Source organism: Thermobia domestica, chromosome 8 (assembly GCF_964235325.1).
Source record: "Thermobia domestica chromosome 8, izTheDome1.hap1.1, whole genome shotgun sequence".
Taxonomy (NCBI): domain Eukaryota; kingdom Metazoa; phylum Arthropoda; class Insecta; order Zygentoma; family Lepismatidae; genus Thermobia; species Thermobia domestica.
Genome location: NC_137461.1, coordinates 149,073,848 through 149,145,936, shown reverse-complemented (window position 1 = coordinate 149,145,936; position 72,089 = coordinate 149,073,848). Strand labels below are relative to the sequence as shown.

Sequence of the window (72,089 nt, the reverse complement as noted above, 5' to 3'; positions counted from 1 at the left end):
TTGTTTGTAACCAGCTAGCTGAACAGGAAGCGGAAATTACGTTTACTTCACCAGCGTATAGTGCTTGGCGTTCATCTCGGAATGGTAATCCTGAGTTCTCTTTTTTCCAACAAAACACACTTCGGCTCCATCAAGAAATCCCTCCTCGTTGCCAATATGCAGCATAATTTTTCTCTTCCCAGCACCGGAAGGAGTACGAATGCCCCTCTCCAACTCGAAACCTGTTGAACAGCACTCCGGTAGTAGTCATACACTGGTGTGTCTTCTTCTGGCAGAATTTGCTCTTGCCATCCAAACTTGTCAGAATGGTTCGCACCGCACCAAGGCTCATCGGTGTAAAAGACTAAAATTATTACGTCTGTAAAATTTCAACAGCCGTAGAAACTGATGCCTTTGCCCAGCAATCTTATCACTTTCCATTAGAACTGGTTTCTTGTTAAACTTTTTATACCGAAATCCCAGTTTTCGCAACACACGCCATAACGAAGTTTCACTCATTTCTGGAGCATCAGTAAAGTCCTGTTATCTGTTCCAAGAGTTTTTTTTACCGTTGGATACTCTTTTCGCACATAAAATTCGTGGAGCTTCCGGCGAATACACCCTTGAAGGAATTCATTTATAACCAACTTGTTTGACGGGGAACCTGTTTTTTTTCCCGAGATTCTAGGACACTATTATTGCGAAACTCACTTGAAACACGCTTCACAGTTTTTTCAGACACCTTTAAGCATTCGGCAGTTCTTTTGACGGATTGGGAGAACGAAAATTGTGGAGCATTGTTTTGTTTCTCCAAATCAAAAAATGATCTTGCATTTATTATAAACTGTTTCTCGAAACTTCGAAAATGATGCTTTTTCATTGTTTATATTACAACCTAACCAAAAAACACACAAAGATAAAAAAGAAACCACACGAGAACAAACACAGCCACAATTTCTGCTTCCCGCGCTTCGCGCAACGCTGACTCATGAAGTTCCATGCGGCAACGTCGCAACAGCTGAGTGGTAACTGATCGTAAAAAATATGACTATTGTCATATTGTAATTTCGGACCTTTTGTCTGTATCTGAACTAAAACTGTATACGTTGTTAATATTGCCATTCAATGGAGCGTACTTCAGTGCTTTCCGTTCTTCACTAATACGAGTTACGGGCAGAGATCGGTACATGTAACAAAATAACTTATTGTACATTAACTATAAAATTAATTTTAAAAATACTACTGCACTTTTGTTTAGTATACTTTCGTTCATATTCAGTAAAAATTTCATTCCTGTATTGCAAAAAATAACTGAGATATTTTTCTTTAAACTTCAAGGAAACCAATTTATTGCAAAAAAAAATTACGTTTTTAAATACATTTTTTATTTTATAACCTAAAGTATTAAGCAGAGAATTGCAAGCAAATAACCTGTTAAAGTAAACACTTCAGTGAGTAAAATGGTGCATATTTCATGTCTCTACTTTAACTGGGCTCGAAGATATAGTTGTTTGAACCCAGGGGTCTATAACGCTGAAATGGAGAGTAGACTACCTCCGTATCCGATAATGAACAGCTCACTACTAAAGAAATGGTTCAATGTCTAAATTGAGATAACTGATTTTTCCATAAACAAAACTTATACATATATTTTTTTAGAATGAAAATTCCACATCAGTGTACAGACAATCGGAAGTTGCTCAATTTCAACATTGAACTAAAATGTATGTTTAGCTACGTTTTTAAATAAGAAAAACTAATATGAATAACAATGTTCCTTCAAAAACTTAACTGTACAATAAGTGTTTCTCAGTTACTTCTGAAAATTTCTGTATTTACCTTTTCTCTATCCTAAATTTTGCTCTGGCTAACCAATGCCCGATCATCTCTGCAATTTTATTATCCGTTAGATCTTCCTGGTTATGAACGCGTCTCATAGTATCTGAAATACAGAGACTAAGTTCGTTTATAGGAATGACTTAAGCATTACGTACAAATTACGTTTAACTTACTAGTACAGTTATAATGTTTCCAGACAAAAATTAAGATTCATTCACTGCCGTAAACAGCGATTCAAAAAATTCGAACGAAGATAAGTCAATGGCCCGTTCTAAGCCGTACCTGGAACATGATTCAGAGTTAAGATCTTTGCCACTGGTCCGAACCCAGCAGTACAGAAAACCAATGTTGTTCAATTTGGTAATTTTAGTGAGCGGGTCAACACCATTATAAAAGATAACTGAACATAAAGAAATTGGCGTAGAAGTAAGGTTGTTCTCACAGCTCAACATATTACCAACAGTGGCAAGCTATATAAATGCTGCCAGTAAGATAATTTTGAAGGCTCTATAGATTAGACCTAACCTTATCTGCATGAATGCACACCAGTCCGGGAAAAAGAAGTAGACACAAAAGTTTCCCCCCACTCGTTTTAGAGTTATTCCAAGATTCAACTAGAAGGGTAAGTCAACCCTAGGAATACCAAGTTATCTTACGTACTATGTCATATTAGTGATGGGCAAAACCATTCACCTCTCAGATTCGTCGCTCAGTAGTTCGCTCACTAAAATGAATCGGTTCATTTCAACGGTTCAGTGACTCACTTATATTTTTACAACTGGGAATGGGTGAGGTTAAAACATAAAATCGTATTATCACACTAAATACAATTAACAGATGTCATGTACGAAAAAGTGTAATTCTAATGCAAAATCATGAACAATATGGATTAAATAAAAGTTTCCCGTAATCAGCTAACTCTGAATTTTACAGAGTAATAATAATAATAATAATAATAATAATAATAATAATAATAATAATAATAGAGTTTAGCGTCTATTTCAGCAGCGAACCTATGTAAGACGTGGATTTACAACTTAACGTGGAATCCAAGCCATACGAGTCGCACTGGGAATTGAATTCCGTAACATTTATTAATAAATCTTAAGTGATTACTGTCTTAAAATTTGAATAAATCAAGTTCAGTATGATTGCAGGCTTATCCAAACGTAGGAGGAAAAAAAAAAAAACGGTGAGGGGAAAAATGGGAAAATGTTGTTACGGCTATCGCATGCTTTTCTCTTCTGGAATTGAAATTAGGCATGAATCCAGGTTTACGAGATGCGAGGCCGCAGGCCGAACAAACATGTGAGTCTAGGGGATTAGGAATTGAAATTTGGTATGAGGTTTCTGAAGTGGTTATTGTCTTGAAATTGGAAAATATAGTTGAAACCCAGTATTATTAGAGCTATGAAATACGAGATCATATTGCCAAAAAAAGTATGGATGATTAGGTAAACCTCCAAACGATGGGACAAATGTTATTGTTACGGCTTTCGCGTGCTTTTCTCTTCCGAATTTTACCGGTTTGTTTTTCAGAAATTGAAGACAGTTAAAATTTGGCATGATTGCAGGGTTATGAAGTGCAAAAACTTACGCTGAGCAAACGAGGGAGACTAGAGGTGAAGTTCCAAGGAATTTGAACCGAAATTCGGTTTACTCGCGTGTTTTTGAGCTGCGAGGCCGTAGGGCGAACAATTTTCTATAAACTTATTCCTCCTCTGCAATGCCAGGCACTTCAGCTAGCATCTTTATACAAAAGTAAAGGAGTTATTTTAATGTTCTTAACCCATTAGCTTGTATGTTCTTTCGGACATAAAATATGTAAGATTTATTTCAATTGCTTTAGAGGAAGGTGGTGTATTTTGTTAACTACGGTACCATGATATGAACGAGTGTAACAATACACATAACTGACGCATTTTGTATAAAATATATCCTAAGTTGCCAGATCCAACTGATCTCAAAAATGATCATCTAAGCTATTTATGAAGTAATTTTTCACACTACTGTAGTAAACTGTCTGGATAACCATAACAAATAACTCAAAATGTACAACAACTGACTGATAATATTTTGTTAGAATTTTTAACAAAAGTTACGCCGAGGGTTCGATTTACTTTTGATTTTAGTTTGTCGTCTCGTTCAGCATCGAGGCCATGAGACGCGAACCTACAGTCGGGAATTGAACCCGGGGCTCCAGCGCGAAAGGCGTGTATGTTATCTACATATCTACGAGGGAGCTCCTTGTGTATTCGAGAATCTCCCTCGGTATTCCTAGTGATAACCCTCCGCCGCGTACATAAAAATGCGAAAATCAATTCAGCCTATTATCAGACTACTGTTTCGCACAGAAGTTCAGCCTCTCTAGGATAGATTCCCTGAAGGAATGATTGCTTCAGGAAAAGCTGATAGAAGACGCTGAACAGGAATATGGCTACAAGTTATTCGTCCTTCCAATGGAACTTGTCGAAAATGAACGCATAGTTTCAACAAGGTGCCACCTGCCTAATCTCCACACGAGGCCTACCTAATCTCCACATGAGGCAACTACATTACGACAGGACTCTTATCTTCAACTGAACCCAACTCAAAGAACTGCTACGTTAATCAAAATCTGCATTCTTCAGTCATTTATCCAATAAAGTGATGCTAAATTTTGCTTTAATAATCCAGAATTTATATTGCTACATCCTATATAAAGAAACTGATAAGGGGAAATGTAGTAAAAAGTCTCCGGTCAAACATATATGACATTCAACTAAAGCACAGTAGTAAATTGACATAATCTACAGTACGAAGTTTGGCTATAGTGCAGTATTTACCTATAACAGTTTTGCACGTTAGTAACTCTCGAAACACCCTCTTTCCTTTTTGACCTTTGTAACTATAGTAGGCAGCAACCTCATCACAGATAATCTTTGACATCATGTTGCAGGCAGTTCTGGAAGAAGTTCCTCCTTTTGCTAAAGCAAGGTAAGCCATCTGAAAAAATAAAAACAAACATGTATACATTAACGAAGTTTAGTTTAAGTAATAATCTAGAAATTATCAGTAAGGCCCTAAAGCAGCGGACACGTCATCTTTCCTTTACATATCTTAAGAAGGCATATATGCAAATCACATGCAGGAGAGTCAGAACCCGTCACTCTGTCTCCCCCCCCTTTCATTCTTAGGTTCACTTTTTCTAATATTTTCATATAAATTAACAATTGCTTAACTGCCACCAAAAACACGTAGGACGCAAACGTCTTTATGTGACAACAATTAACCACAACTTATTGATAATGCTAGGCGCTGAACAGACAGGTTTATAATGAATCACAACATTTTATTTATTTATTGCATGCAACAGTTACTAGGTGGCATATTGTAAATGAATATTTTATAGGCCCTCCTCAATTTTTCGGACATCTCTTTTTATTTTAACGTTTTCTTAAGAGCTCTTTCCACTTTTAGGTCATTTACTTTTCGGATCCTAACTACGAATTTATACTTCTAAATGTACATATCTAAAATGGAAGAACAGGGAACTATATGCGTACTAAACACGATTGGCAAAAGCTACACCTTTTTAAAATTCGTTTTGGTTTAAATAAATTCTTTATTTATTCAGATTACATATGGTTAGAAGAAATGAGTTTGTTTGGCCCTAACGTCCATATGCAACACTGGGGCTATGAAAGTATGCCTTGTTCCGGGATTAGACAAGATTAAACGGAAAATGTTCAACTGATGCATAGGAATAAGTAATGCACTTGAAAAACAACTTTTTGTGAACAGTCCTTAGTTCAGTTTGGTGTGTTCATTACACTAGATTGTGTGTTCATTAATCACAATCCGATTTCCTACCGCGAAGTACCAGAATGTAAGCTTCACCCACATTACTCGCTACCCCAATACGGATAGTATATTCAAGAATCAGGATAAGTATAAAGTTGGATGGTATATAATTTTTGTATCGAGAAACTCCTGCCTTAGTGTGATTATTTATCAGCAAATGCTTTACAAGAAAGTAATTTGATTATCATTAGAGATGCAAGGACTCGAAAAGAACGGCTTTTTTTTTAATGAAAAAAAATTGCACGGCTTGGGAAATTTAGGGCTTTTATGAATATTTCAACTTTTACGAAGAAATAACAGTGTGCCCCACCTTTTGTTTCCTATCATAAAGAAAGAAAAAAAAACTGCATTCTGAAGACTGTTATATGTTCAATAATCAAAGATAACCGGTCAATGGATAGAAAAGAAAAAGGGCAAATTAGTAGACGCAGTAAGTTTCCTAGTTCGAACGAAATGTTTGTAAAGCTATTAGAATAATATTTAACGACCGTCATGTATTAGTAAAAAAATTAATATTAGCAATAATTGTTCTGAAAATAGTAGTTACACTCAGTGGAACAAACTTATTTATTATTTATGCATAAACTGAAACTACATTTAGTGGTTTTTTTTTCTTTTTTCTTTTTTTTGTAAACATTTTACGTAGGAAGTCATGCGGAATACTTGTGTGTAAATACATATTATTTATTGAGGTCGTTACAATTCCAGCGGAAGGTTTAAAACGCTAATACACGATATAGAGAAAGACGGAATAAATTCTTTAAATGATGACCTGTTACTAGTATTAAACTAACATCAAACAGCATGATTGTTCATGACTAATTTTCTCAATTGAACTTATATTGCGTTCTAATAAAGTATCTGAAGCTCACAATAAAGGGTTTCTGGAACTAAGATGATGATTTTTTCTTGTCTGTCGGTGTAAATTTAGGCAACCTGCACAACACACGTCAAGATGTGTAACTTTCAGAAACATGATATTGTTATTACGTAACCAACTTGTCCCTAGTAAGATGTTGGGTTGCGTAACTTACACTTGCAGCTTAGCAGTGAAATCAGTACAATAACCAATAAAGACAGACAGCCACACACTGAGCGTAACTTACAACAGTAATAACTGTTGTAAGGACACTTCTTTCATTGTAGAATTCAGTACAAAAGGGGGTACATAAGTAGGAAAACATAAAAGTCAAAAAGATTTCCATCTAAAAATTAAGAAAAGCTTTATATATATATATGAAAAAACAATCCCAAAAAAGACTGCTTTTTGCATTTCTAATTCACAGTATTATAACCAGTGCACTAAATAAGACATTCATACAAATAATTTATTTTGGAATTTTAAAATAGAAAAAATAGTATATTAATGCTGTTCAAGAAAACTTAAAGATTCTAGTTAAGCTACAGATTAAGATACAAATTTTTCCGAACTTTTATCAATACATTTAAAAGCAAACTAGCTTCTCTGTGACAGAACAGGACAGGTCTTACTGCTTAGAGTGACATCCGAGGCGCAATTCGGTTTACACACACAGGAGAAATGTTGCAACCCCCACAATCAAGCCCTGGACCCTAGATTACAATTAACGCAGCCAATTGATTTTTAAACACCGGTTTAAACCACCTTGATTTAAACCAACCAACATTGGTATTAAATTAAGGACACCAATATCTTAAAATATCCTGACTTTTCATGATTTTTGCTGAACAGTTTCTTAAATGTCACTGTCTATCGTGGAAATTTTTGTACCAATTAGATTGCGTAGTACCAAAATTTTTCGCCCAATCTCGAACATTTACATAGCTGCCAATCTGTTTTTATTTCATTCAAATAATACCTTATACTATTTCATAAGAAATATGAAAAGTAGGTTTAATAATAAAACATACACAAAAAGAAAGTAATGCCATTCTAGAGACAGGCCGACAACCTAAAATCATGAAGTTCTCAACTTACTATATACGGAAGAAATTATGCAACAACAGACCCGAAGGTTCTGGACAACATTCAGAAATTCTATGAGTATATATCGAGTTACTAAGTCCGACTTTTTAAAAACATTTTTGAGAGGGGGTAAAACTTTCGAGAGGAGGTGAGGGAGGAGACGTGCCGCAGATTGTGCAGCACCTTCATGCGTTCGCCAGTGACAACAGCACGTTATATGCATTTCATACGTGATAAATTCTCAATGCAAAACTAGAAATAAATAAAAATAACATCTGAAACTTAGAACTAATCGATAGAACCGTCAGGTGGACCAGCTGAAAGAAAAAATAATACACTATGAAATCTCTATTATATTGCACACTGAAGGAGAATGTCTTAATTCTTGAAAAACAATAAACTAATCTTAATAGACGAAAATATGAGAGATGAAATAAGTACATGAAAAGAAATAATAAACTAACTTCAAAGAAAAGTTCATACAGCAAGGAATAGATAGACTGTGGAGGGGAAATAAAAGTCATGTACGCAGTTTTCACTAACTAAACTTTGAACAGACATTCCCCAAAATTCCTCGACTTTATCTAGTAAAGAAACGAAAGCTTCTTTAATTCTTTCCGATCAATTTCATTTTACCCGACTTTTCAGTGCTGTTGAAATCTTGCAAATACAAGTGTGTGATTCTCGACTGCACGTAAGCTGTACTCGAAACACACACAACATAAAAAGCCGAAGAGAAACTTACCAGCTGCTTCTTCACTTCTTCGTCAGATAAACTCTCCTCTAGCTTCTGCAATTGTTCATTTTGAGCTGGTAGGCTTAAAGAACACAATATATCGTTTCCTTTATCATCCATCTTAGACGTCACCTGTAAATTCATGACTTCGGAAATAGCCTCGACTTGGGTTTTAAGATATCGCTGGTAACTTATCATCTTAGACATCGACTGTCTCATATCTGTAAGTGAAATAATTACACAATTAATACCGACTACGGATGTCTGCACGTTGCGGACGGCAACATATGATTCGTTTGCAAATTTGTAATGAGTCACTGCGGCCAGTCGTGCTGGTATCTTTGAAAATTTAGCTTTTTAAATACAAAGAAAAGATTGAGATGGGGTTAAAAGTCGTAGTTCGACTACAACACCTCTATGTATGAAACAGTTATAGGTGACTGTGGCCCTGTTGTAACCATATGGTCCAGCTCATCGAATATTAATGAAGAAAATTTTAATTTTTAAATGAACCTCGTATAAAAGCACTCGTAAGAGTTTTTCTTTCAGCAAACAGACGAGTATGCATATATGTGTGTGCGTCGCGTCTGCGACGGAAATCTTGCGCATCCTTTACCAAAATAATTATCAGGGTATAAATTTACATTTGCTAGTTGTAAGAAATAACCTAATATACTTTTCTTTCAGCATAAACAACTAATGCCTATGCAACGTAATAATTTTCACATTATTAAATTGCATCGGCATTGAGAATACAATTAGAATCAGCTTTTGTGTCGATTTCCCATAACGTTCTGATCCGAACTCTGAACCGTGTTGTCCAGTGGCTATATGGTCGGCTTTGGTGAACGATCCAAACTGTTGTTAAAGTCTAAACGAGACGACCAAAAGATAAAGGATCGAAACCCGGACCGTTGTAAATGCCCAAGCCCACCTAGGGATCTGTAGGACACCAACCACATACACTTATACTGTTTTGCTTTATGATGCCTTTAAGATTGTACAAAAGTTTTGAGTCAAACAATTTGACAATAAAATGATCGTTGTGTTTAACGAGGATGAAACTAGAAATTACTTCCATCAAGATTCCAGCCCTGGTTCTGAAACTGATTTTGATGACTGGAACGGACTTTTTCTTTTCTAAGAATGGAAGTAGTGAAAACCTTTTCACACAATTAAAACATTACGATTTGAATATGGAAAGTCTTTTAGGTTGTAGTTCACACTACATATTAGTCTATAATAAATTCACTACATCTAATATTATCGTTACATATTCTTTTAAGAATTGATGAAAAACTTTAAAAACACGCCGTATTCTGAGGAAAGCCACAGCAAAATCTAGCCGTATTCAAAATGTGAATAGCAATAATAATTAACTGAAAACATTAAACCGGGTACATTTATTTTTTAAAGGAATCCTTCTCATTAGTGTAAATCGGTGATGACCAACTTCTAAGGACTATAGTTGCATCGCAAGAATTACGAAGCACTTTCTCCGCAGGAACTAAATCGGAACACTATATAATGAGTAAAACAGAGTGAAAATTAAATTCTTTCAAAATTATTGACGAAACAAAATGCAGGTTACAAAAAAGCCTCCGGGAAGCATAGACACGCCAGTTTAGCAGTTGGCTAGCACTGGTGTAAATATCTGATATTAGTCATGTATAAGGAATATTAGGCTAACATATATGAATACCGTGAAAGATTTTTTCGCTGCATTATCATATAAAGTAATGGAAGCAAGAACAACACTTATGAATGTTATATTTACTGTCATCTAATCTCGAATTTTTGCAACTTGTCAACAGCAACATCATATACAAAATTTCCACTTGTTTCGGTTTAAATGAACATTTCATGAATTTAAACAAATTTAAATGAACATTTCACTCTAAATTAGACTAAAAGTAACAGCGTAGTTACATTCCACTAAAATTCTAGAACTGATTTTTTTCTGTATGATCAGCTTTAATTTTTTTTATTATCAAAAGACTTTCAAATCTTAAAAAAAAAAAACGACGCTTCTGAAACTCGAGAGCTTACAATACCAATTCTAAGAAAAAGTTTTACAGAACAGTATCATGGAATTTGTTAGTCCACCTAATTTCTTTAACCATTTACTTTTTCCACGAAATAAAGTGAACTACCTGATTCACCTACACACATTACATAAGTGGTCCAGTGGTTACCGCCCACATATCTGGTGTAGGTTCTTGGATCGAGTTCCAATACAGAACAATGCGATGTTACAAGACGAAAGAACGAACCCATAGGTTCGAATTCTAATGAATGTTAATCATCGTAAATTGTAGACCTCCAGCTCAACTATTACGTATATACAAAATCAAATTAAGAAGACCCTCCAAGGTGAAATAACTCCAAATACAAACTGCGAAATGTTCTGCCTTGCTTGCTTCCTTCCTTTCTTCGCGTCTTTAAACAATTAAAGAAATACTATATATACTCATCACCCAGAACATTATGACCACCTACTTAATAGTCGGTATATCCACCTTTGCCACGGAAAACAGCGGCGGTGCGTTTTGGCATGGAAGCAATGAGGCCTTGGTAGGTCGCTGGAGGGAGTTGGCACTACAACCGCGCACACAGGTCACCTAATTCCGGGGAAGGGGGCGACGCGCTCTGACGTCAGCCACTGCACTAAGGTCCATGGCGATGATCGCGTGCCCATTGCAATCGTAGTTACAGATGTCGTGGTGTTAACACTGGCACACAGCGTCGGCTGCGGAGACCCATCGTTAGAAGTGTTCAGACACATTTGTACTCTGACCAGCATCAAAGTCTGATGTGACTTCCGCCACAGTTCGCCGCCTGTCCTGATTTACCAGTCTGCCCTAGCTACGAAGTCAAACATCTGTAATGAGGGGGAGGGCAACCCCTCAACGTTTAGACGTCGTTTCACCTTGGTTTGCCACTTAAAGACACTCACCACAGCAAGGGTTTGAAAAAACCTGGGCTTTTTTGAAAAAGCCCAACCCACCTGAGCCCATATGGGTTTTTTCGGGTTTAATAGTTTTTTTTTTTCGAAATATTTTAACGTCTCTGGGGGTAAAAGTGTTAAAATGTGATTTATATTTCAAGATTGTCATTGTCACAACTTGCAACAATTTTCTACTCACTGCCGTTTTGAAAAAATGGCCGCCATTTTGAAATTTTACATTCAATCGCCAAGAAAATCTATACAGCAAATTTAGCATATCTTGTGCTTCCACCGTCAAAATTTCAATTTAAAAGACTGAACATTGCGCTTCGTAGCGTAGATAGATATTCGCTGTTTTGAAACAATGGCCGCCATTTTGATATTTTAAGTTGGTATGCCGCCAAAATCTATACAGGAAATTTAGAGTGTCACGTGCTTGTACTCTGAAAAATTTAACTTAGAAGGCCGAAAGTTGTACTCTGTAGTGTGTGTGGTAGAGGCAGACAAACGAGTTGATTTTGTGTTTAACGTCCCTTTCAGCAGCGAGGCTATGAGATGGGACCTACTGATTAAAGTGAAATCCGAACCACATGAGCTCCCCCCAGAAGCAAACCCGGGTCACCCACGCCGAAGACGAGTACACTAACCGCTTAGCCATGAAGGAGCTCGGCAGACAAACGAACAAATGTAGATCAAGTCATCCAGAAGCCTGACTGACATTCGCCAAATATGAATACCAAAAGGGGTCTATTAATTTAAAACAAAGATACAATTCATGTTGTATGAAATAAATGTTTCAAAATGTCTTATATGAAATTAACATCTTCCAGCATAAATAAACCTGCCATATTTTCTTCATGAGAATACGGGACACATCAGATCACCCCCCCTCCTTTCCAACACAATGAATTGAACTATAGTCTGGTTATGAACAAAAGTATAATAGGCCGCGGTGGCTCAGTGGTAGAGCGTTCACCTCTGGTGCATGGGGTCCCTAGTTCGATCCCAGCTCGCGCCAAGTGAGCTTTGTGGTGGACAAACACCTTGTGTGTGGGTTTTCTCGGGATGCTCACGTTTCCTCCCACTTTCTTCATTCCGTCATTTCATTCATTTCTCATCATCACCGTCACCTTGAACATAGCAGGCATAACCGTGAGACTAAAAGTAAAAGATTTCGTTCGATTTAATTTTAATGTTTTTTTCAAGAATATAATAGGCGAAAGTTCACTAAGCAGCAGCTGCTATGATTTAAGTCCATTTCAATAGCGAGGCTACATGAAACTTGGGCATACGGCATGACTTGGGTCCAAACCACATGATCTACCACCGGAAATTAACCAGGGTCCCCCGCGCAAAAGGCGCACACGCTACCCACATAGCAATGAGGGAGCTCAGTACTTTATTGGAAAACTTAATAGAAACAAGTCTAGTTTTAGCTCCCAACTTCACTAATGTATGTGACGGTAGCTACTGTTCTCGTAGTAGTAATAATAATAATAATAATAATAATATAAATAATAGCAATAGAATAAAATCTAAAGACTTTAACTGACCAACCTGATTTTTCACTGCATGTGTGAATGTGTGTGTGGTCAGCACATTGCTGGTTTCCTAGACTCGAGCTTGCTATTTCTTAGTTCAAGTAACTTCCTGAACTGCAACTGCTGCATGATGGTGAGTCAACACTGAAGATGTGAGCTTTTCATAGGATCGGACCGGAGGTTTCACACAACGAAGGCCCATATGTTCACCACTGAACCACGGGTGAGCAAATTAATGTAATTATGAAGCTTATAATAAGCCACAGAGCGCTTAATCTTTCATCCAGCGGAATTTGTTCACGATCTTTCGACATTTTCAGGTATCGCAGTTTCTGTACCACTATTTATTGCACCTCTGCTCAGTGGTAGCCTTTTCTTGGGACGCTGAATTTTGGCATGTGCTTCGCTAGCAACAAATTGAAAGTAGATTTTAAAAATACAATCTGCTAGATTTATATATGTCACCAACAATGGGTGTATGTTGGTAGCCAGTTCATTTCAACAGTAGGATTTCGGAAACCACAAGCTCTAAAGAAGTGCCGAATTCACTGGTTGATTGCAAATTTTATATAGACTTGCAGAAACGAAGTTTTATTTTCCATGTGCTCCCGTTTCCGAGATATGCGCCTAGCAACAACTTCACAATGTTCAATGGATTAAAATTTAACGACAATGGGTTAATTTTCTTTGCATTGCATAGTAACCATTGTTATTTCTCTGTATAAACTAATTTTCGTTGACTCAATTTTCCATTGTTAACCCTCGTGTACAACTATATATTAAACAAACAAATGAACGAAGCTTTTCTGACAGAAAGTAAAAACACCTTATAAGAAAAAAGTTAGTACTGCCTTAATGGCCGAAGGCCGTTCCAAGGACTGTATGCAAAAATTAAGTGAAATGAAAAAAAAAAAAAATTACATTGTCCGAGGAGTTCGCAACCTTGACATGAAAAAATAATGTGCTATGTAGACTGCATAGGGTTAACTAGTAAGTATCGGAACTAAAAAGGAACCTAACCCAAAAACAGAATATTTCTGGGTAGTAATTCAAAACGAAAGAGGGAAAATAAAGAACACACTTTTCACCATATGTAACCAGCTTTTACCTTCGTTAATGCATACTACTCCTGTCAACAGATTCTACATGATAATTATTCATGGTATTCAATGTGCAAGGTTATAGTATTAAGTTTTTTCAACTCAAAATCAACGGTAATTAATTTGAAGCAGCGGGAAGAAGTTTCCAACGATGACCAGAGATAGAGTCGAATGTATCTAAATAAATCTACACGTTGTGGGATACAAGGGTCATTATTCCTTATCTAGAATCTATCTTACAGCGCCCGCCTAACATACAATGCTGCCCACTATGTTGAATATTTCGAATCATAGGTTGGTAAGCATACACAAGCACCTTTCTTTGTCATTATTTACTTACATTTCTGCAATTTATTTTTATATTTATTAAGACTGATTATTACCTTATTGTTTCACAAGCTGAAATAGTGTTACTTCACATCCACGGCTGCGTGTTTGTATACCTGCAACCATGTTTACAATACAAATGCTCATTATATTCACACAATCCTATCATGAGGTAAACCTTGCGCCAAGTAGTTCCCTCGCTCTGCTTGCCAAATAGTTCCATGTTGAGAACCGCGTATATAAAAAAAAAATAAAAACTTTTGCTCTCCTTATATATTATCAAGCACAAAAACAAGAAAATTATTCATTTCATCCCTGTAAATTTTCAAAATTTAGAAATAGACTATCTTTGGAACTTAATACAATATTTTGATAGTTCAGTGTGTAAGCAGGGATGTAATGGAGGGTATACGGCGTATATCCACCTCTAATTTTTGGAAATTATCGTATAGCCACCTAAAATTTAGGAAGTACGTAAGTATACGTTGCATTCGATCCATAGTATACCCACTTCATTGGAACAAACAGCAACTGCTTTTCTTATGTACTGTATTTAAAAACAAAATCTCATTCAACGCTGGTCGTCAGGCTATTGCCGCGAATGATATTCTTTTAAAATGTTTGCATTTTCCTATAATTGAAAACACTCTGAACCTGCAATGACTTTTCCTCAAGACGTCAAATGCACTGTCCCTACCTTCTGAAAGCTGACCGCGGTATTAAAATAAAGCCAAGGTTTTTTTTAACTCTTAGAAGCTCCTTTTGTTTCTAAAGAAAGAAGATAGACTTCAGTCCATAGGTGGCAAGGGAGGAGGGTGAGGTGTAGGGCCTATATCCATGTGGTGGCATTGAAGTTGTTCTGTTTTTACATACCAATGACCAGTTTTCACGTCCTTTGATAAAAATTTAAACTACTGATTGGCGAAGCAATTCGGAACCTACCGTCGCGGAACCAGTTCCATTCTAATTTTGGAAGAAGGTTCAGAAAAAAAATAGGGTCTTTACTTTAGTTCAAGGGTTAAGAGCAGGTTTTTTTTTTTTTTTTTTGGATTGGAACCACCTGAAAAAAACACCTGGGTTTTTGAGCTTTCTCTTAGTATTTTATTGGTGCAATTAAGGTGATCACATTGAAAGTATAGTTTTTATTTTTTCCTTCGAAAATACAAGCTTTCTTCACTGTACACCGAAACTTCCACTAGTACTTAAGTTTGAATTCAGCACTTGAAATAATAAGCGTAACTTGGTTTTCGGAACTCTGAACATTAAGCTTCTTAAATTTGACAAGAATTGTTACGCTGTTGCTGCTGTTAAACAGGAATAAACTGTTGTTGTTGGAAAACAAAATTTTACAGAAGAATACTTGTGTTAGCATCAAAGGTAATAAAAAATACTAGTAGTTTTACTAATACACTAGATATTTACTGGTAGTACTGGCACCCATGGTCTTAAAGCCATCAAATGTATGAGGGATAACGTCCCTTAGCGTCGCCGAGCACACTATTCACGGAAAGTATTTTCTAAAATATAAAATTGCAAATTTTATTTTAAATAGGTTACAAGCATAATTCATACATTACTTTGTTCTATCTCAAGCTAAGGTAAGGATTTTCTTTATCCATTCAATGTATTCAGAACTTTATGAAGGTCTTATGTTGAATCTGTTGTATACCTTAACGTGAAAGCATCTAATTCGGCGAAGGAAAGCGCAAAACCTGATAATCGCTTTCAATGTGATCACCTTAAAAGTGCACCAATAAAATACTAACAAAAAGCTCAAAAACCCGGGAAGGGTTTTAAAATGGGTTTTCTCAGGTGGATCCAATGCGAAAAAATTGACGGGTTTTTTCGGGCACCCTGCCACATTTTAAGACACAAAGCATCAGAACTGAATACTTCAACAGTAAAACTATTTATTTTACGCTGGAAAATATTTAATTTCATATAAGACATTTTGAAACATTTACTTTATAAAATATGAATTATAGTATGTATTTGTTAATTGTTTTAAATTAATTTTCTGGAAAGAACCGTCTTGCAACAAGTGCTAGGGAAATTCCCGTAATTGAATGCACAAAGTATCGGAAGTGAACTTCAACAATAAAACTATTTATTTTACACTGGAAAATATTTAATTTCATTTAAGACATTTTGAAACATTTATTTTATGAAACATGATTAATATATTTGTTTTAAATTAATATATTTTGTGTTCATATTTGGCAAATGTCAGAGTTTCTTGGGATTATTCGATCTGCATTTGTTCGTTCGTCTGTACTACAGGGTACCACTTTCAGTCTTTTAAATTTAAGCTTAAATTTTGAGGGTACAAGCACGAAACACACAATTTTCTGTACGTATTTTGGGCGGCATACCAACGTAAAATTTCAAAATAGCGACTTTTTTTTTTTTCAAAATAGCGGGTATCCACATTACGAGGGTTGGCAAAAACCATGGTTTTTATTGAAAAAACCAAAAAACAGTTTTTTTGGTTTAAATTTTTTTAAAACCAGGTTTCTTTGGTTTAAATAATATGCTCTATGTATTTATATCACATATGCACAGAAATAAGTTTGTTTTGCCCTGATGTTATTATACAATAACCAGGTTATGAGGGAAGGGGACATATGAGCTTAAAGCGGAACCCAAACCGCTTCTCTGCTTACATTCGAGAGGGATTGTCCTAGATTTTAACTCGAAACCGGGACTGATTGGCCACAAATGCGATACGCCTGCCGACTCACAAAGGACTCCTGATAAAAAATACGTTGTACTGATCTTTACATACTTGTTAATATAATTGCCAAGAGTCATTTCAGAAGGACAAAAAGATAAACAGTTGCACAAGTGAAACCATTATACAAAATTACATATGGACAATTTTGAAATATTGCAGAGTACAGAAGAACTAATTTAGTCCAAGTTAGTTCACTACGACTTATTAGTCCAAGTTAAACAAATACAACGACTTAATTTGCATATCAATAAGAAAAGTGAATAAAAATACGAATTATTTGAGTCCACTTTGGCTCTGACCTATTTGACATAGATACTTCTGATTTCAATAAATGCCTCTCGTGGGGTTTTATGACCAGCCCAAATAAGGCATTTCGATGTATTTTGTCAATAGTAAACATTATTTAGAATTTATCTTTGATTGCAATTGCATAAACTATATAATAAAAAATTACAAACGAAACATTCATAAACTTATATATATATAAAAAAAGTTGCTTTTGTAGTATAATCTCCGAGTTACGAATGGGTAAATTAGGTCTGAATATAATACTAAATATACGGGAGTGGAACGTGATAACCCACAAATGTGTGTTTATCAAAATTTTACGAACATTAATACTTTAACGAACATTTTTCGTTTTTTGGTTTAAACCAGCCAACCCTGCACGTTACAAAAAGCAATTTTAGGACTTTTAAATTGAAATTTTCAGAGTAGAAGCACGAAACACACTAAATTAGCTGTATATATTTTGGCGGCAATCGAACGTCAAGTTTCAAAACTGCGGCCATTTTTTCAAAACAGTAGTGATTAGAATATTGTTGGAATTTGTAACAATGGCAATCTTGAAATATAAATCACATTTCAACACTCTTACCCCAAAAGGCATTGAATGTCACGCAAAAAAAAAAAAAAAAAAAAAAAACGAAAAAACCCATATCGGCCCTGGTGGGTTGGGCTTTTTTTAAAAACGGTTTTTTTTCAAACTCTGGTTAAGAGGAAATTAAAATAATATATTTGCGTCAAGGAATCGTTAACTTCCATAAAAATAAAACACGTGACCTACCATTGGTCTACTTTAAAGCATTCACCATCGTTCCGAATATCATCTGCTAACAGAAAACCTCAGATTAATAGTGTTCATTTGTAGCCGCAATTGACATCAAAGAAAGCTGCGATTGATTTCGATAAATATTCAGCAGCTAGTACTAGTAGTAGTTTTTCTGCAACGTACTGGCCAAAAAAAAAAAAAAAAAAGTGTATAAATAAATATTTTTCTTTGTTGTTTCGTTTTCGTTGAGATAAAAAGAAATATTTGAAGGAAATTTGTTAACTAGAGGGGTAGTAAAAGAAAGTGAGGAGCGCGTCTTGCAGCGCATGAGCGCGTCACAGCAATCTTTGATCATTTCAGTGCGTCTCTCCGAAAATATTTGATTGACGAACTAAGAGTCGCTCTCCAATTTCCCCGATGTCCAAGAAATTGTCAGAATTGGTTAAAGGAAAAGAAACAATAGCTATGTAAATTCCGTTGATGAAAATGTAAAAGCAAAGATATCGAGAAATAGCGAAGAAATTCCAAAGAACATGGTAAATTGCCAGTATTACTTCAGAGAAAGACGTAAGCGTATTTATTTCCCATCATGATAGTTTGTTATGGCATCTGCGGCTTGATGACGTCAGAGGGATAACGTTCTTCGTTCAAGGCATTGGAAAGGAGACAACTTGTGGGCTATAAATTCCAGTCTGACATTTGCCTGGTGCGAGGGGAGAAAAGCCTTTCTTATGGTAGCTGATCTGCAAGGTTTTTTCACAATATCTTGACCGAGTTTTTATTAATACTGGAATTTACATCTATATGTACGACCCTAGGTTCAAATTTTGCTGGAAACAACTATTGAAGTAATTCTATTTTTAAAAATTCGATAGCCAGCCATCCTCACTAGTCTCCCCAAGCTTTTCTTTTACAGATTAAGTGAATGCTGGAATAGTATCAGCAATAAATTCAGGCAAGGACCTTTTCAAATCCTTTTTTTCTGACAGTGTGCTCAAGGCTTAATAATTTAATAAGCAGGGTTGGCAAAAACCATCGTTTTTATTAAAAAAACAAAAAAAACCGTTTTTTTGTTTAAACCAGGTTTTTTTGGTTTAAACCAGGTTTTTTGGTTTAAACCAGGTTTATTTGGTTTAAATAATTTGCTCTATATATTCATATCATATATGGACAGAAATAAGTTTGTTTCGCCTTGATGTTATTATGCAGCAGCCGGGTTATGCTGGAAGGGGTCACATAAGCTTAAAGCGGAATAAAAACTGCTTCTCGAGTTACATCCGAGAGAAATTGTCCTCCATTTGAACTCGGAACCAGGACTAACTGGCCACAAATGCGATACGTCTGCCGACTCACTCACGAAGGAATCCTGATAAAAATACGTTGTACTGCTCTTTACATGCTTCTTAATATAGCTCTCAAGAGTCATTTCAGAAGGACAAAAAGATAAACAGTTGCACAAGTGAAACCATTATACTGAATTACATATGGACAATTTCAAAGTACTACGGAGTACAGAAGAACTAATTTAATTCAAGTTAGTTAACAACGACTTTTATCGGTCCAAATTACAAGAAATACAACGACTTAATTTGCATATCACAAAGATACGAATTATTTGAGTCCACTTTGGCTCAGACTCATTTATACATAAATAGATATCAAAGATACTTCTCATTTCACTAAATGCCTCTCGTGGGGTCTGTATGACCCTCCCCCACCCACCCACACACACAAAAGTACGGCATTTCGATGTATTTTATCAATAGTAAACATTGAAACAAAACAATATTTAGAATGTTTCTTTGATTGCAATTACATAACAATAATAACTACAAAAAAAAATCACAAAACAAACATTTATAAACTTACATAAAAAAAAGTTGCTTTTGTAGTATAATCTTTTTGAGTAATGAATGGGGAATTTAGGTCTGAATATAATACGAATAATATACGGGAGTGAAACGTGATAACCCACAAATGTGTGTTCATCAAGATTTTACAAACACACTTTTACGAACATTTTCGTTTTTTGGTTTAAACCAGTTGGTTTTTTTGAAAAAACCAGCTGGTTTAAACCAGCCAACCCTGTTAATAAGTAGTGATGGAAACACCTTTCAATATCTGAGAAAATAGCTGATCATGGTAATTGTAATCTAACTACTGTAGAAGAGCTAGACTCGCAGGTTTTCTTACTTGCCTCCTCGCGTTTAAATTAAAAAAAAATAAATAAAAATTACATTTGAATTTCAAAAGTAGGAAGCTCCCATTTTTTAGTTTACAACTTTATTTCTTTTAAGAAAAGAATCTTTTATCTAATTTTCCTTTTTTCCATGATGTGTTTGTTGTATTTTATTTAGTGTATTTTACTTTGTTCATTTAGCAATCACGCCAGATACAGCTCAGAAAACATTTTATACTTGATATTTTTTACAACAATAACAATGTAAAGGATTTGAGAAGGTATCGGCGGGGGCCTGTTTAGTAGGTACAACACTTGTGTTGTTAGAAAATACCAAGTTCTAGGGTTTGGGTAAAGTAAATACAAAATTTCACAAATTAAGTCAAGGTCTCAGATAATTGTGGATTAAATGGGTCAAGGTTTAATCAAATCTTGCGTAATTTCCCGAACATCTTGAATGCGGTATGTTTCGAAAACACAAATATGGTTTCCACTGAAACTCACCATGTAATAAGGGCAGTCAACTTGTTAAGGAAAGTCGAACCTGATATGCACGTATTCGCCCATAAGGTAAGTAGTGGTAGATTAATAAAGGACAATCCTATGTGCGACAAATATAACGAGCAAATGACTAACAAAAAGATGTCTTTATATTGTGAAAGCAGGTTCTCGACAATCCTCGCTTACGCGACCCACCATCGTTGACGCATGTGCTCTCTACGTACTACCTTCCTGCCCTGACTTAGCATTCGTTCTTTCCAGTAGCTTCCAAGCAGAGGTTGGTTGGTAATTTTGTGCAAGACCTCTTAAAGTGAATCTGCAACGGGAATGCAAGTGGACACCTCAATGATTACTGAAGGTACAGAAAGTGAATGCAGAAAGAAGTAGGCTATATGGATGGTCATATGCCAAAGTAGTCTATCTACTGTTTTCACCAATTTTGAGTTCATGAATGCTTGTTACATAAAAAAAAATGCTCTTTTTCTTATGCCAGAATGAGCCAGTGGCCCTTTTCTTTTGAAATTAATGCTGATATTGCCTAGCTCATTCTGGCATAAGAAAAAGCGTATTTTTTTTTTTTTTTTTTATCTAACAAGCATTCGTTAACTCAAAATTGTTGAAAAAGGTAGATAGACTGCTCTGGCATATGACCATCCACATGCATTTCTGTATAAAACCGTATAATTAATCTGCACGTAGGTTAGAACTTTTCTTACCATTCAAACGCAACTAATTTTTCCGGTAAATTAAAAAAGTTGGTATGACGCTTCGTCAGTTATACCCAAACTTTTAAAATTACACTATATGGTTCAAAAGGCGACTGGCACACAGACAGGTTGAAATTTGATATTAGCTACACGCTAATTGAAGAGCTTAGAGAATAAAGGTGTTACGTAACAAACTGAATATCACGGAAAAATAGACTTTCACAACTTTGTCCGTTAACATAGCACCATCATTTCCAAATATCTCCATTCAGACTAGGATTCACTAAATAATGTATTACGCATCAATCGCGAGAATGCAACGTTTCAAAAAATGTAACAGAACACGTTTATCATCTAAGCGCTTCAATTATGTTATAATTCATATGAATTATATATAATTTAATACTTTTTTTTAGCAAACAAGTAATATGCCAAAGTTTTAACGTATATATAACTTACGTTGAAGAAAAAAAATATTTATATATTAAAATAAACTTCTCTATCAGGTAAGCGACTTACAGCTTAGACTTCGGTTAAGCAAAACAACCGATCCTTTGTCTGTGCTGTGCTGAGTATTTGCGCGGCTAAAAACAAATGAACGTCGCAATTAGTATTGCCAACACTCAACGAAGAAAAGTGGCTAAAACCAATAGTTAAAAAATCCAGAAATGGCTAGAAAAAAATCAAGCCTTCAACCTGAGACAATGATAATAAACCCGTATTAAATATCGTCTTTCTCATTTTTGCGGCCGCAACACAAAGCAAATTTGGTGACGTGTATGTGGATGATTATCGCAAATAGGAGCTGCGATCACGCAAGTAAATTTTCATTCTGGTCCCGATTCTGGCAACTTTGTGATTGCAACGCATTTCAAGAAATGGAAAATCCAATTTAAATATAATTTCCATGCCGTTTATCGCAAACGTAAACATTTTCATTTCATTGACACAAACCAGATGGGCTGAACGGGGGGGGGGAGGTTACTCTATTAGATTTAGTGTCTTTTGCCCCGTAATTAGCAGCCCTGGTCCACCGCTAGGCTAATGAGATTCCATACTTGATCCAATAACGTGACTTGAAAGAGCGTAATACAGTTCTATTTATCAAAATTAACGTGCCCGAATCAATAAACGAATGAAAATGTCACATGTGACCCTCGCTGGAGAGGAAGACTAACAGAGATACCAGAGAACAGAAAAGACTCACTATTAAGAAAAAAAGTATTAAAAAAGGAAATTAAAATTTTCTTTTCGCGACACCGCTCCAATAAACGTTCCGCTTTTACACTCTTCAGCAGTGACTAACGTTTGGCTCGTTCCCAAATATGTATTGTGTAACTTAATACACAATATCTCTTTGTTTAATCAGAAAGTGCCGAATATTTGTATTTGCTTAAGTTGGAGATCTTGGGGGTACATTTCCATGTGGTTTGTGTCGTCTCAACGCAAAAGTTGCGTACAGCGAATCAACGCGAGAAAAAAAATCGAAAAGCCATGATAATTGCTATGGCCAATACCACAAACCAATACACAAATAGTGCGGTGCGTCGATGCAAACCGTTATGGAAGAAGATGTGAATAAAGCGGCTGGTCCTTTATTCCCTGTCTATTTGCGTGAACGCAATGTTAAATTTTCGCCCCTTTTTCTTAAACAGAATGTTTCAAATATCAGTGTTCGCTTAAGTTTGAGATATGAAATTCGCTTGCACTTTAAAATAATGAAATACTATTTTATGGATTTCAGAATATTCCGATTCTAAGGGGTAAAAGAACATTGATTGTTAAAATTCACAAATTTTCATTAGAATTTAGTGAATGTGAGTTTTCGCTTAAGCTGGAAATCTGAAATTCGCTATGTAGACTTTTGATTATAAATGGAAATCGGGTCTTAGTGCTTCCGAATATTTCGCTCCCAAGAGGAAAAAGATAAACATTTCTTTAATATTGAAGTTTCTCTTTATTTATTAAGAAAGTGCCGAATGTGGGAATTCGTTTATGTTGGACGAATTAGAATATCTAGTTCGCCACACGAGGGAGAAATCCACCGGTTTTTAGAAGGGAAGAACAATGGACACTACATAGCCAAGCTACGAACTGAGATCATTCGTAACATCAAAAGCCTGTGTACGATTGTTTAAGTGTGCGTAGCCCTAACCGCTGGTCTAGTGGCTAGCATGCAAGCCTTTGGCACATGGAGTCCCGACCGGGTTCGATTCGCGGTGGGAGAGCATTTCAACTACCAAAGTGGTTCGGATTCCAGTATAATCAGTAAGTCCACGTCTCCTTTAGCCTACCCGGCCTAACGTGGGACGTTAAACTAAATTACACCATACCAAACTTAAGTGAGCGTAGTGCGATGTACGTTAGTTAAGAAACCACGGCGCTGTCTGAACAACAAGGGTATAGACAAGAGGACTCTCAATGTAGGCAGTCAATATTTGTTCATTTTATTGAACCTTGCTTGCACACTGCAAAGGAACACTGCCACTCTAAGCGCTGTATTCTTGCATATAACAGTGATAACCTAGTAAGTGTGAGAGGAGCTTAATATCATACTAGGAACTTAATGTCACTCTTTCTCCTTATTGTAGCACTTTCTAGTAGCTTTAGCTCGATTCCCATCCTCCTCCTCCTCTATTAACGAACTATGATCTCCTTGCGATAGACTTACTAATTCTTTCACCAATTGGGAAATATATCATTCAAAACTCAATCGCCTCTTCAATGACTTCAGAATTATACTATTACTACCTTTCCTGTAAATTAAGAGTGTATTCAGGAGGATTGCGAAGTTGAGTTCTTTTCTCCTGCACACGAGCAATTCTTACGTGCAGTTTACGAAACTAGATTAAGTTCTGCTTTCTCACTTGGTGGTTATAAGGTAATTTGAAGTATATCTTTAGCAACTGCTAACTCTAACTTAACTTATATCCAGTGGCGGATCTAGGCCATAGCCGGGGGCCAAGCCCCTCAGTTTTTCCAGTGACAAAATAATTTAAGCTATTATTTATTATATTTTTGAAAGTTTATATATGCCTATCATAGTCTGGGTACTGACTGCCCCCCCCCGTTTTTATCTTCTAGATCCACCACTGCTTATATAGCTTAATTTATATAATTTCAGTGACTCTTCCTTCCCAGATAGCACGAATACTTGCGGCAAATTTTTGCTTCGTTTAGTGGAGCAAACAATCTGAAAGTTTGCGAAGGCAAAATTTCTTAATATTTATTAAAAGCTTTCAATATGATCTGCAAATTTTCGCTGATTTGTAAAAATAAATTCATCACTGCAATTAACTTGCATCTTTTTTGAAAATATAGCGTTGAAAGTTTGCCGTCGCAAACAGTTTGCTACTCTGTAAAAAAACTTGTTTCGAAAAACTTGCTGAAAGCAAATATGTGATGATATTACCGAGTGCGCGCGAATCGTACCCAGAATTCACTGCGCTACATCAACTGTGACAAAGCAAGCGGGAAGTGAGAATCGAGAAAAACCAATGCACCAGAGGACTCCAGAATAAACTCACTGGTCTCTTATCAGATGGTTTTATTGACCCAGGCAGCCTGACGTTATTTTGTGAATGTGTGTGAGAGTAAGTACAGGGATATGATCGTTGAGTAAGTAGATAAATTGCGATATCCTTTGTCTGTGCGTTTATCGTTCGTAAGTTTATTATCTTTGGCAAGTAGCTAAAGATGTTTAATGCTTGCCACTAAGAAAAGACGGATCCACATTATAAAAATTTTGATGTTTCATAAAGTTAGGTTTCACTTTATAATTTTGCAGCAAACATTACCTGATACATTTACAGCAAACATGATCTTGCGATCGTGAAAACACTTTCTGCAATGTTGATGCAAACCTTTTAATATTTTCACCAAATTTATCAGCTCATTTTCGGAAATTTTGTCAAAGAAAATTTGCACAAAATATTTGCAGCAAAGTCCTGGAAAACTTTCTTGCTGTGCAGTCGCAAACATTTCGTTTGTATTGGCAGATGTTTTCATTTTCTGAGGCAACTTTGCTGCAAACTCAGCCAGCGTCAACTTCGTTATTTGCATTGAACTTTCGGCAAATTTTCTCATTTGAAAAGGCAAGTATTTTTTGCAAACTTTTTAGTTTGCCTTTGCAAATTTTTAAACATTTTTAAAAATTTTTCTGTGCTATCTGGGTTATAATTTAAATCCACCTGCCCTTAGGTGGTTGGATTCCGTAGGATTGAATCCTAGTCTATACAAGAATATCACCATAACATTAAAAGAATGTTACCCTTTACCAAAGAGACTATAGTCTAGACAAGACCGTAGGTTCATTAGAATTTTATGGTGCATGTTCTAATGGAGGAGGAAGGGATTCAAAGAGAGAAAAGAGGTTTAAAAATTATACAAAAATAGAATATCTCATGAGGTGAGGTGATGTAGAGTTCACTGGCGTCAATAGGTCTTATTTAGGAGGGTTCAAGCCCCCGTAAATTTCACACCGATAATAATAAAAAGATAGTAAGAAAGAGTACCGAGATTACATTGTTGAAGAATACATATCCAAATGCAACTGAAGAGTGACTCACAAACCTTAAAATTTAGTATATTTCCTGAGTGATTGATCTTTGATTATTCTTCTGTTACTATACAGTATAAATATCTTCTTTAAAATGTAAAAGAATTATTAAGTAGCTCTCAAGGAAAATTTTAGATAAATGACTATTAAGCCTTGAATAACTTTATATGCTATTTAATAATTCTTTTTCTTATCGTATTCTATTGTCATTCCGGCAGAAGGCCAGAAGTAGAAAATAGAAAAAAAAATGAAAAAGAAGTAGATTCTCTTAAAAAAAGCAAAATGGCGTCAGGATATACATTTCCGTAACAATAAAAATAAAATAAACTTGACTATGATGCCAAAAATGTACCCGAGTAAAACTAACCATATTCTTTTGCCCAACAGCAGGCAAATTTTACTGTGTTCTTGAGTGAACAAAAAATGGAATTTTGTAGTTATTGGGTAATCTGCAAAGGGACGCACCCAGAGCTTTGATTTCTGGGAGGCACATTTGCAAATGCCCTTCATTATATATATATATATACAGTATATTTAACTATCTATATGTATATGTATATATATATATACATATAGATAGTTAGATAGATAGATAGATAGATGTGTGTGTGTGATTTTAAATATTTGGTGGGCGAAGCGAAGTTTTGGGGGCGTGCTCCCCCATGCACTCCCTAGTAACGTCTCTGAATCTGAACCCCCAAAAAAGGTCTTCAGCCCCCAAACAAAAATCCTTGTGTTTGCTACTGGTAGAGTTAGCGTCCGTTTCAGCAGCCAAACTCTATGAGACGTGGATCTACAACTTATGGAGTCCGAACCACACGAGTTCAACTGTGCATCGAACCCAGAATCACTCTTTGGGTGGCACAGGGACATATATAGAATCAAAAATACTGAAATTTGTGTCAAATCCATGGTTTTCGGAGTCGCTGAAATAAACGGTTTGAAACGTTTAAATTCAGCCCTATTAGTATGAGGCAAGAAGGAGCTAAAATAAAATGTCAAAGATGTCCATAGCCAAGGAAGGGGGCCTGGTCCTCCGAAAAGTTTGCATGGAACCCGCTATGATCTATTACCTTTTCTCGGATCTTTACTTGATTGTCTGAGAACGATCCTCCCAAAGTTATACACATATCTGAATTCTGGTTACATGAACACTCATGTCCAAAATATTCCCATGTCTATAGATATGTTGTTGTAGGAATATAATTTGATAACAAATTTGCCCGGTATTTCTTATAATGTTAGTATGTGTATAATCGGCAAAGACATGTATGTGGCAAATTTTATGTCAAAAGAGCAGTAAATAAGAACAATAAAACGAAAATAAAACTGTCTTGTCCATTTAGCAACATTTTGTTTTACTTATTCTAATTTTCGTATTTATAATTCTTGGAATACATTTATAATATATATGGAATACTTTTTCGTATTGTGTTTCCTATATCATGTATGTAAAACATTTTTAGTATTACTTCGAAAATGTTTTCCCTCTCAACATTCAACACAATGTTTCTAGTACAATTTGTGAAAATTTTCCTTACATTATTTTCCTGCTAACGTTCTAAAATGTATTTCCTGTACTTCATAAAAAGTTTTCCAAACATTTTTAAAAAATATTTCTGGTAAATATTTAGGATACTTCTTAAATATGTTTTCTGCAGTAGCAACAGAATATGTTCTGAAAACAATGTAAAAATGTTTCTTTAATATATCAGAAAATGTTGTCCACTAAACACAACTACTTTCCAGAACACGACGGAAAACATTTTCTATTCATTTCTAATGTTTCTTTTCCCTGTTTTGACTAAAATGTTTTCCAAACATTTTTGGGAAATATTCGGAACACGTTGGGAGAACCAGCATGGAAATCTTCAGAGAAGAAAAAACTTTTGGAATCCAAGGAAAATATTTTCTTTTGGTTGAGTAAATATTCCTTCCTATGTGGGAAAATATTTCTGTAGTGTATCAGAAAATTATTAACTAAAAGCACAAACTATATTTCATATACAGGATGGTAAACAGCTTCTATTCATTTTTAATATCTGTTTTAAAATTTTGTATTCAACATTCGATAAAATATTCTGGAAATATTCCTAAAATATTGTATGAAAGTATTTTATTTTAGTTACAATAGAAGGTAACGAAAACATTTCCGTAGAAAATTAATATGTTTTAAAAATATTTCTGGAAAATATTTTTATACATTACAAACGAATTTATTTTGTAAATATTCAAAATATTTTAAAAAATATATTCCATATGTTTTTTCGTAACAATAGAAAAGATTGCAAATAACATGCTGGAACACATTTGTGAAATATATGGAATACATTTCCTATTTTGTTTTCTATATCATATATGTAAAACATTTTTAGTATTACTTCCAAAATATTTTCTCTCTCAACATTAAAAGCACATTACATAAAACACAATATTTCTAGTACAATTTGTGAAAATTTTTCTTACATTATTTTCCTGCTAATGTTCTAAAAATATACTTTCTGTACTTCATAAAATGTTTTCCAAACATTTTTTTAAAAAAATATTTCCGGTAAATATTTGGGATACTTCTCAGATATAACAAGGAATATATTTTCTCCAGTAACGAAAGAGTATATTCTCAAAACAATGTAAAAATGTTTCTATAATATATCAGAAAATGTGGTCACAAAAAAACAATATATTTTCCAAAACATAACGGAAAACATTTTATATTCATTTTTAATATGTTTTCCTTTCCCTGTTTTAAAGTTTTATATTCAAAATTCGATAAAATATTCTGGAAATAATACTAAAACATTGGTCGGAAATGCTTCATTTAAGTTATATGAGAAGATTACCAAAATACTTTTGTAAAAAATTAAGTAAACCTTTTTAAAACATTTCCGAAAAATATTTCTTATATTACGAAACAATTTATTTTTAAAATATTCTAAACGTTTCTAAAAATATATATTCAATATGTTTTCTCGTAAAAATAGAAAATATTGCTAATAACGTATTAGAAAATATTTTTTAAATATATGGAAGATATTTCATTTCATTTTTTTCCGTATCATATATGGAAAACATTTTTAGTATCATTTCGAAAATATTTCCCCTCTCAACAGTGAAAACATATTACAATACATCCAAAACAATATTTCTAATATATTTTGTGAATATTTTCCTGGAATAACTTTCTGGCAATTATTCTCAAAATGTACTCTCGATAATTTCTAAAATGTTTTACAAACATTTTTAGAAAAATATTTCCGGTAAATATTCGGGATATTTCTCAGATATAACAAGGAATATATTTTCTCCAGTAACGGAAGAGTATATTCTGAAAACAATGTAAAAATATTTCTATAATATATCAGAAAATGTTGTTCACTAAAAACACAAAATATTTTCTAAAACATAACGGAAAACATTTTCTATTCATTTTTAATATGTTTTCTTTTCCCTGTTTTAAAGTTTTATATTCAAAATTCGATAAAATATTCTGGAAATAAGACTAAAATATTGTACGAAAATATTCCGTTTAAGTTATAACAGAACGTTACCAAAATACTTTTGTTAAAATTAAGTAAACCTTTTTAAAACATTTCTGAAAAATATTTCTTATATTACGAAAGAATTTATTTTTAAAACATTCTAAACGTTTTAAAAATATATGTTCAATATGTTTTCTTGTAAAAATAGAAAATATTTCAAATAACCTATTAGAAAACATTTTTCAAATATATGGAATATATTTCCTTTCATTGTTTCCCATATTATATATTGAAAACATTTTTATTATCATTTCGAAAATATTTTCCTTCTCAACAGTGAAAACATATTAGATTATATCCAATAAAATATTTCTAATACATTTTGTGAATATTTTCTTGGATATACTTTCCGGCTAACATTCTCAAAATGTACTTTCGGTAATTTCTAAAATGTTTTCTAAACATTTTTGGGAAAATATTTTCCGGAAATATTCGGAATACATTAGGGAAACCAGCATGGAAATCTCCAGAGAAGGAAAACCTTTTGGAAACCAAGGAAAATATTTTCTTTTGGTTGAGAAAATATTCCTTGCTGTGTGGGACATGGATAGGTATACATTATACATATGGATTAATTGTTTATTTTGGAGTCTTCTACAGCACTGGTGTTATATGAGGCGTGTGCTATAGTTAAATGTTGGATCCGTACAGCGCTATAACTGGGAACTTCTAGAGGGAGAAGTATTAATATTAGAAATCCTTGAAAAATATACGTTTTGACCCTAGAAAATATGGTTTAGAAAATTTTGGCTTTCTAGAATTTAAAACCTTAATAAATATTTGTACTACTACTAGAAGTACCAGTTGGGGGTTTCTCTGAAATAGGATCCTAATTAGAACTTTCCGTGCTATAGGGCTTTTCATATTATTTCGTTTATAACCATCAAAAGAAGAAATTATGTTTGCATGTTTATAAATATGTAATAATTAAATATATTAAACCAATGTATATCTCAGTTCTTCTCTTTTCCATTATTATTTTTTGTAAAATAATATGATTTTATTTAATTACATTTTCCACTTATAAGTTTCATATAATACAAATCCATATCAATTTAATGGTCAAATTTGAAGTAGTATAATCTACCAGATTAATTACTCTTCGATCTCACAATATTTTTTATGAGACGTGGAGTGCAGTAATAGAGGTTGTGGAAATTAGGAACTGCTATATTACGTCATTCTGCGTGAAATGCAATACTAAGTTTCCAAGAGAGGATTGAGGCGGAAATCTGCGAGGAATCCATGTCTCCAAAACGAAACATAGATGTTCAATTATGTTCAAGTCTAGGGGTTGAGTGGCCCAAGAAAGTATTCAAGTTTATCCCAAATTTTCTGAAATCACGTAACAGCAGTTCCAGTTGTGTGGATAGCCACATTATCATCCTTAAAACCGGCATCGTTGCTAGGAAATAACATCCGAACCAAAGGATGTACATTGCCATCTAAAATGACGATATAATTACTAACAGTGATGTAACCTGCCGCAATTAGCACAATACTCATTGAAAACCAGGTTATTGCGGTTCATAGTATCACAAAGCAGTCAAATCCTTACAGTTGTGCAAAGGCACTAATAATCATATTCTTCTTTAGGCGTTAGCGACATTTAAATGCAGCCCCTGGCTTGAAATGAGAAGAACGATCATTCATAAAACCATATCACACATTTCCAGTCACAATGGTCCATGTTTCATGCTTGCAGCGCTAGTAGTAAGGTGCTAAAGCTTTATGGTCCTTATCAGCATTTTCACCTGTCCGATCTGACCCCATATAAGCATGCAATGTAACTGGTCGTGGAATGTTGTTGTCGACACAAAATCTGGGAGGTGTTATTTTAATTTCTCCGTCACTTTCACCACAGTCACATGGCTATTCTAAATGACAATCCACTTTAAATTCTGTAGGAATTTTTGTTTGTGTGTGTGTGTCTGTGTGAGTTTCAACATTTTTATGGCTTCCTCAGTGGGACCTGCCGGTCTGGGTTTTCTTCCGACCATTATTCATTTTCGCCGATGTGGTTTTGTCATGAGTTTCGTAGGTCATTATCAATTTGAATACCATTGTGCTGCCAAAATGTCTTGAGCCGTGGCAAAAATGCGAACTAAAGCTCACACCCCGACACTCCCACGCGTTGATCCAATAAGGGTTCAGCAGCTGCTAAGCAAGAGAGCTTTAGCGAAAGAGAGTGGAATTCCTTCAGCCTATAGCAGCGCCTGAAACGGAAGACTAGGTGTCAAGTCAATGTGGTATATTTATACCTTCGCAGCACACCCAAACTTTTGCCAAGGTTGCACTATTTATCGAACGCTGACAATTTGCCCTCTTTGCAATAGAGATGTCGTCTATTTTAAATTGTCACCATCTGTTCAATTCACTTTTCACTACTTTTCTACTACATCTCATGCGGTACGGAATTTTCCCTAACACATCAACACCAACAGCCGGGCACAACAGAAGCCTTCTGTTCGTTGCCAGCTCCGGGAACTGATGCGCTTTAACTTTCGGTGTTGACATTATATTAATAAGGATCTGTTAATTTCAGTAAAAAGAGAGAATTTTAAAATGCAAATTCATTAAGAAAATATAATACTAACATTAGAAAGCAAAACTATTATGAAATCCTTCCGTTTGTTTCGCACACATACTACTGTCTAATTGTACCAAACGTACTGTCCCAATGGATTCCATGGCCTCACTCGCGTTACAATTGAAGGAAAAGTATTGCTAACAGACCTGAGGACAAATTTCAGTGTTGGTGGTTCCTGGTAAACAATGATCTTGAACAGGGATTCGATCATAATTTTAGTTCAGTTTATAGTAATGGTAGAGCGTCTTATGACACAAATAAATTTATGCCTGATGGGACTGCTTACGCAATATTAAATACAGGGTTATTACAAATGATTCATCGGGTTTGTATAAATGTATTTTTTAAAGTATCACATACAAAATAACGCTTGATACATCATTTGAAAAAGCGTATTTTCAAGTTTCCCACATATCATTAAAAATTTTCTATGTGCGTTACACCGTTACACGACACACGTCTATGCGTTGGGAAACAAGCACAGCATATACACGTTCGAGCATGTCCCAGTCAATGTTCGCTAGCGCAGCAGTGATGCGATACTTGAATTCAGCCAATTTTGTCGGCATAGGTGGAACGTACATATTGTGTTTCACATATCCCCACAGAAAAAAAGATCACAGACTGTAAGATCGGAAGACCTTGGGGGCCAGCTTAAGAGATTCTATCTTCACATATTCCATCACACAAAATGACGCTCTGTTGATTATTCGCCATTTTGAAAAGTGTTATAACCCTTATAAACCTGCCACCTGGTGAGTCACAACGGAACCTGCAATGACATAAACAAAACTTGAAAATATGCTCTTTCGATTGGTTATTAGTACGAATTGGTGAGCGTTACATATTTTAAGTTATAAGACTGTAAAACCTCACGAGCCATTTGTAATAACCCTGTATATTACTTTCAAAAGAAATAGCTCTAGAGGTAGTTGAGGAAGCCATAAAAATGTTGAAACTCTCACACACACAAACAAAAGTTCCTACAGAATCGCATACCACCATACTTTCTTAAGAGGTGTATATGCATTCTTAAATATCCACTATATACTATTATAAATATGTCCTTAAAACAAACGTGTTTCCGGTCAGGGAGAAAGAAGCTATAATTTGCCCTATCCCTTAATCTAGTGATCAGAGAGACATACTTAATCTTAGTCATATCTCTATTTTATCTGTATTTGCCAAGGTGTTTGAAGATAATGTGTCATATAAAATTCATTCCATCAATACACCAGCATGGATACTTGAAGAATAAATCAATATCCAGTAACTTAGCCATCATTACAGATTTTGTTGTGAAACAAAAAAATGAAATACAATCTTTAGTTTTACGTCCCAAGGTTATGCCGGTTAGGCTAAAGGAGACGGTGATTACAAGAGATGAGTGAAATTGTGGAATGAGGAAAGTGGGAGGAAACGGGAGAATCCCGAGAAAACCCAACAGCACGGTATTTGTCCACCACAAAGTCCACACGGAATTGAACCAGGGACCCCAAGCACCGGAGGTGAACGCTCTACCACTGAGCCACTGCGCCCCCTTTATTGTGAAAGAGTTGTATAGAGAGGTTCAAGTGGAAGTAATTAATACTAACTCTTCAAATGCCTTTGATTAGGTAGACCCCGTTGTACCGCTATAAAAACTAACGACGTTTAATTTCTCTATGCAAGCAAAAGGGTCTTTTTGTATTCTATTTGCAAAAACCTACCCTGACCATATATACAAATGATATGTTTCTAGAAAATCAACAGCCTTACCTGGAATCTCTCAACTTTCAAATCTTGGTTCACTCTTATTTCTACATAGTAACAAAATAATCTACCGTCTTGTTAATTATTCTAAACTTTTCCATTTGCGGACGGATTTAAAATATCTCAAATTAACTCGCTTGAGGACTGTGTAAAGCTGCAAATGTACTTGTGCAGTATTAAGAACTGGTGTGACAATAACAAGAATAAGTTGAGCGTGAATAAGTTCAAAACTCTATCCTTTACCCACAAAGAAAGCAGTATTGAACATGTCTAACCCATTAAAGGAACCATTTTGGAGAGGCCTAACTTAATGAAAAATCTAGGAGTGTTATTTGATCCTAAATGAACTTTACTTATTATATTGAAACAATTATTAATAATCATTTATAAATCTCTGCTTAATTATGAGAATAGACAAAGAGTTTCAAATGATGTGACATTAATGAAACTCTACTTCTGTTTTGTGAGACTGCAATTAGAATATAGGACTCTGTCTTGGCCTCTAGAAACACCTAAGCACATTGATATGGTTGGAAAGATGCAGTCAAAATTCTTTAAATTATTTACTTATAGAAAAATAGGCATATGTCCAAAAAATATTCATATTCAGAAATAGCACAAACCTTCAACATGCACATTTTGTAACAGCGGAGAGAACATACATTTCTTTTATTTATTAAAAAAATTAGTACATGATAAAATTGACTGTCTGAATTTTATTTCGAAGTATTGAGTTACATGTAACTTAAGGTAAAACGGCGTACGAAATAGCAGTGTACATTTTGCAGCAAAAAGGTAAGAACAAATATCATCGTAAGTCTCCTATGCGAAAGTTGTGTCCTTTCTACTATGCAATTGAAAGGGTATCTGTTACAGATGCTTTTGGGATGTCGGAGACAGTATATAAGAGTAGACTTAAAAATATATTTGATAATGAAAATGTATAAATGTATAATCTTATTAAACGATACAACTGTGGGTAAATGTATTTATAAGGGAACAAAGCTCAGAGCCTGTTGTGTTGAATAAACAAATTAATACATAAACAAGATAACACGTAATAGCTCTATTCTTCAACCATAAGTCTTACACATATACAAATATCAAGTTTTAAAATAAAAATGGAACAATTAGTAACATATAATGAACAAACTATTTTACACAACTTGTCTTAATGTGTTTGTTTCATGTCACTGGTCAGCTACGTAAGAAGATGATACCTTACTTTCTGTAAGTTATTACTGCAAATGTGTTGGAGTACTGTACTCAACTGTATACAATTACTGACATAGTGCTCTGTTTCGTATTTCATTAAAATTCACTGACTAAGATAAACTAAACTCATACAAGTTTCTTTCAGTTTTATAGGTTTTAGTTTTGCTTCAATCAATGGCTAATTTCCGGAAGCTCCCTTCCATTCCAAAGAAGTCACCATGTGTTTTAGGCTTTCCTGGTCTTTTGGATTCATCTGTTTTCTTATTGCCAATATCAATTATATATTTTCTGCGATGTATCAATTCATCATGCCACTTTTCTGAAAAAAGAAGAGAAAACAAATAGCAAGGTCATGAATATTTTAGAATATAAGTAACACTAATACGCTCTTGTCACTGGAATTATTTTGAAAGATGAAACGTTTTCAAAAGTGTCAATAAAAAATTTTCACAGCTAACGATCGTAGCTTTCTTATGAAAATAGTAGTGTTGAATGCAGTAAGATTGGAAATTAAACTTCGTTTCTTAAAACATATATGTAGTGCCTTCATAGTAATATCCTGTTTGCTGAGAACAAGTTATAAGTTTACTGTGGGTTGAAACACGATTCTTATTGCAAATTTTGCGACAACAATTGTAACATAAGCCTTCTAAAACATACAAACATCCTGACCAACGAAGTTGTATCTCCGTATGTTATTCGTCATACTACTACGCATAAATACCAAAAAGTAGATTGAATATTTTAAGGAAGTAGTTTTGTTCCATGATCATAAGTTTTTATTATTATCCTCCAATAAATTTGTCGAAATAGAAAGTTAATTTTTGAAAGCAGCATTTTATTTGCCTGGGTATGTGCGCTACTCGCACTGTACAGAATGTATTACTAATAAGAGATAGATTGTCAATGAAGATAATACACCAATTAAGCTTTATGGTTAATGAGAAAAATGAAATCGTACAAGTATTAAGGTGGCCATCATCTGTTAACTTCCGAATTTTCTTTTAGTCTCGCCCTCTAAAGTGGCTCTTGTAACTAGAAGTAACTAACTCTACGGCCTATGGAATCCGCAGGTTCAATGTGAAGTTTACAAGAGCTCTCCATGGACTTCTGTACTTGGCCAACTGAAACCGGCTTCTACTTTATATCCTATTTCTGTGAGATACGTCGTAATATTTTGCTCCAATCTGCACCTAGGTCTTCCTAATGGTTATTTTCCGATTGGAATTTCAGCTAACATTTTTAAAACGTTCTTACTTACTTCCATTCTGGCTACATGACCTGCCTCATCTTCTATACTTGATGACCAAAACAATGTTTGTTAACGGTATAAATTTTGCAGTTACTTATTACGATGTTTACGCCATTCCATATTCTCGTTCTTCTTGGTCCAGAATATTCGCCTCAGGACTTCATCCTCAAATACTTTCCATCATCGTTCTTTCCTCTGATTAAGCGACCATGTTTCGCAACCATACAGCACCAGAGGCATTATTATTGTATTATATTTTTCAAGCTTCATATTCCTTGACAGAAATAGTGAAGGAAAAGAAATTTGAGATGAATAATAACACGCTTTCCGTGCTTTCAATCGACATTTGATTTCTTTGTGGATATGGTTTTGGTCTGTCAATGCTGATCGTAGATATTTAAAAGTATCAACTTCGTAGAAAGTATTTCTTGATATTTCGACATTAGCAGTATCACGAACCCAACGAATCCATATATGTAGTTTTCTCTTCATCTAGTTCTAAAGCAAAATTCCTACAAAAGTTTAATTAAATACGCATTTCTTTCTATTATTCTCCTATCATTTCATATCAGATTTACATAATCAGATTACACCATAACCTAGTGAAAACAGTTGAAATCCAAGCCCTGTTTGCTTTCTATGAAAATATGTTTTCTTACTCAGACTTTAGTTTAGGCTTCATTTAAACAATTCTTAATTAATCTAAGTAGTTTTTTCGGTATTCTATATTCTGTATTCTACATTCGGTATTTTACAGTATTTCTCTCCTAACCGACTTGAAGGATGCGCCGAGGTATTATATATATATTTTTTTAATATTTGCCAAATGGTAATTATCTGGTCGATAGTTAGTTGATTTCGCTTAAATCCGCACAGATTGTCTCCAAAATTTATTATGTGCATAGGGTCAACCTTGCTAACAGAAAGTTTGAGAGGATTTTATAGGATGTTGACAGAGGAGAGGTCTCTTGATAATTATTATAATAAGTCTTTCTGCAAAATTGGAAGACTGATTCTTTTCACTCTTGTGCAATTTCTACTTGTGTCAGATAAGAAGGATGAGTTTCTATATCTGGTTCCACATTTTCCCTCCATATGTGATTAACTCAGCGTAATTCCGTCTACTGGGATTTGTATTTATTTAATTTCTTATAACAACTTATATTTCTGTTCGGTAAACTTTGTAATATGTGGCTCAAGACACGCATAAAACAATCCTTGGGATGCGATTGATGGTTTGAGTTCAAAGCTTACTGCTTCCGTCTTTCTCTTCATAATTCATTGTCTCTTAGTCTTATACTTGCTTCAGTAAACATCGAAAATGACAATGTCCATATTGTAACTCAATATATAAATATTACATATATTGGAAACATATCTCATGAAAGTTAGCCGGATGCGCCAACATCACACAACGCAGTAGAAACATACAGTGTATATATATATATGATTATAACTGTTACTCACAAATACAATGCACAGACAGTAAATTCTACTGTCTGTGCATTGTATTTGTTAATAACGTGGTTAGTAATTAAATGTACTTGCTGTTATCATGTTTTTTATGCAGTTATTGTTTTCAGCAGGTAGTGAAAATAAGTTAATAACTATTAATTTTAAATGTTAATTTGGTTTTTCTGGAGAATGTTTAAAATATTGAGAACTTACTGTTTAGTAGTTTTATGGGTCCAGCTTTCCCTCCATATTCATCGGGAAGCATGTCTTTAGGTACAAATGAGTATAGCACCTCGTGATTCTCTTCGAAATTTCTCAACTTAAAAAAAGCAAAATAATTATATTAGTACAATATTGTACTAGTCGGTATTTCTTATGCTACTAAGATTAAGACGCACGTTTAGTGTACGCCTAGTATTTTATGAAACATGTAACTGATGTATTTACACATAAACCTCGTTAGCAGAGAGATATACAGAGAGATCAGAATGATTCTATTCGATAATAATATTGTTGTTCCTAAATCAGTCTCCTTCCGCCTTTGTTAATGTAGTTCCGAATTGTGTTAACGACGCTAAGTAAACGCTGTTCTGCTATCACTATTTGAAGATTTTTAAAGTTGCACCTAGACCTCCTTGACTTCTGTGATGTCTTTGATGTCATTTCACAAGTGCGGCTAGACATTCGATTCAACAAGGAATTTAATAGTTTGAATATAGAGGAAAGGTGAGTAAAATGATTTCTGCAGGTAAAACAATCTCCTCCCCCTACAGCGGAAACTGGTGACGCTGCATGTATTACCACGTGGTTGCTACGTCACATAAAAGAAGCTGTTCTTGTTCACCAGTTCTCTTTGGATGAGAAACGATTTGTTTGTTTTCCACATGAAAAAATAACATTTTCATAACATTGTTTATGAGGTAAGTGCTACTTTTTGCTGTTATCGTGTTAACGCATGAATTAGAATATAGATGAGACAATATTTGTTGAAAAGTAAGTGCTTAACTCTATACATTTAGCAATGCAGGTGGAAGTCTTGTAAATGTTTTGTCACAACAGAACGTATTTAATGGAAGCCATATGAAAGGCAAAGCGATCCCTGGATCATTTTACCTTAATATTACCCATTTGCTTAGGGATCATTTTGCAGTTTTTGTTTATGCATGTATATTTGACTCAAGGTAATGTAGATGAGCACGATAAGGAAATCCTTGGAGATCCTCGAAATCCTTCTGGAGTGTTCAACAAATATTTTCTATATTATACAATATATTACCCTATATCAACAAACTATAAGTACTATTATTACTAACATACTTTAACACAGTATTATTATACCCTGTACGCCATTTTTTTTAAAAATATAATCATTTTTATAAGTTCACAAAATTTTTGTATTATTTTGAATGGAGGGATCATTTTACCCATCTCCTAAGGCAAAACGATCCTTTCGCAATAGGTTCAAATTTGTGTCAAAATAATATCGAATATATTTATTGACAATGTTCAAAATTACAAGTTAGAAAGCTGAGATAACACCTTATCCTACCGACACAATTGCCACATATAGAACATTTGAAATAAGATCTAAAGACCAATAAGTCTTAAGGGGATCTCTTCGTCAATCTCTCTCCTATATCCATTTATCAGTAATTTAGATTTACATTCAACCTGCTGTTCACAAGATGAACAATTCTTATTATGTTTAGCTATTGTTATTAGTAGATGGGAACACTTTAGAATTCTTGAAATATGATTCATCTGGATAGAATAAAATACTAGAATTGAACAATTCTATTTTGCATTACCATTAAAAGTAGCACAACACCCTATTAAAGACTGTAAATGATGTAATATGTGTACAGAACGTAAGGACACATTATTATCATTTGTAAAAGCTTATATCATAAACGCAAATCCTATAATGAAATGGAACAACATACATAGTTCTCAAAATCATTTACACTTCCTTTACCTTTTACTGCAGTGTCACGAACTTACCAGGGAGGGTCACGAAGTGGCTCCGCTGATATTTGAAATAGACCATTGTGTATGCATTTGATATGTTATAACTAGATGAATCCCAAAGTTATACTTGCCACTAGGCGGGATATCGAGAGTTACAACATATTTTGTAATGTAAAAGCTATTAGCTAGCAGAATAGTTTGAGCTAGGCCATTTGTTCGGAAACGATTGGGTAAATGAAAAACTCGACGAACATGTATCCCACCATTTTCAAAGGCACAAATTTTGGTTTAAAAGAAGTTTGCCCCAGGGACCCCCGCAAGTTCCCAACTCAAAAGTTTTAAATGAAAAGGGGGATTAAGTAGCACATCATTTGTAAGCTACTGGGAAATGAAAGGAGATGGAGCAAGTCTCGACTCTCTATAACACCCCTATGCAAAATGTTGGCGGGCCAAATATAAACAGAAACTTAATTAAAAAGTCCGTGGCCACCCCTATAAATCGGAAATAGTAAGACAAATGTGAAAACAAGAAATCACGTGTGGCATTTTTTTCAAAGTACAACGATTTCAAGTAAATAATTCCTGTTCCAGGGCCAACACAGGGTCCCAGATGGAATCCTACTCAAAGTTTTCAAATGGCAAGAGGGTGTTAAGCAGCATATCGATTGAAAGCTGTTGTTAAATGAAAGAAGATGGAACAAATTTCGACTCTCCACGATAACACTGTGCAAAATGACAGAGAGTCAAGATATAAGCACAAACATAATTGAAACTTCTATTGTCACCTTCAATCCAAGATAGCCGCTTAAAACCTATGCCGAAAGTATAGGTACTCCAAACTACTGAAGCTAGAAAACCAAGTTTGGCATGAATATTGATTAGTAACGGCATGTGACGAAAACATAGGAAATGTTCAAAAACGCGACATCTTGAGTTCAAAATGCCGCACTATGAACGCATGTCCAGCTCAAACCAGTGAGGCTGGAGAAGCGAAATGTGGCATTTACGTTTATTGTAAATAGTAGATATCCACAAAAAGTCAAAGACGTATAATCTGTAATTCAATATGACTGTCATCGTGAAAAATGACTTCGTAAATAAATGCTGACAATTATGTTGCATCAGACAATCACTGCTGACAATTATGTTGCCGTTGTTCATTCGACCCGTTGAAATAAAGAGATCTAGGAATGGCCCGACTAAAGTACAGAAGTTGTTACTACCAGGCGGCAGTTCCTACCACCGCAGACGATTGGAAGCATCATAGAACGGAGGCTAGCATTGTATGTGTGTTTTTAAATTTATTTAATATTTCAATTATTTCTAATCTCCTTGTTATTCTCACTTCTATTTTCTATAATGTTTGTATCATATATATAAATTAGTCCGTCATTTTGAACTCATCTTCTTTCATTTCACAACAGCTTTCAAACAATGAGCTACTTAACACCCCTTCTCTTCGACACTTTTGAGTTGGACCCCACTTGGGACCCTGCGGTTGCTCAGGGACAAGACATTCTTACTCTAAATCGTTGTACCTTGAAAATAATGCCACATGTGCTTTCCTGTTTCAACATTTGTCTCACCATTTCCGATTTATGGAGATGGTCATGGACTTTTCACTAAAGTTTTCGTTTACATTATGACCAGCCGCCATTTTACATAGAGTTGTCTTAGAGTCTAAACTTACTCCGTCTTCTAACAATTCATATCAGCTTTCAATTCATGTGCTTCCTATATTACCTTTCCTTTTAAAACTTCTGAGTTGGAGCCCGTCTGGGACCCCGCGGGGGATCCTGGGGTAAAATTTTTAAACCAAAAAGTGTACCCTTGAAAATGATGGATATATGTTCGTCGAGTTTTCCATCTACCTAACAATTTGTGAACAAATGACCCGGTTCAAACTATTCTGACAGGTAATAGCTTTTACATTACAAAGTATGTTGTAACTCACGATATCCCGCTCGGTGGCACGTATAACTATGGTACTCGTCTAGTTATAACATACCAAATGCAAACATAATGGTCTTGTTCGGGTCCCAGCGGAGCCAGTTCGTAACCGTCCCTTGTTAGTAGGTGGAATTAGTTCGTCAAATGATACATTTTTTGAGTCTTGCTGATGAATGGGTTTCTTACATTTAATTGTCTTTGATATGGAGCCGTTGTTAAGGCTTAGTTCACATTTCTTAAGCAGTTCAGTTTGTATTCACATAAATTATAATTTAAAATCCTAGGTTTAAAAATGGAACTTCATCTTCCTTATTCCTTTGTGTTTTCTTTCTTTCACAATTGAAGTCAAGTTACTTTATGTTTGATTGTAAACAAAAACATTAAGATTGGATCCTATTACTCCTGACCATCAAATAACGCAAATTAGCTATTTTTCTTGTTCAGAAAGTTATAAATAATTGAGTGTATTTTGTTTTAATTTTGCCCGGAACGCCCAGCGATTCCTTTATCTTGCGCCATTTAAAATTTGTTGGCGTGATGTTACATATTTATATCATGAGCATTTCCGTTCCTATAACGTCTAACATACTTATATTTTTACTAATGAAACCTTTAAATTTTCAATCTCAAACATATTATCTCGTATCTTGCAGTGGTGCCCCCCCCTTATGTGCATGACGCACCCCCCAATTGTCTATCCGTAGGTGTTCTTCCATGAAAAAAATCTTCTTTTCGATTTATTTTTACACCCCTTCTAACATATTTATATAGATTTTACCCCCCCAAATATTTCAATGACGCAGTTTGCGTCATAGCCCCCCTTGTGGGCACCCCTGTTTCTTGAGTTATCAAGAATTCACGTAAAATTATCATCACCAACTTCAATATTCTGAATGTACATTAAATAGTGTAAAAAGTATTTAGCATTTTAAGAACGAGATGGTGTTCCAAACTTCTGGCTATATAAGTCACAGCGGGTTAGGTTTAACATGAATTGACAGCTGGTAGTCGGAGCTAGTGAACGCAAAATTGTAAGAATTCTTTTAACCAGATGTAAAGTATACCACCTTAAAGATGAGTGAACCTTAAAAAGACTGCGATACATTTTACAATTTTATTTTAGGAAAAGTAATGCTTTGCAAGCCAGTCAAGAAATTTGTGTTGTTTATGGGTAAGATACGTTATAAAAAGCAACGTCCAAAATATGGCACAGTCACTTTCGTTCCGGAAATTTGATAATCAAGATGCTCTTCGCAATGGGAGATCAATCACAGCAAAAGAGATAACATTCTATGAAACATCGACGAATATCGGAATGCCAATGATCTAAACTTTCATGTCCAAAAGGTGCTAAACAGTTTGAAAAAATCTCGCTACAGAAAGGAGCTCGACACTCAGGCTCCACATGATCTCATTCAAAAAGATTTACTCAATCGAATTTTTATCTGTGAATCTCTACTTACAGGTAACGAAATCCACTAATTTCTGAAGAGGTTGATTACGAATGATAAGAGCGGATAACGCACGAAAGCGATGTGCGAAACAGATCTTGGTATAAGAGAGAAGACAGTCTATAGTAAATTCCATGATGGTGTCCAGGAATGTTATACTGTGCGTTTGGTGGAATAAAATTCCATCCTGCATTATGAGCTGCTGGTGCCAGTAAACCCCGGTATGTACTGTCGAAACTTAGCAAGATTCACCAAACGATTCAAGGAAGCGGTTCAACTTTATCAACAGAAATGGTATCATACCACTCTGACTAGCTAAACCACATGTATTTTTAGAGAGCAATCAGAAATTAAGAGAACATGCGTGGAGGTTTTATACTTCCACACTATAGCACGGAGCTGGTACCTTTTGATTATAATTTTTTCGGTCTCTGGAAAGCTCTCTGAATGGTTTTAAGTCTGTTTCAAAAGAGACTTGTGAAAATCACCTATCACATACTTGTGATCACAAGGCACAGAAATTGTATACCAACGGGATAATAGTGTTGCCGATACATAACAAAAGTTCATCGATCTTAATGTTCCATATGCCGTTTCGTAATATTCCTTCCAACTTACAACGAAAACGTAAACTATTTTGATCTGAAGAGACTCAATACGTTTTATAAGGTTGCAATCACCATGGTTAAAAGCAAAAACTAGAACCATATTATCCTTATAGTATCGCCAGTAAAGGCACGTACAGGCATATCTGCATGTTCTTAGTTTTACAGCAAAGCGATTTGAAATTCTTCGTATAAAGCTATACCTTATTTTCATTTCATTTTCAACACAGTGTTGAGAACGTTTGTACCAAGAAAGCTTTGACCTTAGTCTTTCTGAACATAGTATTAAAGGATGACAACGTTGTACTTTTGGCGGAAAAATGTATCTCAATCAGTTACGCCCTTCCGCCGATTTTCTCTAAAGAAAAAGTTTTCGTTATGCTCTTGACAAATTAAAAGTAAGATACAGCAATAGTATTAAGCTGTCCTGAATACACTGATGACCAGGTACGAAGTGGAGTCCGGGTGCGCCTAGGCGATGCCCTAGTATAAAGGTAACCAAGAAAGTTCTGTATTCTTTTGTGGAGGTCTATATTCCATTGCCCCTTACAACATGAGTTGAATGCTAATGGAGATCAGGCGGGGCTCAGTTGTTGGTGTAGGTATATTCAACATGCTATCTGGTTGTGGTAGTTCAATTACATCTTGAACTTGCGTAAGGACAGAGTGAACATGAGACCATCGCAGAGCGTTATAAGGGCTTGTATGCAGCACGAGTTCAAACGGGGTTCAAACGCTGCTTCAGCGGACCGGAAGATATGCCAATACTTTGGTGAGGGTGTCGTGACTACGCGGACAATGCAGCAGTGGTTTAACAAGTTTGAGGACTGGCGAAACACTCGAAGACGCACCACGTTCCAGAGGATCAACACATGTACGAAATGAAGATCCTCTGGCATCTATTCAGGCGAAAAGTGGCCAGGCATGTGAGGAACTGGGACCACAATTCAGTATGAGTGAAGTAGCCAGTCAGTAACACCTCCAGCAGCTTGGGGAGGACTACAAATTGGATCGATGGGTTCTACATGATTTGACTGTGGAGCAGAAGGCAACGCTAGGAGACACCTGTGTTTCTTTGCTATCTCGTCTGCGGAATTAGCAATTTTTGGACAGGGTGTTGACATGTGATGAGAAATGGTTCCTGTACGAAGCTCCACTTCGCCGTCATCATTGGTTAGCATCCCATGAACCGGTTCCAAAACAGCCGAAACCAGCACTGCACCAGAAGAATGTAGTCCTGTGTTTGATGGACTGGTCGCGGCATCGGGCATCGGGAACTGCTACCAGCTTGTCATAGCATCAATGGAACTGTGTACTATCACCAGTTGAGCCGTGTTTAAGAAAAATTCAAAATTCTGGAGCCAGCACTTTGAATCGCAAAAGGGTCCTCTTCTTACAGAACAACGTTAAGTCCCACTTGGCTCGGATGACCCGGGACACCTTTTTACGCCTTGGATGGGAAACACTATTTCATTGGCCATACTCCCGGACATTGCACCGCCCGATTATCACCTATTCCATTCCTTGGACAATTATATCAGAGGACGTCAGTTCATATCCCTAGTAGAGGTGGAAAATGCACTTGACACACCCTTCGCTTCACGGCCCGCCAAGTTCCACTGCGATGGAATCCGTGGCCTTTTAGAACGTTGGCGGAAGGTCGTCGATGCTGATGGGGACTATTCTTGATCTTCCAGGTACGTCTTAGCTGACATATCGATGTTCGAAATTGGTGGGTGAAAAAGCGTCTTGGTTACAGAACTTTCCTGGTTACCGTTATACTTTTCTTACTGCCAGGCTAGCGCCCGGTACATTTCCAGATAATGAATGCCGTTCTGAACGTTCCTTTGCTAAAAAATGTGTGTTTTCATGTTGCGAGGTTTTGAACTCAGGAATTATGGAAGTGCCTCAGTGTGCGTATGTGTCTCGTTCTTCTTCTTCTTCTTATTCTTCTTCTAATTATTATTATTATTATTATTATTAGTAGTAGTAGTAGTGGTAATAAAAGTAATAGTAATAGTAGTAGTAGTAATAGTGGTGGTAGTATGAACAACAAATACAACAACAATAAGAGAAAGAATAAGAATACATTCGGTTGGGTGCCCCCGTACTTTCCTAATCAACACTGCCGTAGATCACTACTGATGCCATTCCAATATGTTTTTATTTGCGGTCAGAAAGTAGTATTGTTCTTTATATAAGTACATGTGCTGTTTCTTTTGAAAGGAACAAATTAAATTATCAGTAAGGATGTTTTCTTCTCGCACGTTACGGTATATTTTTAATAAAGAATTTTGTAGTATTATACTCGTTTCCTGAACTCAGTTAGAATATATCTATTAGTTAGCAATTGGTGTTAAAAAAATAGGAATACTGTATAACAAAATAGAAAAACATTGTACTTATTGCAGCTTAAACTAATACTGAACATTCCAATTGCTAACAGTTCCAATTGCTAACAGTAATACAGTGTCCATTATTTTTTTCGAACTTTTAAATCATATTTTTAAAATATACCCAGCAAAACAAGGTACTGTTTTATATTCAGAATACTATTATTCACCAAATTAAATGCTATAATAATGATCATATCATGAACTAAGTTCACGTCAGACATTTCCTAGGCTCTTAAGATTATAAAAGTATAATCCGTAACAGTCTCATATTCCACCTTCAAAATTCGCACGTAGTGCAAGTGAACATTCGAATATAATAGATAATTCCATCCTTTTCTCAAAATGAAGTTTAGTTGTATTCTGCTGTTTTTATTCTCGGCGCCCCAATTAATTGTTGGACTTGAGCAACACAGAACAATGCACGAATGAAGAAAGTTATGGAGCAAATTCTCTTATCCCTTTAATAATATAATATGTGATGTGTTCGGTTTTCTTTTCTTTTCTTTTCTTTTCTTTTCGTTTCTACTCTCTTCTTTTCTTTCTACAAAGAAGTTATGAAAGTTTACTCATTTACAAATAGAAATCATAAAGTAACTAATCAACGCGCAAATAGGTATATGTTAGTTACGCCCTTTGCAGACAGCTCATATCTCCATTCAGATTAGGAATTCAGCTTTGAAAACCTTATGGTTAATAGAGCAGGTTAAATAAGTATGCATGGTCCTCAAAACTCAAATTCATAAATTTGAGAGTTGTACCCCTACGCGCCTTTACTGACGTCATGTGTAAATGTTTCCCTAATTTAGACTATATTTCTACAAGAACCCATTTTGTACTGCAATGTATACTCGTACTTTAAGCTCAACTAACTTTTCTTCAAACTCATAGACATATATTCATGAGTTTCATACAATTTCAACGAACTTAAAAAGTTCGTAACTGAATTATCTATGTCTGGGTGTGTGTGTGTGTATGCTATTTGCGAATTTTACCATTTTGAGCTCTCCATTCGATAGAGCATGAAAAACTATCTGAGAACGTGATGAAATTTTTCACATCACTCTGACCCTTCACGAGATATTGACCGAAAAATTCGGATCTCGGGAGATTTAATGAACCATATCTTGGAAACAGTAAGTCATAAATAGACGATATTGGTGTTGATCAATACCTAAGAGGATGGTGAATATTTTAGTATCAAAGAGTAGGATGACCAACTGGCGACTGTTCGCCGTTATTGGCTAAAAAGGTTCGGATTTCTCGGAACCGTAAGTCATAGAGAGATGATATTTTGCTAATTTTACGATTTTGAGCCCTCGATTTTGAACATTATAATGATTAATTTTATATTTTGAGACAGTTGTTTTACATGTTGATTATAAAATTAACCATCTAAATCTGTTTGGGTGTTAACTCTTTAACGATTCATGGTACATTTTCGTAGTATATTGCAGTGTTTCCTGTAACCGTTTATTTAGGTCCTGTACCAAAGAACACCTCAGATACGTCTTGGAACCAGATGATGAACTTGGTGGCATCTAAGGGAACCGGGGAGCGGGGGTGCGTGACAACACATTTTTCCCGCCTTTAGCTATCAAGACATAATATTGAAATTTTGTATACTCATTGTATATACCTCTAACTATTCACTATTTTTCAAGATCTCTACATCAACCCTGGCTCGGGCCCGAGAGGCTCAAAGCTTTCAAAAAGGGGATTTTTTCGGAAAAAATCGCGGATTTTCCCTAATTTTCCATTTCTGGTAAATGATATGGTCATGCAAGTAGCATCCTTTAAAAGATTGCTTTATTATGAAGGGAAAGAGGTATGAACCATGGTTCCTACGACAAATAATAATGACGCAGTGCATTTTTACATTATGCCACGTATATAAATCTATATGTATATATGTACATAATTCTGACCTTGTGCTAGATTTCAAAACATTTTCCCGCCCTTAGTTTTCAAGATATCAGACTGAGATTTTGTACAGGCAATGTATTATGCACGACTAAGTACTTCTCACTTTTCTTTGAGATCTCTACTTTAACCCAGGCCCGGATCCGAATGGCTCAAACTTTTGGAAAAAGGGATTATTTCGGAATATTTCCCGGATTTTCCCTAATTTCCCGTTTCTGGTGTATGACATGGACATGTGAGTGATACCTTTGAACGGCTGCTTCATTCTTAAGAGAATGAGGTACAAACTATGATTCAGGGGCAAATAGTCTTGTTTGGGAAATTTTTACATCACGTCACATAAACATATAAATATATGCGTAAAAAGGGTTGGTCATCTTGAGATTTCCAAAAACTTTTTCCGCCTCTACTTTTCAAGATATTACATAGAAAGTTTGTACACGTATTGTGGATAGAACTACGTGTTTGTCCCGTGATTTTGAAATCATTATGTTCACCCAGACCAGGGCCAGGAAGGCTCAACATTTTTGAAAAAAAATCGAAAAAGCTCCCGGTTTTTCCGTTTCAGGTGTATGATACCGATAAGTGAGTGGTGCCATTGGAACGGTTGGTCTATTGTAAAAGAAATGAGGTATGAACAATGATCCTACAATAAATAGCAAGGAATCAGTACCTGCTTAACTGAAGGTCTAAAATTTACCTCAAAAGGCTAGGATCGTAAACGGGTTAAACATGGCCAATTTTTTTTTAAATGTTATTGATTTTACAGTTTTAGGACGTTTCTTTGTTTTCAACGAAACATAATATGCACATAGTGAAAAATACCAATGCAACGTAATATATATTTGTAATTATTCTTTTACTTTGCAATATTTTTCATATCTGCCAGATCCATTTGTAATGTTTGTCTTCGTAAAACAACATATTGTTTTTACAGAACTCTTAAACAATACATGTGGAAAAAAATAAAACTGAAGGAAATTATAAATGGATAGATATATTACAAGAATTGTTTAATGAGTATAATAATAAAGTACATAGAACAATTGGTATAAAGGTTATAGAAGTTAATAAGAAAAAATAATTCCTTTTAAGTTCGTTCTCATAATGCTCTTGGAGCATTCTCAACTGGTTAACTCTTATTACTGTTTCGTAACTTAGTTCATCTCTATTTTACAAAATAAAATGAAATGGTGTATTTTCCTACTCAGTTACCACACTGTAATTAATAGTTTAATGCTACATACAAAATAGGATTATATGCAAAATGAAAGATCAATATAACACAACTCACCCTTTTCTTGTGTACTTCCGGGAGAAACATCTCAAATAGTTTCACCAACTTCAGAGCAAAAGGATTTAAGTTGAAAGCAATGAAATATTTGAATCTCTCAGGATATCCAACCTACATTAAAGTAGAACCAAATCTTATTATCTAATGTTTGCAACTATCAAATGCATGAGTTACAGAATAGTGTTTCGTTCTGGTGAATTTAAAATACGTATAACATACGTCACAGCAATAATGTAATGTTTGTATTTTGTATCGAATAGAAAATTATTATTATTTTCTATTGGATACAAAATACAAACACTTGCATATGAAGTTTAGTGAATATTTTTTAAATGAAAGTTTGCTATGTTTGGTACAGTGTGAGCGGGTCGTTGGAAGACAATGATAAGCGCCACTTCCAGTGAAATTTACTTACTAAGTGGAATGTGTTAATGTCAGACTATAGAACAGTATGTAGGACTTTAATTTCGGAAATGTAACTGAAAATGGTGGTGAAAACTTATTTGGTGTTTGGCATTACGTTGCGAAGAAATGTTGAAAGTTAAAACACGTGGCACACCATTGTCTTCCCTTGAGCCCTTGAAAAATACAAACTAACCAGCAGGAGTGTTTGTTATTCACACGGAGAGAATAACGATGAATGAATATATAATCAGAAAATTGAATATTGAAAAGCGCCCCTTTATCCTTTTACAAACATTTCAGTGAATAATTTATATACCAAATTTTACATCTTCAATTTTAAAAAATCCTAACTATAGATATGTATTTTCCCCTACAAGAACACAGAACTCCCTCCTGGCAATATGGTTAGTGTACCTGTATTCAGAAGGAAGGCTTAGATTCGGTTCAATGTGGCAGCTCATGTGATTCAGATTCTCATGTTAAACTGTAGATCTAAATGTAACCTAAATGCTGAACAGGACGCAAAATTCGAAGTTGATCACCCAACTACAAGAGCGGAGTTTTCTATGGCTCACAAACTAAATTTTCTCTTCGAACTCCCTTCCAATTGCACTCCCTTCTCTCATTTCCTTTCCTGTTGTATCACTTAGTAGTTCGTTCATATATAAGTTTCTTATCAGTCATCGGTCTTTCTATTCCAACCAAATCTTCTTTAGATCTTCGAATAACAACTCCTAATTCACACGCTCAAAAGCCTTTCCTACTTGTAGATAAACAAATACCATATACACCTTTTCCCCTTTTTCTATAAACCTTTAACAGACCGCTTAATAATCCAATTGCATCTCTTATGCCTTTACCTCTCCTGAACCCGAACTTTTCCTTCTCAACTTCTTCATTCGTTCTTCCATACATGCAACCTTTTGTTCAAAATTAAAGCAAAACTTTTGCTGCATAAGATATGAGACTAATAATTCTATAATCCTATCATCTCTTTGGGTTCGATTTCTTGTCAATCGGCATCATGAATATCTTCAGGAAATTCTTTGACAATTCTTCTCTTTCATATATTTCATTCCACAGTCGGAAAAATTCCTTCTTGTCCTTGTCTCCAGTACTCGTAATGAATTTGATTGATGTATTATCTGCAATGGTTGCCTTTTCATTCTTAATTTCGGATATAGATTTTTTTCAAACTCATCCCTAGAAATGCTAAACGTTATCGTTCTCGGGTACTTTATTTTGTATTTCAACATCTAGGCCACGTGGTATATTCATTCTCTCATATAGGTCCTTAATGTATTCTTTCCAACTCGCTGAAACATCACTCTTCTAGCTAACTACATTCTCATTTTTATCTTCTACTACATTCGCAATACTCCTTTATTTCTTCCGAAGTTCCATAGGTGCCACCTCCGTGTACTCTTCCTTGTATTTACCAACTTTTTCTGATTTTTGTTGTTTCGAAATTTCTTTCGCAGAACTCTTCCCTTGCTCTATCTGTTTTCCTTAGCAAAACGGTGTTTAATTTTCGGTACATTTTTCTACCCTCTACTGTATCAACCTGTTTCCACGTTTTACTTTCCATCATTTTCAGTAACTTATGTTCTGTAACCAATGATTTCTTAGAAGGAACATTTTCTTACTAGGGAGGTACTATAAGTGGTATGCGGAGATCTGCATGTGTTATATATCGTTGGAAAAGTGACACTAAGTACACCACACATGTGAAATATTTCGCTTGAATGAGCCCCGTAAGAGACGTGGCGACTATTTTGAAATCAGAACAAGGCACGCTCCGAAACACCAGAAAACATGGACAAAATAGGAAGCTATGATGTAATTGTTTAGAAAAAATGAAATGAAATCTTTGAGTTTTACGTCCCACGCTTATGCCGGTGAGGCTAAAGGAGACGCTGATGATGAGTAATGAATTAAATGGTGGAATGAAGAAAGTGGGAGGAAACCGGAGAACCCCGAGAAAACCCACGCACACGGTGTTTGTCCACCACAAAGTTCACTTGGCGGGGGCTGGGATCGAACCCGGGACCCCATTCACCAGAGGTGAACGCTCTACCAGTGAGCCACCGCGGCCCCGTAATTGGTTTGAGATGTGGTATATATAGGTTTGAAAGGCAGCTGAATATAAGATTGACGTCAAATGTTTACAAATCAAAAAGGCGGATCCAACATGTCGGATAAAATTTACAAAAAAGCAAGCTATGGATCTGAAATTGGTTATTTAAAGATATCCTACGTCGCTATGTATGAATCAGATACCAAAGCCGTAAAATTCAATTTGGCGGATCCAAGATGACGGACAAAATGCAAAACGAATGATGTACGGAATGCAGGGAAGTGTTTGTAGCGCGCGTGAAAGTTTAGGGATACGAACAGATTGCAATCATAGACAATAAATATTTTTACTACCAACTCGTTCCTCGCGCCCGAAGAGATACACAGCTATCGGCTTGTGTTATATATAGTTGGAAAATCCATACCGAGTACACCTTATATCTGTAACATCTCGCTTGAATGGCACCTGTAGGGTACGTTGCGACTATTTGAAGACATCATCTGAAGATGCGAACAATGACACTGAAAATTACGCATTGGAGTTTAGAATATCGTTATGCTTCCATAACTGTCTTTCCGCTATCACATTATGAAAGGGACACTTATGAGATAAATGTCAACTATCATGAGTAGAGATGGTACCGACACCGAAACTGGTCTCGATCTCACCTCAAATTCGAGATCGAGATGTATTATTCCAAATCCAGACGAGACGCAGGCAGAGCAGAGACTCGTCTCGATATCATCCCTACTCATGAGGGCTTTCCGAAAACTCATTCACCTCACCCATATTAATGTGAATGTGAGTGATGGTCAAATAAATTCTGTTGTAGTGAGGGGAGTGAGAATGGAATCATTTTGTTTTCGTGAGCGTGAGAATGTATGAGTATGAGGCCAAGTGGTTGTCGTCAGGGTGAGCGGGAGTGTGGGTCAAATGCTTTACGTGAAGGTGAGCTTGAGTGAGAGCCATGTAATCTTTGTGAAGGAGAGGCCAAGCAGTCTTAATGAATCTGAAGGTGAGGGTCAAGTAGTGTTCATGCGGGCGAGAATTAAACTTTGCATGAAAGTGAGGGTATCCTCGTTTAGAATGATACCTCTGCTAGTGGCTGTAATTGCAAAGGAGAAAAGGAAAAGTCATAATACGTTTCTTGTAAACAGAAACAAATCAGTCTTATAATCTGCATTCTCTTCAGGTGATATCTTTCATATTTGACAGAGGTTCAATAACCCCGTTTCATTTTGTGTACGAGAAACATACACTCCTGTTATTATCAATTGGTATGATGCGTAGAGAGCTTCACATTGGGTAGAGTTGCATACATATAACATGAATGCTTTGATAACTTTGTACTTTACTATTGAAACATAGTTGTAAGAGTACTTGTAGAGGACGTGGCAGAGGCTGCAATGAGAAAGTGAATCAGTTTGTCATTTGCAGAGCAACTATTCAGGTTATTATTACAATACTCGAAACTGTGATAAATTGTTCAATCGTATTTTTTCATTCGAATAATCTACGAGAGAGTTGGAGATGTGAACAGCAAGGCGTGTTTCACCATTTATAGGGTCTATACAATATTTATTAAACATGTTATAATTTGCACACGTTACTAAGATGTGAATATGTGTACAGTTTCTGTCATTCTCTTTTTAATTTGGTATATAATTTCAGTTTTCGTGCATAATTTCCTGTAGAAGTAGGTGTATACAGGACATTGTCCTGCATTTACTATATTTTTGTTCCATTCCGCTTAAGTGTAAAATTACAGGTTCGCGATTTGTTTTTTGAAGTGTTTCAGCTTTTAAAGGAGAAGCTTGAAACTTTCTCCACTGTTGAAGGAAATCCATCTCGGAAACAGGCAGTTGAGAGAATAGTTTCTATGGTTAATTCGATGTACAACAAGGATCAATTCGATTAAAAAATGATTGACGAAATATACTGTGATGATGCTTTCGATACTCAGAACATTGATGTAACTTATGATTACATAGATGCTTCAGAACAACCGGAGGCTTGTGCAACTGCTTTCGTATCTTTGGTCTCTGCACAACGTGTCGTACAAAAGCAGAAGGACTACACGCAGTGGTCGTTCTCTACCATCAGGGCACAGTTTCCGAAAAAGAGTCGCAAGTATTTACGTATATGTCAAAACTATGTTCACCAACAGTTAACACAGTGTGAAAAGTATTCTTTATTGACCAAATACTGTTTGCAACAGTTCATTCTAGCACGAGAGCGAGGGATATCAGTTCACGAACAAACGAATCGACGGTGGGCCCTTTATTAGGCCAAGCTTATTTGTCTGACTTGATTTAAAGCTTCACATATTTGGATTCAAACATTTATGAAATGATTTCATTTGTCATCCAGAAGAATCTCTGTTTTACATCTACAAGAAAGTCACTCGATACAGAAGATCAGGAAATCGAATTTCATCTCGATTTGTGGAAACCATTTACCAAAACTTTGGTTCAAATTAGATTTTGAATACCGACCAATCCGTGTTTACTATGGAACTGCACATTATCACTCACAGGTGAAAAATAGCAGTAGTTACACAGTTAAATACTCGCACACATTCGTACACCATACAACATGTTCTGTATATGGAGGGGAAGTTGTTGTCTCCAATGTTTTTTTGCTTGCTAGAGGTTGGAGTAAGTTTCCCCTAATATTTCCCAATGGCCAGAATCTTGTCATTCGATGCTCGCAATCCCGGATGTCAAATAAAGAACAGATTGGCGATTTCTTCCGTAATGAGTTCAAACCTAAAGTAGAGAAGTTTCCAGCAAAGAAGGCCGTTCTTATTGCCGATACCTGGAATGCTCAATCGTCAGAGACACTCTGCCAAGATGACAGCGTTGTGGTTACATTAAAAATCCTTCCAACAAGTTCCACTGCTTTCATGCAACCATTGGATATGTTTTGCTTCCCTTAGTGGAAAGATTTTCTGAAACGGTTCACTGAAGATACCTTCCTTACAGGAAACAAAGCACTGTTGCACATGCGTGAAAATGTCTTGAAAATTCATACCTTCATTTTGAATCGATTTCAGTGGCCACTTTACCGCCTCTTGTTTAGATACGCCTGACACAAAGCAGGTTTTGATGTACTATACGTTCCATTTCCATTTTTCAAGGAGACTAATTTTTCTTTCGACGAGCCCATTTGCCTTAATTGCAAACAGAAAGAACCCTGCATTAATGTTCTTATGTATTTTGTCATAGAAGCCTGTGTTTCTTTGACCTCTACCATTATCATTAGTCATTGTATACTCTTTTCCTCATCCTCTTACATGCATGTTACCCACAGCAGTTTATACCTAGAGGCTACAAGCGTAAATGGCATAATGTAATATCAGAAAGACAGTTGTCGAAGTGCTCCAAACGCGCATCTTTTGAATGCTATTGCAATGTTTCAGTTGCAAAGCAGTGTTTTGTATTTTGTCCGCCATCTTGGACCTACCATTTTGAATTTCACACCTTTGGTATCCGATTCATACATAGCGACATCCAATATCCTTATATACCCAATTTTAAATCCATAACTTGTTTTTCTGTAATTTGGACCCGTCATTTTGATTTGTAAACATTTGATGTCAGATTCATACTCGCTAAAACTCGCCGGGGGTTCCGCCTCCAGTCCGCGGTCATGGCTTTGCCATGATATGTCAACTTCTAGAAAACTATTCCTTGAAGAATTCACTTCCATTTACAGCAGACACCTGTCACCAACACATGCTTCAATTCAACCGGTATTATTTCTTCCATTTAACTTTGAACAGCAAACACAAAATTTATTAGAAAGAACTCTATTACTACTTCTACTCTGGCAATCATGTACTACCATCCAGTACATGGCTTATTCCGTACACTTTGCGCACATCTATACATATTAGAGACAATAACAGAATTTATTTTCTGAAACATTAATAGGAGACACTGTCTTGCAATAGCCTACCTATTAAACCTTGCATTTTCCGGAAACACTCACTGTTTCCAAATGTAAATTTTTGCAGCCTTTTAAACATTTATTCGTAGCATTTTGTTAATATTATGTTTCGAAGTGTAATTTAGTACAATGTATTATAATAGTGTCGTTGTTGTTAATTGTACATATTACCTGCAGGAAAAGTAATTCATATCTGTGATTTAAGAGTGGGAAAATATTTCAGGCTTTCTGCATATTTATTCTTGTATTTACAATGAAGACTACAATTTACTAGGTAATTTACAAATATGAATATTATTGGATTTTTTAAAAATACTTTTTCATAGCATTTGAGAGAACACTACTTTTGTACTCTAATGTAATACAGTAAACTATAATGGAAATCTTGAGCATAATTGTACATATTACCTGCAGCAAGACTTCTTGAAAAGTTTCATATATACTGCACAAATTTTTGCAGTCTCCCTGTATATTTATTCTTGTATTTTCAATGAAGACTACAATTTGTAGGTGATTTACTAATGTGAATATTGTTGGAGGCTTTTTAAACATTTGTTCGTAGCTTTTGAGAGAACACTACTTTTGCACTGTAATGCAGAAAAGTCCCTTATAATGGAAGCCTTCGGAATAGTAGTACATATTACCTGCAGCAAGACTTTTTGAAAAGTTTCATATTTACTGGACAATTTCTTGAAGTCTTTCTGTATCTCTCGTCTTTTATTTTCAATGAAGACTACAATTTGTAGGTAATTTACAAATATGAATTTTGTTAAGGCTTTTTAAACATTACTTTATAGCATTTGATTGAACACTAGTTTTTGCACTGTAATGTAGTACAGTGTATTATAACGGTGTCCTTTGGCACAAATACACTTATTGGGCAGCAAGACTTTTTGAAATGTTTCATATATACTGGGCAATTACATACAGTCTTCCTATATCTTTATTCTTATATTTTCAATGAAGACGATTATTTGCTAGGTAATTTAGAATATGAATATTATTGGTGGCTTTATAAAAATTTGTTTATAGAAAATTTAAACAACACTTCTTGCATTGTATTATAACAGTGTATTAGAATGGTGTCTTTGTCATTTCTTATTACAATCAACTAACAAGACATCATTTCCTTAATGATACCAAAAAACGCATATATAACCCGATTACTATTCCCATTTAAGAGGTGTAATTCCACAGATGCCGGCCCGCTACGTACCAGTACTATGTGAGCAGTAAGTAGGAAGTCGAAAATCTAAGAAATTCAGTAGTGTAGGGGAATCACGTGAGCCTACTGGACAGGAGAATTCTTTTTCTGACTTTTTCATTCTTCGAAAGTTTATTTTTATAGCATATATTGTTTGCTTATAAGCTTGAGTCTATTATACATTGCATTTCATTCCAATCGTTCCTGCACACACTACTGAACCGAAAGAGTCACTTTTCCACATATCTTATATATTACAAATATATACGCTGCCGACGAGACAATTGCCAAAAGGTGCGTATATATATATATATATATATATATATATATATATATATATATATATATATATATATATATATATATATATATGCGTGTGTGTGTGTTTCCTTAAAATTTATAATCTTATACTTTTTCAGTTGTGGTATAGACTTCAAACTTGGTATACGCATGTATCTAAACGCGGAGAATAAAAGGGAGATTGTTTGCAATCATTTCCGGTTTGAATCACACACTATTCTCGCGAGACAAAATGCATTTTTGTCTCGTCGGGATACTATATCGTGGAAATGATGTTCAATGTTTTTTCCAAAATGTTTTTTGGGGGGTACACTGTCTCCTTGGGACTCTTAGAGACTCTTAGGAAAATAGAATATTATCAGCAGTGCCCGTGGGAATAATAACTGTGATCTCCCGGAATATTGTTTCTGAAAGAAATACTGGTGATGCCCCATCTCCAAAGCTACATATGTTTGTTTCTAAATACTTGAGTATCGTCTCGAAGCTTCACACGAACATACTGCCTAATTTCGAGACCATCTCAACAGTTACCGTATAAATATGTCCTTTTCGTCTGTCTGTAATAACGAAAATATTTTGTTCACGCAATACCAACAGAAACTATTTTGCTAAAAAGAAGCAACGGTAATAAGAAAAAAACGCAAGATAGAACAAGGTTTGCGTGAGAACCGAACCCAGACCTGCTACTTAGAAAGCAGACGCTTTACCTCAGGGCCAACTTACTACGTTGATTTATGTTTGTTATATTACCGTCAACATACCACATAACAGGCCAAATGAAGGCAATTCAAAAATATGGCAATTTTGCTTTCAAGATGGCGACTTCTAAAATGATTTCTTTCTTCACATTAACTACACATCATCTTTAATAATATAGCAAAACCTGACTTACCTACCTTGATCACAACTTACAATTTTCATGGTTACAAATTTCTGAGCCGCCATATTGTATAGAAGATGGCGACTTTTCCAAAATGTCCGATTTTTCCCCTTACTTATGCTGCAATCTACACATTTGAACGCAATTTCGTGTTTGCACCATATCTACAAGTTGTCTAGAATTAGACGCACCCATGAAACACTCCTAGCACTTTCTTACACCAAAGATGAATATTTCTTTCAAGTTTAAGCACGCATTCGGAGACTACGCGTCAGAATAAACATGCGCCCGAAATTTTGAAATTCTAGCAACAGCCATTAAAAATTTCACATTTTCTTGATTTGTGCCTCCAAACGAAAGCGAATTTTAATTCTCTGTTTCTTCTAGCACAAACTATGTTCCTAGCTTCACTGCCTGACAAAATATGACGTTTCTATGATGTGTGCAACTACTATAAAACCCAGCATTTCGAAACGACGAAAAATTTCGACACTTCATTTACATAGAAAATGTTGCCTTTTTCAAGATATCTGAATTTTCCCGTTACTCACATCACATGATGAACATGTATGCGAAATTTGGTGTTTCTATGTTTTGTGGAAGTATGCGAACAATTAAGTGTGATTGCGACTTTAGAGGAAATAATTCAGCTACCTTTTAAACCTATATATACCACATCTCAAACCAATTACATCATAGCTTCCTCTTTTGTCCATGTTTTCTGCTCTTTCGGAGCGTGCCTTGTTCTGATCTTCAAATGGTCGCGACGTCTCCTACAGGTCCCATTCAAGCAAGATATTTCACATGTGTGGTGTACTCGGTGTCATCTTTCCAACGATATATAACACATGCTTATCCACGTGTACCACATCTAGTACCTAACTAGTTAGTGATCCAAGTCGATTTTGAAGAAATTTGGAAGGTAGTTTCCAAATTGTAATGCGTCTACACATAAATAGGCCCACTTTCCAGCTACCTACACATGAAATATGCGAATACGTATTTTTTAATTTTCTACGGAAAAAGGTTTAAGGGAGCGAAAGTCCTCAATCAAAATTTGGAAAGTTGATGAAATTGCTCAAATTATTTGTCCTGGAGTTTCGAAACTTGGATTCTGTGTAAAAACAATATATCGAATTTTGACCATGGGGTTCACTGCACAGAACTTTTTTTAAATTTCGCTGTGTTACGAGTAGCTTTCCTATCCAAAATTCTGTGCCCATGATAAAAATTTACACATTAGGTCGTCCTGAGGTTTCAAAATTTGGATCCTTGTCACAAAATATCCATATACTGGGCATAGATCTTTTATTTTCTTGTGTGACTGTGTAGAGTTTACAATAAACATACTGTTTTGGTCATCGAGTAGTTTAAATCAGATTTAAGAGAATATTCATTACTTTTATTCATGATGTGATTATTGCACAATATAATCTTGTCTATATGCTGCACTAGGATAGCCTAGCGTAAATTAAACTTTGAAATGCCTTGTTTTATGAAGACACTTCAGAAAAAAACTTCAAATCAGTATATTGACTTAATTACGATTGTCTTGCCAACTGAAATAGCTCTCCGAGCAAGTGGGATCCTACCCTAATGAGCAATAAAGGCAAAGTTAAAGGCAATCTCTCACTCCCTTTGGTGACTACAGTTCGAAGTTACCGAATCCGACAGTATTACCACAGTCAAGCAGAGTATAGCTCAAAGCGAGAACCATAGGATAACCCTGGATCTCGAATGATAGCCCTTCCTACCTACTTCCAACTAGAGCAAAGAGGTACTTCGTAAACGACCACACAACCGTCTCTTGCACTCACAGATACATCTCACTCGCCAATTTTTGGGTATCACGAACTATCCCCCTGGTAGGGACGACAGGCTCCCGTTGCTGCACACCTTATCTCATGGAAGAGGTGCACAGCCCATTACTGGTATCAATTTGTGAAGTGGTCCATACACAAAAGGCAGATATTCCCATTTGAGAGGTGCTAATTTTTCTCCGCCCAGAGATGTGGCTACAATAACATTTCTCTTTGTTCCATTTGACACCGTAATGAGCAACGTTAGTCATTGGCCTATTTGGGAAGCTAGCAGCCTCTTCTGATTCCTTGTCTTCTCTAGTAGGAGATCTCATCTCTACCTCCACCTATATCCATCGCTTGTCATTTCAAACTCTATGAGGATGAGATTAGCACAGTGGACAAAGTTTTAATTTACTCAACCCATGTGTAACCAATGTAACCGGGAATATGAAACATGGTTAACTGTACGTATGTGCTTGAGTCACTTCCCTTTGCTCAGTATGCGTTTATAACCAGACATGGCAGGGTACGATACTGTAACAAGGTTAGAATAAGAAAATAATTCCCGCTCCCACGTGCGAGCGAAAATAATCAAGACCGCGCTGCTTTGTTGGTATCTTGATACTTTAACAAATACGCCACCGTGTCTTTATTCCACTGTTATTACCTGGCCAGGATAGCCATAAGTTATATAGTTGTAGTGAACCATTCCTGCAGTAATGTAGATGTATTGTGAATAGTGATATATGACTGGATATATGACTAAGAACAACATAGCAAAATTGACAATTCAGTGAGCTTCTACCGTGTATTAAGCAGATTGTATAAAAATTGATTATGCTTTATTGTATTTCATTATAAAACAGGAGCAACTGTAAAACACAGGAATGACAATGTCAAGGACTAAATAGTTAATTAAAGGTTGATAGCTTAGAGATTTGCGAAATACTTTGTAAGTTTAAATCAAGTTAATGTTAAGGCTCACGATGCTTGTGTTTGTTTTATGTGTATGTTTATCGGTTGACAAGTAAATTATTTTCTCGAGTTTTGACCAGAGAGGAATTCCGATATGTTGAAAGTCCTCTCCGTTGGTCTATTGGCTAGTGCGTGTGTTTTTACTGTACGTGGTTCTGGGTTTGATTCCCAGTGAGAGACCAAAATTTAATTTTACAATCCTTCACTTTCATTAATCACTTGTGTCCTAGCATGTACAACATAATCATGGGACGTTAAAATAAAGAAATTTCATTTCTTTTAAGAGAAGTGAATCCTTTGGGGGGAAAGAGACGAAGAAATGTTTCCTTCATTTTCTAAAGATTTATGGGATTGGATAGCTTGCCTTTCGGGATTGATTTGTAAAATTTGATTCCGTGCGTCCTTCTTTAAGGATCATTATAGAAATCCAGCCCTTTGGTGGAGTTCGAATAAAAGTATTGATAAAACATCAGCGTATGGGTAGTGTAAGCATAAGTATAATTGCTTCAGTACATAATAAATTCTCAACTTTTATTTATGACGAAAGAAATTTCCCGTGGACTCCCTCTGAATTTCTCTCACTTTCTAGCTATCATGTGACAAAGAATTAAATCTACTAACAGCTTTCACAATATAATTTTAAAATTTGGGAGTCTAGTGGTATCTTTGTGTCTGTAGTATATAATAATGCTGATATGTTAATCTCTTGAGGATCTTAATGGCATCTGTCGTTTGACTTCAGAAGACTGAGTTTAGCCTGTAGGTACAAGTTGCCTATAGTTAAATCATATCAGACGTACGATCTTGTTTAATCCCTCCCCATCCGCCATCTGAAAAGCCATATATTGTTATTCACATATGAAATTCAAAGACAAAGGCAATCGTCTTTATCCAGTTGTATTTTTATTTCAAGTGTAAATATTAAAATGTGCTAAGCATGGTTGCAAGAGCTGGTGTTTATATACATACATACATACATACATATATATATATATATATATATATATATATATATATATATATATATATATACTGAACTTAGGTACCTAATATTGGAACTCATCTTCTTCAAATGAATTGATGTAAGAAGTGGGCGCGTGATTTTCGACTAATTACTTCATCACTGCTATCTATAGCAATGAGATAACAACAGTGGAAGACAACTACTTGATACTTTGAAAAACTTATGAAAGTGGTTTAGTTATTCAAATACATATTCACTCTAATCAGTTTCAGAAGTAGCATTAATCTTATAATAACGTAATGGATGTAATAGCTACCCTGAAAATGTATTTTGTATGTTTCCTTTTTTCGTAATTCAGGATTTTTTCTGAATTTCACTGGAGTTATGAGGAACTTTAAATTATCAACTTTAATCGCTCTCCCTTCACCATCAATGCGACATTGTGTATATTTGCAGCTTAGTGCAGCTTAAAGGAATCATGATCGTGCATATTTGATTTCTAACTCGCTTGCTCATAGCGTTGCCCTCAAGACCAGATGAGAATTCAGGTTTTCTCGTCTCGTGTCGTAAATTTTCTCGTCTTGTTTTGTAAATTTATGTGCAAAATGTGTCCTCATTTCCGTCTTAGTTTCATGTATTATTTATTAGAATTCTTCCAGGTTACGACGAGTCCACGAAAGATTGATATAACGACATTTAAATCATATTTATTATTGAAGTAAATTGTGTAATGACTTGCGTATCTTTAAACGTTGATAAATGTTCTTTCTTGTGTTCATACTATTACCTTATCAAATTGCATATGACATATATAAATTTAATCATATAATACTAAACAGTGTTTGAAATTAAGATGTAACATTTGGGTGAACTAGTTATGCCTACAAGACTCGAGAATTTTCTCGCCTCTACTAAATTCACGTCTCACTTCATATTTATGAAAGAAGGAACGTACACATGGATAAGCATTCCCTACATTTTTGAAAACGGAAGATCGTATGTCTATCGAAAGACTAGTGTTTCTTGTGAGTACTCTACAATTTGTTTCCTCCGATGATATTTTCCCCGAGCTTATCTTGAATTTGCCCCTATGCATATTTTATAGACTTAAAAATACGAGAGACAATCACCAGAAAATAATGAGTATACATCCTGCATATCCTCTCGTCAAAAACTTCGAAACGAGTCGAATCGACCAATTTCAATTCGGTTTCTTTGACTATTGAAAATTTTAGTGTAAGAAATCTTTTTTTTTCTTTGCCACAGAGAGTATCTGATCCTTTCTACAATACCGAGGTTAGTTTATTTGCAAGTTAATATGGAGGATGTATGTATTTTTTCTTTTTTTCTTGTTACTTAAAATGTTCTGAAAATAACTTCAATAACTTTTGAAACTGTTTGTCTTCACTTGAACACATGCGTGAAGTGGTTTATTACGAATAGGACAAAAAGAACAGTGATAGATTAATTACAAGTAATTCGGTTAGAAACACTGTTGCTTGTATTTTAGTTCCAAAACCGGCCGCTCGCACTCGTTCGCTGGTCATACAATAGTACTATGAAGAAAAATAGTCGCTACAATATTTCAAGAAGATAAATTATAGTTCAGTGTTCAATTTAGAAGAAAGCGTTCGAATTACAATAACAATTCAAATAACGATACTCTTAAATTTCGCAAGAAGTTTCCCTTAAGCTTTCCATCTTAGGTTGTGCTGGTTTTGTTATGAGATCACGATTTTATTTGTTTGTGTGGATTTCTTGAAAACGGAATACTAAATGGAGCATACTACTAGAAAGGAATGTATTTTCAATGATACTATCCAACGCCACATTCTAATTGTGATTTGTTTTTGTGTTAATTTAACTTCATAACGAGGAACTACATAATTTATACGGTTTACCCAACATTGTTAGGATCATCAAGTCGAGGAGGCTCATGTAGCCAGGTCATGTAGCTAGAATGGAAGAAAGTAGAAACGCTTTCAAAGTCTTGACTTGAAGAGCAATCTGAAAACGACCATTAGGAAGACCTAGGCGCAGATGAGAGGACAATATTAAGATGGATCTCGCAGAAATAGTAATACAAAGTAGAAACTGGATCCAGTTAGCTGAGGATAGAAATCAGTGGCGAGTTCTTGTGAACGCGGAATTGAACCTCCGGGTTTCAATACGCCATAGAGTTAGTTAGTTAGAAGGTTAGTTAGTTAGTTTTGTGTCCGTTTAGTGTCCCTTTCATCAGTTAGGCTTTATGACCTAGAGTTGAACATGTGATACAAACTACATGAGCTCCCGCGGGAATCGAACTCGTGGCTCCAACTCCAAAGATGCGTATGCTAACTGCTTATGCATGAAGGAACTCATTCTACATTCTGAGAATTTTAGAGAAACGCGAGACCACATAGGCCGAGATATCAGTGAGAGACATTGACTAATTCTAATGAGAGATACTGTTGCATCTGCTTTATAATCACGACTTTTATCTTAGTAATTTGCAAATTTTCGTTCTCTCATGGAAACTCCTCGAAATGAAAATTAGATGTAAATGAAGAAGTTATTCCAGTAGTAATCTAATCATGAAGGTACAGCCAAGTGGAATCATATGCTGTAGGAATAATGGAGCTTGTAATCACGTTACTTCTAATCATATCTGGTAAGAATTTAGATACTAACTTTTGATATTTACTGGGTATTCCTTGCAAATGGATTATGTTTTTATTGATTTACTTTTAAACACAACTGCACAAGACCTATATATTAGATAAATGAATAAATAAAATATTGCAGACTTGTGTTAAAATAGAGTATTATCGACACAATCAAACTGTGTAAAACGCTTAATTGTACAAGTTAATTGACTACATTCATTAAAGATAAACAAGATGGATTGGCTCTGCATACATACATTTTTCCCCTCCTTTTATTAAAAAAGAAAGACGAAAAGGAAGAAGGAACAAAACTTCGCTTATTAAGAGTATATAAAGAAATGGGTAACATTGCCGGGGGAGAATTAGTAGTAATAGTAGTAGTAGTCGTAGCAGTAGTAGTAGTAGTAGTAGTAGTAGTAATTGTTGTTGTTGTAGTAATATTAATGATAATAGTAGTAGTAGTACTAGAGGTAGCAATAGAATAAAAAATTGTGAAAAGGAGGGTCATTTTAATATTGTATAGCCATTTCATGTAAATTTACACTTTTATAACCATACCTTGAATATGATTATTATATATATGGCTTATATATTGCAAGTTTCGTCATATTTAACCAACAAGTATTAATAATATTATTAACACTATCGTTAGAATGAGTATAGTTTTATACAATAATTATTAATACTAATAGTTGTGTTATTATTAAAACTAGTTCTTAGTAGCGCTTTTATTTTTATTATTACATCAGGCCAAAATTTCGATAGGAATATAAATATTCGTATTCTAGTAAGCAAGTACCATCTGAAAAAATTAAATTTTTACAAAAGATATAATATTTCATAAATCCAGATTAATAAATATTCAAATCTATATTTGGAAAATAATTTCGTAAACCATTCACATTTATCACTTGAGAATGTTCATTTTAAATTTGTAGTTCGTGTAACCTCAGCAGGTGGTCTTTGGCCAAAGAGGGTGACTTTGATATAAAAAAGAGAAAAAGAAACAGGGAGGTGTTTGGAAAGAAACAAGATAGAAACCAATAAAAGAAAAGAGAGGGTGGTCAAGAAAACGAAAGAAACCAATAAGAAAGCAAACAAAACAGTGAAGCAAATGAAAGAACATTATTGGTAAAGTTAGACAAGGGTTCTGTCAGAACGTAGAGAAAATCGTCAGTGATTGCAAAGAACGAATAGGAAAAAGAAACAAAAATGTATACGTAATTAGTGCGAAATAATAAAAGAAAAAGACTGCTGGAGGACAGGAAGTTGAGTTGAGTGGTATTAATATTGTTGAGCCGAGGATTACAGACTTTAATTTAGGGGATGTAAAAACCCGATAATCAAAAATCTTAGCGCCCTGAGCTTTGGAAGACAGTTGTAGTGGAGCTACAGGCGGTCAATACGAAGAATCCCGCTTGAGTTGTATATTTTTCGAGTGGTAAAGGATATTTAGTAGCAATTCCAGTTTACAACAGGTGACCCGATACCAAGTCAAATATTTTAATCAAAGTTTTCCAAACGTGTGACATCGGTTGTGGTATTAATACTCAGTGGATGGAGTATAAGTTTCAGAACTCGGAGGACTTCGCAGAAATTTTGAACTCTCTGAGAACTTTCCAGTGAACTGGACGATAAAAGCAATACAAAGACTTTCCACATAGAGAGACAGCGAAGCTAATTTGCCTGGAGTAAAGGAAGACGTTCAATGGACAGTTTTTAGCAAGAAGGTAAAGTGATATTTCATTACCTGAATTTTGAGTGAAGTGCGCACTAAGAAAGAAACTATAGACCAAATGACACACCCTCAATTTAAAATTGTTTATAATTTGAGTAAAGTGATATTTTCTTCCTTTTGTTTTGTAAAATCAATGTAATTATTTTGTGTTAAAGAACAACTTAAATTTTTGGGTTAGGTAAAAGGAAATTTACATTCTAGGGTTAGGTAAGAGGCCAATTTACATTCGTGGGTTAGGTTAGGTGCAATATATTTTCGGTAAACTTGTAAAATTATTAAAAAGGAATTAACAATTTTGCAATTAACAGAGAACTGATTATCTAAAATAGTCTAATACAAACACATATTCAATATCATGATAACTTCTTTATACTTGTAAATTTTATTTTCAGTAAGATATCCAACTTATTAAAGTAAAGTAAACAATTGAGTTGTCATTATCCCAAATTTATTGTTAAGCAAATAAAGAGTTATGGTCCAGACAACTGTAGATAGAAAGCTAGCAGCAAACTGAAGATCCACAGAAGACCGAAGTCACGAAGCCCTGAGATCAAAGAATTAATATATAATATGGTAAGTCATCACTATTTTGAGTTTCAAGTTCATTGTGTGTGTATGTCGACAGAACTTTGTTGTCCCCCTTAACTTGATGCATATATATATATATATATATATATATATATATATATATATATATATATTACAACTGTTTTTGCTATGCAGAGTATATTTTATTCATTATTACTTATTTTGCAAAATTAATATATATTTTATTTCTTTTAATATGATTCGCAGTTTTGTTTTTAAATGTTACTGATGCAGAAGAGCAAAATAAGGAATTATCCTTTAAATGAAAAAAATCAGTGTAGATTGAAAGTTAAGTTAGTCGCTAAGCCGAAAAAAGGAGCAGACATAGCATTTTATAAATAAAAGTTATGAGGAAAAATGTCTTAATTCAAACGAAAGAATGTAGCCCTCTCAGGTAACATATGGAATGCGAAATCCTTTGCGCAAAAGTACTCGTAATAAACCCTTGAAGTTTGAACACACTACAGCGGTTAAGGTTAAACGTGAAACTCTAGACCCACGTCTCATCCAGCCTCCGTGTTGAAAAGAACGTTAAACTTCAAAGAAACAACCAAAGGCAGGAATGAATGTACAAACTTTCTCAATACGGAAGTCAAACAAAATGTGCAACCTGATATCACATTGATTAATAAGAACATATAAGTGACTTAAAATATCACATGCATCAAAAACCCTTAACGTTTTTATTTAAGATTTTGAAAAGGAGCAATTGTTTTGAACGAAGATAAAAGTAGAAAAAAGAAGCCTTCATGTTGGTCAAATCATATTTGGCTTTAATTATAGAGTAATAAACTGAATATAAAGTATTTAACCTTCTTGTATGTGGTTTATGAACTATAGTATTTACAACATAAAAAAACAGTATAATTTAAATGTTTCTGTCATACGAGGCGCCCATAATCAAACCCCGCCAAATCAATTTTTCATACAAATTGACTTATACATCCTACCATATAGTTTCAAACATGTTGAGTTCAAAGAAAACATTATTTTGTAGCTAAACCTGCCACATTCTACTACACAATAAAGTTGAAAATATGGCTTGGTTTCAAAATACACCAGATTAAAGGCAGCCAATGAGAGTACTCGGCTCAGTTGTGTGACTTCACAGAATGATAATCTATTGTGGGTTATTAGAAAAAGACTTGAGACAGAAAGACACGATTCTGAGACCAGAGCAATATCAGAGCATCCTTGGTAAGCATAGTACAATTCACAAGGTAGAGGTAACAGTAGCAGTTAAAGATGGAAAATGGATGCAGGAAAGGTTCAAAAGAAGCCAAGCAACTGCATTTCAAATTCAACCTATGCGCACAAATCATTTTGAAGCAAAATCAAAAGAAATCGTCAGTTCCTACTTAGTCGAGGAGGAAGATAATAATCTTGATGTCGTTTAGGATAATAAAGTGAAAGCCACTCTTCCTAACATTTAACAACATTGTTTTCTCAAACCCCAGATAGTTTTGATATTGCAAATGACCCCGTAATCTAATTTTGACAACACAATAAATAATGTTTCAATTTAACATTTTATTATTGATATCCTATAATGTCATTAGGATATCAAAGAAGTTTTCCCTCTTTATATTGTTAAATCGTACTTAATTTTAAAACTCCCTTGCAGCTAAAGGATACATTTAGTTGTGATTTTCAATACTAGCAAGTCCTGTCACTATGAAACCCAGCCAAAGCCTTCATTGAGTATCAAAGCTCGAAACATCCGAATTTCCTACAACTATTTTTCCTTATATTTTTATTGTTATTATTGGATTGTGTTTTATTTTGTCACTGTGACTCAACACAATTAGTGACATGTTTGGCAAAAAAATATGTTTGTATTTAGAAGGGTTTGATTGTGACAGTTTTTGTGACTTTTACAAAAATGTATAACAGGAATTGGTGGGGTTTGATTCTAGGCGCCTCATCTGAGATATACTTAGGAACGCAAGAGATTACATTGATGATCCACAATGAGACTTACAATGTAATGTTAGTAATATGTCAGTAGTTTAATTATGTTGACAATAGAGCCCATGTGTATGTTAAAATTGGTAATTTAGAATTAAAAAGAGAGTTCAGACACATTAGAACAAAAAGCCGTTATTTTCAAAATAATTGTCATTCACACATCGAAGAGAAATAGCAAGATTATACGAACTAAGGATCGAAAGAAACTAATACAATCACCTATGCTTCTTCTACTCGCAACTAGTGATAACCCAAATGAATTTAATCCTGGTTTATAAATGTATGATTATTCGTACCTACCAATGCACATTGTACGTATTTTATAACTCTTGTTATTGGCATCTTCATCAAATGACCAACTGAAAATCCTTTCATATCTGAAATGCAAATAATTCCTCGCCTTAAACTATCTTCTTTGTACATATAGTCAAACCCTGCAGTAAGTCTTTTGATCATTATGCTTTCGTCAAATTTTGTAGGATCAACTGTGTAGGTTATTATTACCACGCGATAACCATCTGGTGTCATTGTAGGAAGAAGAAATATGGATCTGTAGAAAGATATGAAATACGATTAATTTTCCTGTACTTTTTAAAGGAAGTTGATTGAATTATCTTAGATGAAAATCGGCTGCTTAAGTAAAATTTAAGACATTAAATATACACAGACTGAGATTTTAAGTACACATTTCTAATATTACAAATGTTAGATATTTAGAGGAAACTATCCAAAATAATATCAAATATAATTTTCTTCTGAAACTGTTACCTTTAATTTGTTTCAGTATTAATTTTTAAAGAGTTTACATGTTAACCATGTTTGGTTTTTGTGTCCGCCTATCTGACAGAAAAACAATTTTAAAAAAGGATGAATGTGTCTCGATGCATTTTACCCACAAGGTAGCATGTATATACAATCAAACAAACATAAAGGGAGAAAATCCAATATAATACCTGACACATAAAACACAACAATAAATCAAACTAGTAACAATTAAAACTTGCACGTAGTTGATGACAACTAGAATTAATTGAAATCCTTTTTTCTTTGAAGTATGATCGAATTTAGTTTTTTCCATTTTAATTTAAAATTGCATCTATTATGGAAAACCCCTTTGAGTGGAGGGTCAATTTTGTAGTGTGTAGCCTCTTCGGACCCAGCAATTTTTTTCGTATAATTACCTTCAGTTGTATACCCTGTTGGCCAATTTTCAGTTATTTTTTTCGTATCTTTGACAGTTGTCCGCTGAGTGCATGTTGCCTATAGGTAACATGGGGTCTTAGTGTATACAGTGTATACATAATACACATGTCGCCTATTGACGACACGGGGTCCGAGGAGGGTAGGGCAGAATTTTATTGCCAAAGATAGTTTGAAAAGTAGGACGGGAGCTTGCACCTACAACTTCTTTCAAGAAGCATTACCACACGTAGATAATGAGAAAAATACAGTATATTATCTACACTGCCCTCAAAGTCCGATACTGATAACATCTATATATTTCTTTTACAGAGAGCTAACGTTAGATGCCTATGTAAGACGGTATTGTCCAGTTATTCAATTTAGGGAAAAATATAAAAAGAAACCAAATTAATTCCTCTTTGTATCAAATTCATGCATTAATGAGAGTAGCTGTGTATACTTAATTCTTACTGTACCTATTTGTACGTTACCAGTGGATTCTATATTTTTCACTTCCTATTACCCTAGGATAGGAAGTGAGTCTGCTTACAGAAAAGCACGAGGAAAATCGTCATGAACTCATTACTGAAACAACAGACATGGATACAAAGTAGGCAAATCTACTAACCAACTCGATGAAAAGAGACAGCATAAGGCCATCAATTCCAGTAAATAAATATATAATTTCCAATAGATATATGACAAAATATGCATTATACACACCTCACACTGGAACAACATATTACTATAAATTCCCAATGTGAATGGGTTTACTATTACTTATATTTTTATATTAATATGTAACCACAAGGATTATTTCACTATAGCACACATTGATTTTACCAAACACTACACAGAGCCGGTGCGAGGTGGGTGGAGCCGTGCCGCCGCTCAGGGCGGCAAAATTTGAAAATGAATACTATCAATATATAATGCTTCGTAATAGGCCACGTGGGAAAATAAAACTGTGTTCACGTGAGAATGTAATTGAACTTACATTACTCGCATTCAGGAAAATACTCACACAGGAAATTCATAGTATTCCCCCTCGTTTTCAATCCAACGAATTGGCCTCGTAGTATAAATGATATTATTAAAACCACCCTAGACGAAATAGGTCCTACTGAGCAATTAACCAAGTTTAACAATTGTACCAGAGATGATTTCAACCGTCGATTCACAGGTAACTGTTAAGACTACAAATACACAGATGATTTCAACCGTCGATTCACAGGTAACTGTTAGACTACAAATACACATTGTGTAATTGCAAAACTTTGTTCAGAAAGTAGTTAGTTTATTCAGAAAGTAATAATGCTGTTTTCTGTTTTTGTTCCAAATTATTTTCCACAAGTAAAATATCTTTCGCAGTTGGTGGCTATAACAATTGGCGCCACATTTCTGAAGCTTTGGCTAGTCATGATAGATTTCCTATTCACTTTGAGTCGCAAATATGGATGGAGCTTTCGATAAGACTGAAGATTCGTCTTACAATTGGCGCAGAACACCAGAAATTGTTACATACCGAAGCACAATATTGGAAGAACGTAATAGAAAGAGTAGTTGCAATAATACAGTTATTAGGTAAACAATGTTTACCGTTACGCGGAATATTAGATAACTTTATACAAGTGAAGTAGTAATGGTAATTTTCTGGAACTGGTAGAACTCTTTGCAAAGTTTGACAGCGTTGTGGCGGAACACATTAAAACGACCATGGAAGAACAAAATAAATACCGTAATTATTTAGAAAAGAAAAGATGTCCGAAATGAATTTATTCAAATTCTTAGTGAACAAATTAAAAGTGAAATATTGTCTTTGTTGAGAGCTGCAAAACATAGTATAATACTAGACAGTATTTCTGGTACAGAGCAAATGCCAGTAATAGTTCGTTTTGTAAAAGTATCGTACAGTAATGGAGAATGCCTTGTAAAAAGTTGCGAACACTTTCTTGGTTTCGTACCGGTAAAAGACACCACTGGTTTAGGACTGACAGAAGTAACAATTAAACAGCTAAAGGAAATAAATACTACCG

General features: G+C 35.0%; 2 protein-coding genes across 2 annotated transcripts in view; both read right to left on the bottom strand.

The window, feature by feature from the left end:
• LOC145693272 (uncharacterized) overlaps window positions 1-22,030 on the bottom strand; it is a 25,209-nt gene extending 3,179 nt beyond the window's left edge. Inside the window, exons 1-4 of the mRNA XM_081769116.1 lie at window positions 21,949-22,030; window positions 8,352-8,563; window positions 4,644-4,803; window positions 1,819-1,921 (exon numbers count right to left, since the gene is read on the bottom strand). Of these exons, the coding sequence (XP_081625242.1) occupies window positions 1,819-1,921; window positions 4,644-4,803; window positions 8,352-8,561 (473 nt within the window). The 5' untranslated portion in view covers window positions 8,562-8,563; window positions 21,949-22,030. The remainder of the gene's footprint in view (window positions 1-1,818; window positions 1,922-4,643; window positions 4,804-8,351; window positions 8,564-21,948) is intronic.
• Window positions 22,031-34,853: 12,823 nt separating this feature from the next.
• On the bottom strand, window positions 34,854-69,415 carry LOC145691856 (uncharacterized). Its single transcript, XM_081767168.1, has 4 exons — window positions 69,172-69,415; window positions 49,375-49,485; window positions 38,004-38,109; window positions 34,854-35,402 (listed from the first exon to the last, which is right to left on the bottom strand). The coding sequence occupies exons 1-4, from the start codon at window positions 69,397-69,399 to the stop codon at window positions 35,251-35,253; spliced, it is 597 nt and encodes a 198-aa protein (XP_081623294.1). The 5' UTR covers window positions 69,400-69,415; the 3' UTR covers window positions 34,854-35,250.
• Between the last annotated feature and the right edge of the window lie 2,674 nt (window positions 69,416-72,089).

Excerpts from the sequence above, each read along its gene's own strand:
- LOC145691856 (XM_081767168.1), bottom strand. The coding sequence starts at position 69,399 with ATGACACCAGATGGTTATCGCGTGGTAATAATAACCTACACAGTTGAT. Across the intron at positions 49,486-69,171 it reads AATACGTACAATGTGCATTG|GTTGGATATCCTGAGAGATT; the intron begins GTAGGTACGAAT and ends ACTTTAATGTAG. Across the intron at positions 38,110-49,374 it reads CGGAAGTACACAAGAAAAGG|TTGAGAAATTTCGAAGAGAA; the intron begins GTGAGTTGTGTT and ends GCTTTTTTTAAG.